Source organism: Lucilia sericata, unplaced genomic scaffold, assembly GCF_015586225.1.
Source record: "Lucilia sericata isolate MDLA Ls3-8-SP2 unplaced genomic scaffold, ASM1558622v1 Contig000201F_arrow, whole genome shotgun sequence".
NCBI classification, from domain to species: domain Eukaryota; kingdom Metazoa; phylum Arthropoda; class Insecta; order Diptera; family Calliphoridae; genus Lucilia; species Lucilia sericata.
In genome coordinates this window covers 388,858-449,805 of record NW_023994229.1, presented here as the reverse complement: position 1 = coordinate 449,805, position 60,948 = coordinate 388,858, and the positions used below count along the sequence as shown (strand labels likewise).

General features: G+C 31.0%; 2 protein-coding genes across 11 annotated transcripts; both read right to left on the bottom strand.

Annotated features, from left to right (window-relative positions):
• Positions 1-320: 320 nt before the first annotated feature.
• LOC119601940 (GATA zinc finger domain-containing protein 10) lies at positions 321-8,892 on the bottom strand. Of its 2 annotated transcripts, XM_037953211.1 has the most exons (4): positions 8,106-8,892; positions 7,791-8,029; positions 3,963-4,325; positions 321-3,905 (listed from the first exon to the last, which is right to left on the bottom strand). In XM_037953211.1, the coding sequence occupies exons 2-4, from the start codon at positions 8,013-8,015 to the stop codon at positions 1,821-1,823; spliced, it is 2,673 nt and encodes an 890-aa protein (XP_037809139.1). In that variant the 5' UTR covers positions 8,016-8,029; positions 8,106-8,892; the 3' UTR covers positions 321-1,820. The 2 variants fall into 2 exon arrangements, with proteins under 2 accessions (XP_037809139.1, XP_037809137.1); XM_037953209.1 differs by having other exon boundaries at positions 7,791-8,892.
• A 2,766-nt stretch (positions 8,893-11,658) lies between these two features.
• LOC119601941 (protein vein) lies at positions 11,659-57,058 on the bottom strand. Of its 9 annotated transcripts, XM_037953220.1 has the most exons (7): positions 55,176-57,058; positions 50,772-53,426; positions 20,363-20,534; positions 18,842-18,966; positions 18,572-18,692; positions 18,373-18,434; positions 11,659-15,438 (listed from the first exon to the last, which is right to left on the bottom strand). In XM_037953220.1, exons 2-7 carry the CDS (start codon positions 52,669-52,671, stop codon positions 15,392-15,394), a joined length of 2,427 nt encoding a protein of 808 aa, XP_037809148.1. In that variant the 5' UTR covers positions 52,672-53,426; positions 55,176-57,058; the 3' UTR covers positions 11,659-15,391. The 9 variants fall into 9 exon arrangements, with proteins under 9 accessions (XP_037809148.1, XP_037809140.1, XP_037809141.1 ...); XM_037953212.1 differs by lacking the exon at positions 11,659-15,438 and having other exon boundaries at positions 15,476-18,434; XM_037953213.1 differs by lacking the exon at positions 11,659-15,438 and having other exon boundaries at positions 15,476-18,434; positions 55,229-57,058.
• Positions 57,059-60,948: the final 3,890 nt, after the last annotated feature.

The following is a 60,948-nucleotide window of genomic DNA, read 5'->3' as shown; positions in this document are numbered from 1 at the left end:
CAAATCAATCAAAGAATTAACAAAAATTGGAGTCTTCCGTATACAATATATTCTGAAATAGTCTGCAGGTTGTAAGTTTCTAGTCCATAATCAAATATTGCATATTTCTAATAGAATTAAGAATGTGAAAGAATAATTGGTGGGGGTCAAGGGAAAAATAGTTGTTAAAGATTTAGTCCGAATTCAGCCCATTTCAATTCAGACTATAATACGGACTATAGGTAGTTGAAAGGAGGATATATGTAACAACAAATCGGAAGAAATACACCTAGACCTTCATATTTTAGACTACAACATTATTTAGACCACAAGCTATTGTATAGACTATATATCACTATATTGAATAGACTACCGACCAGACTATCGATTAAATTTTCGACAAGACTATAGAGTGGACCATTATCTAGACTTTAAACTATTCTATATATATAGACTATGTTCTCAACTGTAGATCAGATTATATACAAAAATGTAGTCCAGACTCTTGACCATATTTAGTACTCACTATAGTACAGACTATAGGCAAAAAAAAACTATAATCCAGTGTATGGCTCAGACTCTTGACTACATTAAGTCGAACTAAAGACAAAACCCTTGACTAGATTTACTCTAGATCCTCGAATATATTTAGTTTTGACGAAACTGCAAACTACAGATTAGACTAAGATTTAGACCAGATTTAGTCCAAACTCTTGACTAGTTTAGTTCTAACTAAAAAGCAGTCTATAACCAGACTTTAGACCTGAAAATACATCAGACATAATACCAAACATAGGTCAGACTATAGACCAGATTCTTGATCAAATATATGTAGTCCAGATTATTGACCAGTTTTATTCCAGACCTTTGACCAGATTAAATCTAACTAAAGACCAGACTCTTGACCAGATTTAGTCCAAACCCTTGGCCAGATTTAGTCCAGACTCTTGACTAGATTTAGTTCTGACTAAACAGCAGACTATAGACCAGAAAATACACCAGCCATAATACCATACAATAGACCAGGCCCAAACCCAAAGAGCCCAAAACCCTTGACCATATCAAGTCTAACTAAAGACCAGACTCTCGACCAGATTTAGTCCAGACCCTTCACTAGTTTAAGTCTGACTAAACAGCAGACTTTAGACCAGACAATACACCAGACATAATACTATTCAAGAGACCGGACTATAGACCAGATTTTTGATCAGATATAGTCCAGGCTATTGAACTGACTGTAGATCAGACTATGGTGCAGTCTATGGGCAAGAATATAGCTTAGACTATGGTCCAGTCTTTAGCCAATAATGTAGATCAGACTATAGTCCAAACTTTATACCAGACTATAGATCGAGCTATAGATTAGACTATATTACCGACTTTAGAGTTATAGACTACTCTATCCGGGCTATTGACTAAAAACAAAATATATAGTTAACCGAGATCTAGTTATCAGGAATCTACAGTTGTTGTAATGTCAAAATAATTTCTACAAAAATCCTAAAAGACGTTTAGAGAAATGGGGAAATGTGTTGTAAGATTTACTTTTGATTAAGAATGTTATAGAATAACTGTAGCTTGCGGATTTTTGAATATAATTGAATTAAAATAACTGTTTCTAAAAATTAAATACCTAAATGTGCTTTCCACATAATTATTATTTAAGCATAGACTCTCTATTTTGAGAGTTTTTGTCATAAATTCTTTGGCTAATCATTTGTTTTTTTAGTAATATTTGAGATCATTGTTAATGTGTGTAAATGCACTGCTCATAATGTTCGTATTCATATATTGTATTGTCATTTAGACCAATGGCAGTTACTGGTCTAAACAAGCGTTACCTACAAACGTGTTACTTCGGTAACAGTTGATACATTCGGGCCACCACTAGCATTGACAGTGGAACTTGTGCCAACATTAGAATTTGCATTGGACGAGACATTAGCCGCAACACTGCTGACATTGTTAGGGGCATTTGGTGCCGATGTTGAAGTGGTGGCATCCATTTTCGGTTGAGCCAGATGGGAATAGTAACCCATTTGACAGTTATTGTGCTGGGAAACTTGTTGATTTTGACTGAGTTGTAGTTGAGCAAGTTTGATGGCCTGTTGATGTTGTTTGGGTGTCATGCAATCACAACCACTCTGAGAGGTGGCTATAAGTTCCTCTGTGGATTTGGCCGTTATAGTGGTGGTTGTAGTTGTGACTTGTTCGACGAATTCCGTTGGTGGTGGCGCATAGTTCTCAACATCGGTATAAGTTGAATAGCGTCCATAGGGATTTTTGCGTGGTATGGAATGACGTTGTTGAGCTATTTGTAAATTTACCACCGGTTTCATGGCCACCGTATCCAAATAGCCATAACCATAGCCATAGGCTCCTATATTGGCTGCTGTGAGGTTATCCCAAGACTTTGGTTTGTGCACATAAGCAGAGTTGGGATAAATTTGAGCTGGTTGTACCTGGGTTGCGGTAATATGATAACGTTGCTGATACATGGCTTGTTGCATATATTGCTGTTGTTGTTGTTGAGTTGGCTGTTGTTGATGATGTTGATGCTGATGGTGAGAATGATGATAAGTTTGTTGTTGTTGCTGCTGCTGAGCCTGTTGTTGCTGTGACTGCTGTTGTTGTTGACAGGATTGCCTTGATTTGGTGGAATGTTGACGAGAAGTTGCTGGATTTTCACTATTCGGATCATAGAAAAGAGTATCAGTACTAATCGAAGTGGTATATGAAGCTGAATCAGCTGGTGCAAATTCGCTTGATGTACATGAATGCAAACTACAGCGACTAGCTAATCCCGAGGCAATATCAAAGTAGCGGGATCGTATACTACCAGTATGAGAATCACAGCCATGAGATTTTTGATGGTGATGATGCTGTGATTGCTGTTGTTGTTGCTGCTGCTGTTGCTGATGTTCATAGTAGTGATGTTGATGTTGACCAGCATCTTGTGCGGCATGATGGTGATGATGATGTCTTGTTGCTCCCGTAGTTACATGACTCTGAGACTTTGGCCGTGGTGGTCTTTCTTTGGCTTCGTGTTCTCGATCACGATCACGATGTTTATGTTTGTGTGTATGCTCTTTGTGATGATGGCGAGTACGTCGCCGTGATGGCACACAATGAGTATCGCAACATGGACTGGCTAGATCATAGGCATCCAAACTAACATTATCACCATTACCAGCGGCGGCTGCAGCAGCAGCAGCTGCTGCTGATTTTTCAGCTGATTTCCATCTAAAGTCTATGCAAGGATTACAGGAATGACCATGACAATGCTTGCCGGTTTTAGATGATTTGTGCGTACTATTTAAATCCTGTTTTTGTGTTTGCTGCTGTTGAGTCTGCTGCTGCGGTTGGTGTTGTTGTTGTTGTTGTTGCTGCTGTTTGTTTGGTGGTTTGTGTTTCTCGCAAGTTCTTGGTGGTGGAGCTGGTGGCTGCGAACTACTGGCACGTCTTTGACTGGTAAAGTGGGTTGAAGTGGCTGGAGCAGTTGTAGTATCTCCCGATTCTGCCCTCGTCAAAGGTTCACCGATTGTTACAAAACAATCTCCGCTGCTATTGGTCGAAGTGGAAGGTTTCATCACATAACGATAGTGGGGATCGAAATAGTGATACGACAGCATAAACTGAGCTGGTGGTGGTATTATTGTCTGCTGTGTTTGACGTGCTATATTTGTTACGTCTTCGGTGGAGAGTGTTGAACGGTAATAGGGTAAATTAAGTTCAGCATCTGTGGGAGAATTTCCTGTATCTGTACCATCGGTAGGCGAAGTGGTGGCCTTTTTACGCGCTGGCAAACTGTGTGTCTTCCACTTGCCTTCCAAAAGCTCTCTTTCTCTTATGCAAATCTTTTCCAATTCATTCATTTTGTTTTGCAACATATTTTGCAATTGTATATAACGCATATGCAGTTCAACCTGTAAAGGAAATTATTAAAACAAATCTGAAATTTTAATTAACTTACTTCAAAATACCTTGCGTACACAGTCCTCAAAAAGCACAACCATTCTCATGCGTGTATCACAACTTTTAATGTAGTCCACCAATGTTTTATGATCGGCTTTCTCCATATCTCGTCCATTAATTGAGAGTATAACATCACCTTCTCTCATGCCAGCCCTATAAGCGGGTCCATCATATTCCACATAATCCACATAGGTGATCATTTCCACTTCTTGATCTTTTTTATAGTGAATACCATAACTCTGCAGTGTAAAGCCGAAAGAATCGTTTTTCTTTTCCACTATGATGGTACGTCTACGGCGATCTTCATCTACCTTAGAGGCTAAAAAGCGTTCGGACTTGACTCTTCCCAAGATATGGGTCGACTGTGATAACTATTAAATTATAGAGAGAAAAAGAAAAGTAACATCTTTAGTCACTTATGATTATGAGTTTTTAAATACGATTTGCATTTAAATTGTTCTTATTTATGTTGTTTTACAAAATTCCTTAAGGCTTCTTGTGTGTGCAATCCTCCTTACACATCTTCCTTGGGTCATGTTGTACTACTAGCATATCTTTGTTTGTTTTCAGTGTGCAGTACTTGTACTGGTGGTCATTAAGTATTTACAACTCATTATAAGTTTGTTTTGTGTGTGTCTTTGAAAGCTAAAGAATTTTAAAACAAATAACTGGAGGCACTTGGCATATTATCCTTAAATTGTGTGTACTAAATACAAGAATATTTATTTGTCTTTTTTATCATTTGCTTGGAGTGCTGCTGGTAATTGTGAATGGTTATATGTTGAAAAATTTTTTCGACTTATACTTTCATTGACAGAAAGTTTGCCTCAACTATGTTGAGCAAAGATTTTTAATTTACTTTTGGACATGACCACGAGCAAGAGAATGGCAAAATTTTGAGAAAAATAATTAAATATTTTCTATAAGAAATTAAAACTTAGCACAGAGTGTTTTATATGTAAAATACTCTTATTTATTCCTTGAAATATTTCGTATCTATAATTTATAAAATTTCAGTTGCTCTCACAATTTTCAAATAAATTTTTGTTATATTTCAAACTCGTTAAATTTAAAAAAAAATATCGTTCCAAATGTATGTGTCAGTTAATTGTAGCAAATATTATGTATACAAATTATTGTTCATTGTACATTGGATTTCAACAATGACGTTCTATAATCGCGTAGTTTAAGGGCAAATAGTACGCCACAGTCACGGTCAAATGCATTTTAAATAATAAAGAGTAAAAGCAAAAATAAAAAGATTAATTCATTTTATTCATGAACCTTAGAATCTAAAGTAAAAAATGCGTTTTAAAACAGACTTTTTGTATGCACGCAATATTTTATCATTGAATCGTTATATGCCATTAGAGTTCTAATGGCATATTAAGACTCAGGGGAAATCAAGCAGTAACTCGTTTTGAAACAAAATTGTATAATAATGTGATAAAATTTTTAAAATATTAATATATTTTTATTCTATGGATATTATGGCTTTTAAGCCAGAAAGTAAATTTACAATGTGATGGCCAATATTTTAATTTCATGACATTTTTCAAACAACCATCCAGGGACCGAATTACCACATACATAATCTGGTAAAACTGATCGTAATTTCCCATTTTTTAGAATATCGCATGCGATATCTAGACTAGTCTATAGTCTATAGAGACTATAGACTACTATAGACTAGACTATAGACTAGACTATAGACTAGACTATAGACTAGACTATAGACTAGACTATAGACTAGACTATAGACTAGACTATAGACTAGACTATAGACTAGACTATAGACTAGACTATAGACTAGACTATAGACTAGACTATAGACTAGACTATAGACTAGACTATAGACTAGACTATAGACTAGACTATAGACTAGACTATAGACTAGACTATAGACTAAACTATAGACTAGACTATAGACTAGACTATAGACTAGACTATAGACTAGACTATAGACTAGACTATAGACTAGACTATAGACTAAACTATAGACTAGACTATAGACTAGATTATAAACTAGACTATAGACTAGACTATAGACAAGACTAGACTATAGACTAGACTATAGACTAGACTATAGACTAGACTATAGACTAGACTATAGACTAGACTATAGACTAGACTATAGACTAGACTATAGACTAGACTATAGACTAGACTATAGACTAGACTATAGACTAGACTATAGACTAGACTATAGACTAGACTATAGACTAGACTATAGACTAGACTATAGACTAGACTATAGACTAGACTATAGACTAGACTATAGACTAGACTATAGACTAGACTATAGACTAGACTATAGACTAGACTATAGACTAGACTATAGACTAGACTATAGACTAGACTATAGACTAGACTATAGACTAGACTATAGACTAGACTATAGACTAGACTATAGACTAGACTATAGACTAGACTATAGACTAGACTATAGACTAGACTATAGACTAGACTATAGACTATAGACTAGACTATAGACTAGACTATAGACTAGACTATAGACTAGACTATAGACTAGACTAGACTAGACTATAGACTAGACTATAGACTAGACTATAGACTAGACTATAGACTAGACTATAGACTAGACTATAGACTAGACTATAGACTAGACTATAGACTAGACTATAGACTAGACTATAGACTAGACTATAGACTAGACTATAGACTAGACTATAGACTAGACTATAGACTAGACTATAGACTAGACTATAGACTAGACTATAGACTCGACTATAGACTAGACTATAGACTAGACTATAGACTAGACTATAGACTAGACTATAGACTAGACTATAGACTAGACTATAGACTAGACTATAGACTAGACTATAGACTAGACTATAGACTAGACTATAGACTAGACTATAGACTAGACTATAGACTAGACTATAGACTAGACCTATAGACTAGACTATAGACTAGACTATAGACTAGACTATAGACTAGACGATAGACTAGACCTATAGACTAAACTATAGACCTAAACTATAGACTAGACTAGACTAGACTAGACTAGACTAGACTAGACTAGACTAGACTAGACTAGACTAGACTAGACTAGACTAGACTAGACTAGACTAGACTAGACTATAGACTAGACAAGACTATAGACCGAATACTATTTGGCCTGTTTATCAAAAGTTTATTAGTTAGAAAAATCTCCAAATAACTTGTGGGAGTACCGCGGTATTTTTCGAAATGAGAAAGTACTGAAAAAGTACTAAAGTACTGAATTTTTCATGCCTGGGCTGTATAAAATTGCTCTCTTCCCAGTTTATAGCAATAAAAATCTGCTATGTAATATTTAGCAAAAGTATTAGTACCAATAACATTAACTAATTAAACACAATTAATATGATTTAATAACATCTCATCTAATAACATACAAGATAATTTAGATTAACTATCAATGCCGCTGAGCAGCTAATTGGATTATAAAGAGTTTACTAATAAGCACACAGTCATCACAAATGTCATCATAAGTTAAAGCACATGCCACACTGCTCTATTAACATATGTTGTTCTAATACATATGTATATGTGTAAGTATATAGTATGAGAGTTCTAAACTCTTTCTGTTCTTAGTGAGTCAAAATTAACATAAAATCATTGTTCAATCAGGTGTGACACCTCATAAGCAGTAGCAATATCTAAAACATTGAACATATGAGGAATAGAGGGAGGGGTATAAATACTACATATTAATTTAACCACCCTTAAGAAGCAAATGTCGTTGCTCTATACAAAAACAAAAAAAAACACAATTATTGAAATGAGTCCATATTAATGTGTTTAGTTTTTGTGTCTATATGTCTTACCTGGGAATATTCCAACTCTTCATCACTGGCGTCTAGACTTTTGTGTTTGTTGTGATATTTTAAACGTCCCAGACTGCCGGTGCCCATGACATAATGGGTGGTATTTCCGTTACCATTGCCCGTACGTAAACTTCCGCCTGTAGCACTAGTTGCAACCGCAACATTACCCAAACTAACGGTGGCAATGCTTTGGCAACTACTACTTATAGGATTGGCAGTGGCCATAGTTGACTGACTGTCTAAATAAATGAATGAGTTATATGAAGTTATTACAGCAAACAGACAACCAAAGAGATAGATGGCAGAACAACCCACCAGGTAGGTATAGGATGGGATGGGATGAGTTAGTTAGTTGGTTTGGTTGTGCAAAATTGCGGATTGACTTTGCTTAGTAGTTGGTATAAAAATTAACACTGTTGATTTGACATTTGCTTTAGCTGTTTGGTTTTGTATGTAAGTACATACATATATGTATATATATTAATGTGTATATAACTACACATACATATGTACTTAAGTATATACCTATACATATATATGTATAATTTTTTGTATATAAAACGACAGTTTTTTGTCTTATATTCCTTTTAATGCGATATGAAAATTGTGTTTGAAACACATCTTCCATGTAGTTATTGATTTATCGCACATAATCCCACCGTATATCTGTGTTAATAAGATTTTTTCTTTGTTTTTTTCTTCTGATTATTATTATAATTGAACTTCTATTAATAATCATACGATTTTTTGTTGCTGGCGTATTATATAATAATTTATTTAAATTATGTTACCAAACAAAATATGTTTTAATTTTGCTTCAGTTTTTTCCTTTTTTTTTTTAATTAAAACGATTATTGTCTACAGATACCGACCGAAGTAGACGATGGAAAATTTCTTTTCAAATTTATTATTTATGTTAGAGTTTGGTTTAAAACAGTTATTTATTTTGTATAGAAATAAATATAGTATTATTTTTTAAATTTATTTTATATTGCACTTAATTATGAAAATTTTATTTTAATATAATTTATCTAAATATGTGTTTTATGTAGAAAAAAAATGTTGATATATTGTTAAAAAAAACTTCCGCTTTATTAAATGTTTGTCGTTTATTTGAGAGAGCTTTGTGTCCAACTGTTTGGTTTCGTTTGGCTAAATTATTTTTGCCTGCCGACCAGAAAACCCACCACCAAAAAATATTCGTACACTGTTGAACAGTTATTTGTGCATTTTGTAGCCGTTATATACTCATTAGATAGAATATTAGTGTGTAGAATATTCTCGCGCGCTCTCTTTTCTTTTACTCTCTGTAAACGGAAAAGGAAATTTGTGTGCATGGCCATAACGTTATGGCCAATGTGGCGGAATATGGTAGAAAAAACTGATTTTAATGGTGTTTAATTTTCAAAATATTATATTTATACAATAACATTTTGTATTCCAACTTGTTATATATATAAGGAGTATAATGATGACCATACACAGAGGGAAAAATAAATATACACGCCTGGTACCAAATTTACACCAAACTGTTTATAATTTTTCAATACCAGTATATACATACGTACGACAACACTATATAATGTTGGCAACATTGCAACAATTCGTTGTTGAAATCTAAATTTTATACACATACGTTGTCCAAATGTTAACAAACGTGGTAAGCTCACTGTTGACAAACAATCCGTTGCCAATAGTGAGCTTACCATGTTTGTTAACATTTAGACAACGGATGTGTATAATATTTAGATTTCGACAACAAATTGTTGCAATTATTTAGTGTTGTCGTACGTATGTATATACATACTTTGACAACGAATGTTATTGAAAAATTATAAACTCTTTGGTGTCAATTTGGTACCAGGCGTGTTTATTTCCTTTTCCCTCTGTGTACACCCATTGTTATAAGACAGAGCAACGTTTATAGTGAGACTTGAACCCACTACATATAGACCTTTCGAAATAGCTAATATCAATTGGCTTATTACTAGGGGTTCAACCCCATACTCTCTCACTGTAGTTTGTTTGAAAATTTTGTTAGGTTAGATTTGTGCAGGCCGTGGGTTCACCATAACAGGTTTAATTCACGTATAAAAATAACGGGTTTGATTGGTGAGTTGTTGAATATATCCTTCGGCGCTAGTGATGCAGCACCTAAGATACTTTCTCGACGAGTCCTTAGTGTTGGATAATTGCACAATATGTGTTCAAACAGCCACATAATCTGCATAGCTTCGATATGGCGTTTCCTAGGATGAATTAATGCTATCTGGGACCACAATGCCCGTTGAGTAGTTCCGTTAGTATTCTGTGATCATTTTTGTTGAGCGATAAAAATTTTTGGGATTTTACCCTTAATAGCGTAATTAATCGCTATGTATCTCTAAGAACTGTTGTAGCATCCCAGTGGCGAGCTAATTTGTGGGATACCAAAGAATGGTTCAGAGCCGATAAGTGGGCGATGAGCTCCTCTATTTGCTAAGCAATCCACCCGTTCGTTGCCACCATGATCTTAATGACCGGGTATCCAACATAATACTAATTTGTTATGTTTACCCAGTACGTTCAGTGATGTCACACAGTCCATTACAACACCCGACCTAACTTCATATGATAGTAAGGCCTTGAGCGCTGATGTGGCTGTCTGACATATAAATTTGGTTGTCTAATATATAAATGGTCAGACCCCTTATAATTCTCCTGACTTATTCCATAGCACATATGAAGATGGCATAGACTTCTGCCTGAAAGGTTGAGAAATATTTTTCCATGAAGATTGCGTTCTGGAAGTTTGGACCACAAATACCCGCTCCACTATCACCATCTATGTATTTGGACCTATCAGTAAATCAAACTTGATTAGAACTTTGCTGCCACAATGTTTGTTTGGCTCATTTATTCCTGTCAGGAAACGCGAATTGCCGAATTGCAGGCCTCATCATTAATAAGAATATCCTAAGGTGGTATGTGAATAATAGTCGCAATGCATATGTAGGACATGTTCGAGTTTAAGGCAGCATAAGTCAGAATTGGCTTTATTATCATATTAAAAGTCCATGACATAATTTTCGGCTTAAGACCCCATGTTCGGTAGAATACCCTAAAGGCTCTATTGATCGTACTGGATACATGTGAGTTCCAATTTTAAACCAACTAACTAAACATTTCCTTTTCATGCTATATACCAAAAATCGTTTCAAATACGTTTCTTAAATTTGAAACTACGAACTTCAGAGATAGCATCAGAATTGAACATTCTTACGGGGATATCCAAATGTATGTTAATTGGTGGTGTTGTAGTCTGTCAGTAAAAGAGATGGGTTCGATAAGATCTAGGAAGGTTATAGAACTTTTAAAAATATTCTAATCATTTCTCAAATATTAATTATGTTGAAAATTAAAACCAGAAAACCAGCAATATAAAAAATAAAGTAAGTGGGCATCTAATGGGTTAAAGGGAAACTTATTTACTTTAACATTATTAACTCCAAAATATTTATGACCTCCAGGTTCTCAAAATTATTAAACCCTCTTGATAACACTAGCATATACACATTGCTGGCAACGCGATTTATAAGTATATAAACAATTTCACAGCACGAAGCTTTTGTATATACCAGACACTACATATTAGGGGTTGCAAATTACAACCGTTACATTTTGAATTCATACATTCCCCCATTAAACAACAAAATTAAACACATTTTTTTATTATTTTTTCAAGTGTTTTTTTAATCAAACAAAGTTCAGCAAATTTTTTAATATTTAGTTCATTTTGTTTTATATTCTTTTCATTTTCATCATCTTCTCTTTAACATTATTTTTATTATTTTATAATTTTAATTAATTATTTCAGATTTTATTTGTGTTTTTTTTTCAAATCTTTTCCTTGTTCAGACAGGATTTTTTATAATAAATACATATATGACATGCTTTTATTTTACCATTTAATGTGTTTTTTTATATAAAAATATGTTAAAAATATTATCGAATAATTTACATTTACAAACTTAAACAACTAGAAAAAAATAACTAACACTAACAAATAAAAAAAGTGGGCATTTCGTGTGTATGTGTGTGTGAGAAAGGGTGTGGAGGGGGTGATTTGATTTTTTTTTAAATTGTGTTTAAAACTTAAAAAAGAATACAATACAAATATTAACAAATGTTAATTAATTTATTAATTAATTAAATAATAATTAAAATAAAAATAAATATAAATCTCAATTTTTGAGATTCTCAATACAATCTTTAGTTAAACAAATATTTTCAATTCAAAAATAAAAAAAAGCTTCTTTTTTTAATAACTATTGTTTGATTTTTTTTCTTTTTAAAATCATGTTTATTTTTTAAATTTACAATTTAAAAAGTAACTAATTAATTATAATTACATTTTTGGTATGAATTGTATGTGTGTGTGTATATATGTGTAATTTTATTTTCTTAATGCTTAATGTTTGTTTTAAATTTCTTTCGTTTTTTTTTTTGAGTTTTTTTAAAAACTATAAATTAAATTTGATTTAAAATAAATTTTCAAACATTTCTGTATTGAAGTGGTTTAAGTGTATGATTGTGTGTGTGAAAAAGTGAGTGAATGAGTGTGTGTGTATTTGGACATACTTAAGTACATACTTATAAAATACAATTTAAAATTTACAAACTTACAACTAAAACATCAAATAAAAATGTTAAAATTTAATTAAAAAAAAAAAAAAAAACTAAAAACAAAACATTAACACTTTGTAATATTTATAATACTAACAAAATTGAAAATTCAAAAATAAAAAAATTAAATAAATAAGTAGTGAAGTGATGCAATTTTAATTTCAAATAATTTTGTTTGGAAATTTTTTGGCTGGAATAACATGCGCAGTTTCAAGAAAAAAAAGATAAATAAACTATTGTTGATGGATTTATATTTTTACATTTTCCTCAGAATGAGGAATTTGTTTACTCAGGTATTTTGATAGACTTGTTATTTTGTAAACCAATTAATAAATTAAATATGATCTAATAAAATACTATTTAAGAAAACTATGTTGAAGTTAGTTGAAGAGTTCCGATAATTATTTTGATCGAATTTATATTATTGTAAAGGTATTGAAATTTCCATTCAAATGCTATTGAGTAATTGATCATATTCCAACTATCAATTGAGAATGATAAAAGTAAGAATCTGAAATCTTACAACTTTATTTTAAGTCCGTTCCATTCTATATGTTTTATTCTCACGAGGTTTTTAACATTAGAACCTTGTATATAAATTGGTCCAAAAATACAGAAAAATTTTAAAATTTTTCTTTTAATGTCTCGTTTAGATACATTTCATGTTGCATGATCTTAACAATTGAGCCGATCATCAAAATTTTTACCGATCTCTTGTTCGTCTCTTATTTTTCATTTACTTAGGAAACAATTTCGACTTTAGTGATAGAAAATATCATTATTATTTATATTGAAAGATCATTAGGAAAGTTTCACTATATTCTAGTAGATTCTCTTTAACAAATTGTGATCTTTTTCCCTTCAAATTCCGCTTCATGAGTCCGTCAGTGCGAGCTTGAACTTTCGAGCAAATTTTTAAAGAGTTCGAAAAAATACGAGTATGTCTACACTCTCTCATATTTTAGAATCTCTTCTGGTTTATTATGAAAAACAAAGAATTTTGATGACATTCGAATAATTCGAGAATCGTTTCGAGTACAGTTTCTTTTGACCTTTATACATTGATTAAAAAATTAAGGCAAATGTCTTTTCAATCTGTTACTGGAAATTTGAAATGAGTTCTCTTGCTTTCACATAACCAGAGTCTATTTCTCTCTCTTTGCCGAAGCCTAGCATCAAGTGATCGCTTCAAAATACTGAATTTTCTATTAAATCTCTATAAAATAAGATTTACGAATCTGTTTCTTGAAGTTTGGAGTGAACAGAGTTTCAAAAATCAGGCTAGAAACAAAATTGATTATTCTCAGAGAAAACACGAAACACGAATCACTCAGATCATTTTTTACGATGACGACATAAGTTGACACTTGTATAAACATTTTAGAAAACTTTGATAAATATTTCTTATATGGAGATCTTTCTTTTCAAGAAAAATTTAACTTTAAAATGGATAAGTTTAGAAAAATAAAAAATCTCGCCCACTTTAACGGAAATTGTCTTTTCTTTTTATTTCGAATTATTATTGATTTACTTGTAAATAATGTAATAAATTTAGTTTTATTTCTAAATCAATAAGAACTAAAGAAAAATCATTTGTTAGTGGGTGGTCAGTACAAAAGAAATAGATTTTTATTAAAAGAAAACGAACAATTTTAAGTGATAAATTTGTAACTAATAAGTGGGCGAGTTATTTTGATCATGAAATTTTATAACCCCAAAGCTGTCAATAATTCCATTACAATTGGTTTTATTTTCAAGTTCTGGAGCACTTTCCATTTACCAAGATCTTTAACAAATTTTTTAATTCTTTTTACAAAATTTATTGCAAATCAAATATTTAGTTAATTAAGATGATTAAAGGTTGATACAAACAAATTTCTGTTATATTCCGAATGAAGTCGATTACTATAACAAATTTGTAGCTCTATGTTTGTTTACACTTAGAGAAAAATCGTCTTTTCCTCAATGAAACCTTTAATGCAATGAAAAGTTACATTAATCACAAGAAACTTTACATTATAGTTACGAAAGTCATAATAATGCAACAATTAAGGTCTGTGGCGTATTTTTTGATGATATGAATGATTATTTGTTGCTCTATGCTTGTTTACACTAAGAGAAAAGACTTCGTTTTCTCAATGAAACCTTTAATGCAATGAAAAGTTACATTAATCGATAGAAACTTTTGATAAATTGTTGCTCTATGCTTATTTACACTTAGAGAAAAAAGCTTTGTTTCCTCAATTAAACCTTTAATGCAATGAAAAGTTACATTTATCGAATGAAACTTTACATTATAGTTATGAAAGTCTTAATAATGCAACTTTTAAGGCCTATTTTTTAATATATTTTAATGCAATGAAAAGTTACATTTATCGAATGAAACTTTACATTATAGTTATGAAAGTCTTAATAATGCAACTTTTAAGGCCTATTGTTTGATGATAAGAATGATTATTTGCTGCTTTATGCTTGTCTACACTAAAAGAAAAAAACTTCGTTTGCTCAATGAAACCTTTAATGCAATGAAAAGTTACATTAATCGAAAGAAACTTTACATAATAGTTATGAAAGTCATATTAATGTAACATTTAGGGGCCGAAAACTTTTTTTGAGTGATTAGAATGAGTGATTAGAATGATTATTTGATAATTTTTTAAAACTCCTTAAGTATTCCAGCCAAAAATTTCAAAATTTTTTATTTGTTTTTTATAAAAAATAGGATTATTTAAAATTTTCTCCCTGTTGGCAAAATATACATACATATACATTTCTTTTGATATATTTTTTTTTTTCAATTTAACAACTATAACAATTGCGGCTTTATAAGAAAAACTCTACGTAATTACAAAAAAATAATGATAATAATTTGAAACCAATAAAAAATATAACAGTAAATAGTAGTGGTAATAGTAGTAGTACTAAGTAGTAGTAGTTTAAATTATCAAAGGTGTGTATTTGGCCGTAGATTGCAACATAAAATCTGTGAATAAAAAAACAACATATAAAATAATGTCATTAATTTGTGGTAATTGACATAAACTAAATGTAAATATTAAAAACTATTACTTTTTAATTTAAACTTTAGCAAGGAAAAGGTGTTAAGAAAAGCTTTTCCCAAAATTAAGTTTGTAAACAAACTATAGTTTTTACTACTGTAGTTGCCAGTTAATTTTAAATAAAATGTTTTGTTATAAGTAAATATGAGTTTATTTTTTCGATTTAATTAAAATACAAACACCATTAGTTTAGAATAGTTTTTTTTGTTTAAACAAATGCAGAAATTGTTTGTTGCATTCTACAGCCAAAAAAAAAGAAAAATCTAGAAAATGAAATTTTAAAACTACTACTACTATGATAAAATACTTACTACCTTTACAACTACTTAGAAAATGTATGTATATTTGCAAATCTATGAAGAAAAAGTTCAGTTTAATTATAATAAATGGATGGAGGGATTAAGTACAAATAAATATATAAAATAAAATAAATAAATTATTAAGTGAATGTTGTTTTCAAATGACAGTATGTAGTACTAAATAGTTAGGAGTTGAAGTTGAGTGAAGTAGGTACAACAATAGGAGTTATGTTTGAAAAATTAAACCATTTCCAAATATATATATTTTTTAATTTGTTTTAAAATTAATATTTTTACAAACATTATTCGAGAAAGTTCTATATGAATTATTAAGTTTTGTTTTTCTTTCTTTTTTTCCAGAAATTTTAACTTTAGTCGTAAAAAGTAAAATTAAAATCTAATTAAATAATGTTTAAATTAAATTAAATAATAAAATTAGATTAAATTAAATAATAAATTAACTTTGGATTTTTTCCATTTATACTACATGGTATGGATATTAGTATTTATGTATGTGTGTGTGTGGGTGTGTAAGTTCAAATTTTCTGTTTTCTTCTATAGGCCCTTTAAAGCCTCTTTTTAACTATAATAAGCCTGGCAAATATTTTCATAAAATATGTATGCATATGTTTAAGTAAGTGTTCTTTAGACCAAATTACAATTTCTAAAATATTGTACATACTTATTTCAAAAAAAAAAAAAAATCTCTTAGTAAATTCAAACTTATGACAAATAGTAATAAAAAAAAGCATTTTAAAAAAATGATCTCGAGTTAAATAAAATTTAAATTAATTTAATTTAAAATTACACTGTTAAATGTGTGTGGTAAATAGTACAAAAAAACTCTAAGGAACAAAAAAAATAATGTTAGTGCCCGCTTAGCGGAAAGTAATTATATATTTAAACAAAAGCCTTTCTATAGCACCTTTAGTTTTGTAAATATCTATGTAATTTTTAGTTTAATTTAATTTTTTTAATCTTTAGTTACCGACAGAGTCTAACATACATGTATTTTCGAGCAATTAAGTTTAAGTTTGAAAAAAAAAACGTTCTAAGCGGTTGTTATGGAATGTGGTGAATTTTTGTTTTTCGGTGTAAAACCCTTCTTCTCCCTTTTTTTATAATTTCAAACAAAGGGTTTATACTGTTTGTTTTAGCATTTTATGTAAAATATATAGTAGTTATAGAAAATAGAAAGAATATTTGTTAAAGATTTATAAACTAAAAAAAAGAAAAAGATTTTGTACAATTTTCTTTGGAAACATATAAGCAGAGTTGCATTTTACGAAAAACAATTGCAATATTTATAAAATTCGAGCTTCAATACGAACTTAGCTTTCAGTTGATATACACACATACAGATCAACTTTTCGAATAGAGAATTGAGATGGTTAAACTCATGGAATTTATTGTTAGTAGAAGTAGTTAAATTGCTGCTTACTTGTGGAGAAGATTGAGAAGTCATTTTCCTATATGAGTCAAGAAATAGTTCTATATAAACATGTTTAAATTTTTTAGAAAGAGACTGGCAAAACACAATATGCTTTCTCTCTCGTTATACATATATATCGTTCGATAAAAAAAATCTTGGATTCAGAACCTCAATCTCACATAACAACTATATATTTGGAATATATTAATACAAAGTTTGTGAAAAGCATAATAAAACATCGGCATATTTGCTTAGAACTACACAGAGAATAAAAATTTACACGCCCGGTACCAAATTGACACCAAATTTGTTAATAAAAGTTAACAAAAGTGGTAAGCTCAAAATACGTTGTAAATAATGAGCTTACCACTTTTGTTAACATTTAGACAACGGATGTGCATAAAGTTTAGATTGCTACAACGAATTGTTGCAATGTTGACAACGTTGCGTTTTCAACATTACATAGTGTTGTTGTATGTATATACTTGACAATGGATGTTATTGAAAAATTTGGTGTCAATTTGGTACCAGACGTGTATATTTTTCCCCCTGTGTAGACCCCGAACTATTTTTACTATAAGAATAATTATGCCCAAAAAGCTACTGTTCACAACTCACGAATCCTTTCTATAAGGCTTTTAAACACTTTAATTTAGTAATATTTATAGCAACGAACACTAAAGGTTGCCCCGGAACACGAGCCGAAATCGGCTTTTCACACAAACACAACACGAAAACTAGTTCGAATTAGTTTCAAGAATTTTTAGACAACTTTAATGTGAAAATAAATCTCAAGAAATATGCCAAATTGTTAAGAAAATACAACTCTATTTATATGCTAATACAATCGAAATTTGAAAAATTATTATACGGTATTTTATAAAATTTTTATCAAAACTAAAATTTTAACTTTAGTTTTAATAAAGTACTGAGTTCTTTTTTGCTTGAAAAATAATGAACAAAAATTAACAATATAAAATAAATACTTTAACAAATTTGAGATTAAAATAGTTTTGAAACAGAAAACAGAACCAAAAAACGTTTGATGCTATAGAAAAGCCTACTTTAGCAATAATAACTTCCTAAATATTTATTTTCGCCACATTCGTGTTCGTTGCTGTACGTACTAGGGGGCATATTGTTGACTTCTTTGCGGTCGCATCTTTCACCAATAAAGCCTTCGGGGCATCTGGAAACATATATATAAAAACGGAAAACAAAAGAGTCAATGAAAATACTAGACAAGTCTAAATTTAAATCTAACTAAAAAAGGTTACCTTACTTATATAAACTAAATAATAACTTAAAAAAGAAACGAAAACTTACATGCAGGAATAGGAACCGATTTCTGAAAAGAATTTACAAGTTCCGCCATTAAAACAGAACTCGGAGGCATCATCCGGACAATTATTGCCTGTACCTCGGGGATTGGGATCAAAACGTTGTACTAAAAGAAAATAGCCACGAAAAAAAGAAAAGAAAAACAAAAATTATAATTAAATTTATTAATGCTTTCACACTTTAGTTCACACATTAGCAATTTTTAAAGTGAAATAAAAAAATGCATAAAATAAAAAATCATGAGACTATAAATACCTGGATACGCTTTAATTACGATTGCTCTGCGTTCTATATTACGATTAACCTTATTTTTTGCTCGACACTCATAACGACCAGCATCTGAGGTATTAAAAGAACGTATAATAAGTTCAGATCTTTTTCTGCGAAATGATTTTTTTGTAATTAGGAAGAAAAGAAAATTTTTTTAAATTAATAAGACATTTTTTTTAAATTAAAATTAAATTGAAAAAAAACTGCACACACATAAATAAAATCTTAAAAATCTTAAAAAAAAATATATAAACTCTTGTACTTTTTACAAATATTAGGGGGTCCATTGTGTTCAATATTACAATTATAAATTTGGCAATATTGGTTTTAAAACTTGTTAAAATCAAGTTTGACAGTCGTCTATAGTCTAGTCTATAGTCTAGTCTGTAGTCTAGTCTGTAGTCCAGTCTGTAGTCTAGTCTGTAGTCCAGTCTATAGTGTAGTCTATAGTCTAGTCTATAGTCTAGTCTATAGTCTAGTCTATAGTCTAGTCTATAGTCTAGTCTATAGTCTAGTATATAGTCTAGTCTATAGTCTAGTCTATAGTCTAGTCTATAGTCTAGTCTATAGTCTAGTCTATAGTCTAGTCTATAGTCTAGTCTATAGTCTAGTCTATAGTCTAGTCTATAGTCTAGTCTATAGTCTAGTTGTCTAGTCTATAGTCTAGTCTATAGTCTAGTCTATAGTCTAGTCTATAGTCTAGTCTATAGTCTAGTCTATAGTCTAGTCTATAGTCTAGTCTATAGTCTAGTCTATAGTCTAGTCTATAGTCTAGTCTATAGTCTAGTCTATAGTCTAGTCTATAGTCTAGTCTATAGTCTAGTCTATAGTCTAGTCTATAGTCTAGTCTATAGTCTAGTCTATAGTCTAGTCTATAGTCTAGTCTATAGTCTAGTCTATAGTCTAGCTTATAGTCTAGTCTATAGTCTAGTCTATAGTCTAATCGCGAACTAGTCCTTTTGAGTTGATTTAAGTTTGGAACTGTCACTTTTCTAACTGGTTCTTTTTAGAACTAGTTCATTTTTGAATAATATTTGAATTTATTTTTATAAAAAATTCTTTCCATATAGAATCGATCATTGGTACCAAGATCACCAGATAATATCATATACATATTTTTAATATTATAAAATTATTAACAATAAAAACGTAATAATTTTATTTCTAATTAAAATTTGTAGATTGAACATTGAACATTTTGATTTATTTCTACAATTAAATACAAATTTCAAGGGTAATTTGTATGGGAACGTGATTTCTAAAATGTGGACCCACTAATATTTGTTTTATTATACAATATACTCATGATCATAGTATGTTTGTATGTATGTGTGTGCAAGTGTGAATATGTTACGTTCAAAATCATCAATGACTGAGTAAATGAATGAATCACTTTTTTTGTTGTTGTTCTTCTTCTATTTTTTTTCATCAGTGACAATGATGATAATGATGATCATTTTCAAAACAAAAAAAAAATTAAACACAATAATGATGAATTTAACCTACTTATAGTGAGAAAACTGATACAGTTTACGATTGCGATTTATTGATCGATGATCCTTAAACCATGTCACTTTGGGTGGTGGTCGTCCAGTAACTTTACAAACAATTCTCAATTCTTGGCCATTTTCCACAGTACGATTACTGGCTGATATTGATTTTATAGAAGCAAGCTGTGCTGTAAAAAAAACAAAACGAATGACATTAGTAGCGTAAAACAAAAACAAACTCAACATAATGATCATTATGTTTATCATAGGAAAAAAAGGAAAAACATCATTATGAATTTCCATCCAGTTAATAAATAATATTAATAGATTTATATATGTATGTGTATCTTTAAGATATGTTAATGTAAAAACAAAGATTTATCTGTTAAAATATTTATATATTTTTTAATATTTGTTTTTTTTTTTGTCGGTCTCAGGAGGGTAGTGAGGGAGTGTGTTAAGTGATTGAGTAAGTTCAGTAATAATGTGAATGTTTGTTCTTATTTGTGTGTTAGAACATTAAGAAAAACATGAGTTTAGTAGTGACGACTACAAAAAAATGATTTATATGGACATTTTGTTGGAGGAAAAAAACACCAAAACAAAATATTAAAAATATTGCGTTATTGTTTGGTATGCATGTCTGTCTGTCCTCAATCATCCGTCCAAACATTCATCCATCTGTCAACGTTATCACTTCCCTGAAGTTTATTGTTGCATGCATGTGCGTATTTGTATATGTGTATGCTTATATGTGACGTCAGTGATATGATTAAATTGTCACTTTTTTGAATTGTTTCATTTCTTATCTAAATTGATATACAAATTTTGTTTTTAATACAACAGCAACAACAACAATATTTATACAATTTAGAAATTCCTTTAGTTAGGGGGTTTATGTGTTTTTGGTTTTATTTTTATTTTTTGCTTTTTCAATGGAATTTAAAAATTTTTCCTAAATGTACCAAATAATAACATCAGCAGTAGCAACAACAACAAGAACAGAAACAATTCCATTCGGCAATAACAACTATACGACAACATCATTAAAAACATCACTCTGCCACCATCAGCTCTTTAAGTATTCAACAGAACGTCAGTTCGGTAAACATGGACATCAAGACGCGACAATAAATACATCAAAAAGCGACATCCGAAAATAAGAGCAGCAGACAAATGAACTAAAGAAAAATCACCATCATCATCATCATGATGAAAACTAAAGTGAAAAAAGAAATACATTTAACAGCAGCATCAGCAACATGTATTGGTTAAAGACGAATTTAATGCACCCTAGGTTTCTACTTACGTAACCACTTATATAATTATCTTATGTTTCTTAAACTGTAATGATCAGTAGATATAATCGAATCATAACATTGTCAATAAATTTGAATCTTGCTGTAGTTTAGGGCTCTATTTCAAGAATGTTTCTAAATTATCTGCAAGAAATATTAACAGACCTAAATCGAATCCATCGAATGTCTAAGGGCCCGTTTCCAGATAACGTGCGAGTACATACTTTAAGTTTAAATTTTACTAGTAAAATTTTTTACTAAAAGTACTCTTATTTTATCTGGAAATTATATAAGTTTTACAATTTGAGTGAAAAAAAGTCAACTTTCTTGTCAACTTGCCTCTAACAAATTTGGAAAACAAGGCTAAAAAGTAAGTTTATAAGTTATTAATAGACTCCTTCTAAATAATGCAGTCGGTATGTGGTAGTCATTGAAAAGTAAGTTGTTGAGTAAGTTTTACAATCTACAGACTCCAAAGAACCATTTTCGTCTTTAGTACCTAAACAAAACTTTTAAAGTTCTTATTTTCAGCGAATTAAAGTGACAAACTTAAGGTACTCTCCGACCAAGGCAAAGGGTATAGGGAGCGAAAAAAAGCTGAAAAACTGAACAATGAATGTATGGCACATACCTAAATGATATATATTTTTGTAGTTGCTGTTGTTATTGTTGCTGAGATCTTACAGTTGTTTAATGTTATTGTTGTAATAGTAGTTGTTGTTGTTGATTTTACTTTGTAAACGTACTACTTGAAGCACCTTCGGTTAAAACGAAATGTAAACATTTGCTGCTGTTGCCTGAACTGAAAAATCATGTGAAATTTCCTTTGCTTTCAGTCGCAAGGTGAGTTATGGGGGCGTGTGAACAAGCAACGTAAGAGAGATAAATATGTTGATAAGGTTGGTTGTACAAACTAAAAGAAAATAATATAAAAAAACTAAAAAAAGAAACGACTTGTACAGTGGTGAAGTTGCAGTAATAGCCAATTGAACTGCAATCAGGGCAAGTTGAAGGATTTTTTGAGGATTATTCTATGGCGATAGTGGATGTAATGTTAAAGCCAAGGGATTTTCAAACAAATTTCTTCAACAGATGTCTGTTGTTGCATCACCATTTACTTAAGCAAAAATTCACATAAACAATTTCACCTTAATTTTTAACAGAAATTCTTTTCTTTTAATTGAAAATCAGTTCAAATTGAAAAATTCCATTTTGTATTAAAAATTCGATTTTTTGTTAAAAATGCAATTTGTACGATAAATGTAATTTTGTACTAAAACTTCTATTTTATAATAAAATGCTTTTATAATAAGATGATATTTTGTACTGAAATTTAAACTAAATTCCTATAATCCGTTTTTGTACTAAAACTCAATTTCGTACTAAAAATCCAATTTTCTCTGAATTTTTACTGCTATTTTACACTAAAATTTAGAGTTTTACTAAAAATGCAATTATTTACAAATAAATACAGTTTTGTACTAAAAATGCAATTTTGAACAAAAAATGCAAATTTGTACTAAAAATTCAATTCTGTACTTAAATTCTAATTAAATGCTTATAATCCGATTTTATACTAAAAATCCAATTTTGTACAAAAAATTCCATTTATTGTAAAATTTCCAGTTGCACTAAAAATGAAATTATTTACAAGAAAAAATACAATTTTGTACTAAAAATTAAAATTTGTACTAAACATGCAAATCTGTACTTAAATTCTAATTAAATACTTGTAATCTGATTTTATACTAAAAATCCAATTTTGTACTAAAAATCCAAATTTTTACTAAAAATATGTACAATTATGTACTAAAAATTCACTTTGTAATTTTAGTAAAATTTTGATTACTACTAATTATGAAACCAATTTTGTACAAAAAATTGCAATTTTCACAAAAGATTTTGTACTAAAAATCCAATATGTACTGAAATTTTACTTTGATTTTACACTAAAATTGGAATTTTTAATAAAAAATGAATATGTACTAAAAATATAATGTACTAAATATCCAATATATACAGAAGTTTTACTGTGATTTTACACAAAAATTGGCATTTTTACTAAAAATCCAATTATGTACTAAAAATCAATTTTGTACTAAAAATGCAATTTTTTATAAAAATGCAAATTTGTACTAAAAATGCAATTCTGTACTTAATTTCTAATTAAATACTTATAATCCGATTTTGTACTAAAACTCCAATTTTGTACTAAAAATCCACTTTTTAATGAATTTTTATTAAAATTCTGTTTACTATTAAAAATCTAAACCAATTTTGTACAAAAAAATTGCAATTTTCACAAAAGATTTTGTACTAAAAATCCAATATGTAAAGAAATTTTACTGTGATTTTGCACTTAAATTGGATTTTTTACTAAAAATGCAATTATGTACTAAAAATACAATTTTTTACTAAAATTAATTTTGTACTAATTAAATACTTATAATTCGATTTTGTACTAAAAACCCAATATCTTACTAAAACTCCAATTTTTTATTAAAAATCTAATTTTGTACTAAAAATCTACTTATAATGAATTTTTAATAAAATTCTGTTAAAATTTTAGCAAAAAAAATTCGAATTTTCTAAAAAAATATCCGAAGTTTTTCTTTAAAAATCCGAACTTGTGGAAAAAAATTATACCTTTCAAAGCCACAAATTCTGAATTCAAATCCTTATTTTTTACACAAAACTTTTACTTTTCTTTAAAATTCAAATTTTTTCTTGAAATCAAAGTTTTTATTGAAAAATTTATTGATTGATTTAATTAATTGAAATTTTATTATTGAGAGATCAGATCTTTCAAAATATTGCTTTCCTTTACGGATCTATCTAAGCTCTAACCTAATTAAACAAATTAACCAATTATCTTAAACGACCTGCCCCACTGTGCAACGACAAACTATAAATACCAAAATCAAATAGAAAACTTAAAGCAGCAACAGTCAGCGGAGGAGACTAAAAGAAATGTGCGCCACCGACGACTACACAGAGATGGATGGATGATTCACAAATTTAGATTATCATCTATCATAAAAAGCAAAACAAAATATAAACTTTATTAAAAAAAAAACACAAATTTGAAATAGATTTTTTTTCTTTAAACGAAACAAAAATAAATATGCATTTCTAAAGAGGCGCATAATGTGTCCGTCTATTAGAAAAACTAACAAACTGTTGCAAATTTTCTTAGAAAGACATTTGCTGATGAATAGGCGCCTGTTTTGAAAGAGAAAAAAACAAATAAAGATAATTTTGTTTAAGGCAAAATTTTGGGGAAATTATTTTGTGATATTCGGCGAAAATTTAGCAAAACAAACAAATAATATGAATCACCTACTTGATTCACATGAACAATTTTGAAAATGCCACACACCTGTAAACCATAGAATAGTCAGTTAAATTCCTAAAAATTTTCAACAAAATTTATTTTTTTTTAATGTTTCATCTTCAATCAATTAATATTTATTGTCCACAGCAAACATGCTTGTGCTTGCCATGGCTGCTGACTAAGTTTAAAGATCCTCTCAAACCCCCCAAAATTTTCACATTATTCCTGCGAAATGTTCATCCCACACTTAAGTGGATATAAATGTTTAAGTGTGTGTTTGTTTGTTTGTTTGTGTAGCTGTGTGTATGTATGTAGATGCTCGTACTAATATTGTGAGATGTTTGGTTGTTTTTTTTTTTTTATTATTTTGTTTTTATTTTTTTTTATTATTTTTCTTTTTTTGGGGACAACAAACACACACTTGTTTGCTTCATGTTAAATTTCTCTTATTTATTATTTCATTTTCATTGTCTTGTTTGTTGTTGCTGTTGTATGTGGCATGGTAGTGAGTGAGTGAGTGAGTGTGTGTATCTGTGTGCCACAGTTATTTTACTTCTGTTTATATTTTTTCTCACGGTGATAACATTATTTGTGTGCGCAAAGCTGGTTTTGCAGCTTCTTAAAAAAGAAGCGACACTCACTCACTAAAAGTTGACATACTCTTTTTCGCCGGTCTCGTATATTATCTTTTTGAGCAATTGCCATACTACATATACGACTACAACTGACTACTGCTGCATGCTTGTTGGCTGGCTGGCTGTTTGGCAGACTGTTTTGCTGCATGTTGCTTGTGCTTACTTTGGTGTTGCTGATGTTGTTGGCTTTAGTGCAGTATGTATAGTGTTTTGCTTGACTGACTAACTAACGTACAGAATGACTGCCGGTTGAATGGACTGACTAACAGACTAACTGAATAAATGTCTTCTTGGCTGTTTGCAGTTTTACTTTGCAGTTGCTTTGCTCATTTGCCAACTTGGCCGTTTGTTCGTTCATCTGCCTAACTGACTGACTGACTGCGTGTTTGACTGCCAGTAGTATTAACCTTTTGTAAATTAGTTTTGGTTTGTATACATTCTATTTGTGTTAACCGCATTCTATCACAACACGTACTTTGTGTGCGAAGATGACGATGAAAACGACAACAACAACAACTACAACAGCAACAGTATTTACTGCAGCAGCTAAAGCAACCAACAGCAGCAGCAACAACAACAACAACATTCAGCGACTACTACTAAAACGATAATACTACTCTACTCGTCGTCGTACATTGCAATGTATAAATTTTCCTTTTTCAGATAACATCCGTGCTGTTCGCGATTCCCATTCTGGTCAACCTAGTGTGTAAAGTTGAAATTGTCTCAAGCATAAATCAAGTTGAATTTAAAATGTTTTGTTACGTTTTTGTTTTTATTATTCCCCCCCCCCCCCCTCTCTCTGTTCAACCACTCCTCAACTCTTAACTCCTACAACTGCTCCTGCTCTGTTTCGTAGTCATCATCACTCTCACGGATTGCTTTTCATTTCATTTCTTTTAATTTAATTCATTTTACATTCAAATAGGAATCATTTACAAAAAGGTGAAATTCTTAAGAGTTTTTTTTTACATTAAATAAATAAATAATTCCTTCAGCTAAAAATTCATTAGACCATAATGAAACAAATGCATTCACTCTCTCATATTCCCGGGTATACTACAATACAGACAAATAAATCTGATTAGATTTGGAGTTAATTTTTATGGCAAGCATTTGTGAGTGTGTGTAAGTGTAAAATTTTTTAAGTGGGCGTTAATGCATTAATTTAAATTGAATTCCTTTGAAATTTATCAAAATCATTGATGCAGTTTTTATTTCTAAATTTATTTCGAATTCTGATGAAATAATTTATTTAGAATTTGTGTGCGTCGTCTTAAGCTAATTTGACGTTAAGTTTTTCTAATTGTTTATAAATAATATTTGTGGCGCTCTTGGCTCCGGGTGTCATCAATTAGTTTTTTACTTCCTCCCTTTTCACTTTTTAGGTTTAGGTTAATATGACCCTTCTTATAAATTCTACTTTTATTCTTGAATTTTACTAGAAGAACTTCTATTCGTAATCAGTATCATTTCGATGGTGCCCAGATAACTTACGTATACATCGATTTCTAAAATATATCTTAAATATATTTAGTCGGTTATTTAACGATTGTGATTGTTTAGTTTTAATTAAAAAGCAAATTTTTGATCATAACAAATCTAAATCCACATTTTTACTGTAAAATCTGTTTTATTAAAAATTTACAAAATATTGCAAAAGTTTCTTAGAAAGACATTTGGCAATGATTATGCAGCTGTTTCGTAAGAACATTTTGTTTATCGTAAAATTTGTGGGAAATTAATTTGTTGTTATTTTCGTTAAAAAAATTAATAATTTGAATCACATTTTTGTTCACATAACAAATATTAAGTTAGCAACACTGTATGCTACATAATTCATGTAAAATGTACTTGAAAGTTTAAGTACGATTACATTAAGAACCCAGCAAAAACTTACATTGGGGGTTATATTATTTATAAATCATTACTAGACTCCCTCTAAGTAATCCGGACGGTCTATAGTAGTCATTAAAAAGTAAGTGGTTTAGTAAGTACAAGTCATTACCTGGTTTTTGCTGGGTAATACTTAAAACTAGCAAAAAGGAAAAGTGGAGCAAGTCCAAGAGGACGACTTTCAAATATGAAAAAAATATATAGAAAGATATATGTATATTACCAGGAAATTTTTTATTAGTTCCTCAACTAGTTCTATAACTCATTATTATAGGCTAAACTCGTTCTGTTCTGGCGTTGAGACCAATGATTTTAATTCGAAATTATCATCTTCGGAACTGATTCTATGGAAGTGTTATGGAGTTGACATTCAGTCTATGGAACGCTTCTGGAACTAGTTCTCTCATCAATGATTTTTGTTCATATGTATTAACCTCGGATCTAGGGTGATACTTAAATTTATGATCATTCTGACGCCCTAAAATCTATTAAAATATTTTTTTGTACAAGAAATACAAAACCAGCTGCTTTCTTTCCATTATCTTAGATTCCTTATAGTCCAATTCTACACAGAAATATACATATGAATGCGTTTTTTATTTCGGTGAAAATAAGTCTGTGAACTAGTTTCAAAGAATTAGTTCCTTGAAAACTATTTAGACGGATTTAAAAACCACAACAATATTCTGAGGAACGTGTTCGAGAAGATATAACGACAACACTAGTTCCCAGTAGTTGTTGTTTAAGAATCTTATGTGGTTCTGTTTGCACTCGTTCTAGTACTAGTTGTTTTTAGAACAAGTTCCACAATTTTTCCTGGGTTGGGACAACTTTCAAAACTTTTTTTTAAATAAATTTTACTAACAGCAGAAAGTACAAATGAAATAAAATATATAATTAATTTTTTTTCTGTTAAATTCCCAGGGTTTTACTTTAAAACACTTTATTTTAACATTAATAAGTACTTAAGTTATTAATTACTTAATTACAATATTATTTCTTCAGTCATTTATTATATCATTCAAGTGAAATCCAATAAGGAAGAGTTTTCAGTGAGGGGTAATAAACAATTAGCCCAAAAAAAACATATCGTTTTAATAAACACCCTCAACGCCAAAAAAACTCTAAAACATTTGTCAAAATCCCCCAAAAAAAATCGAAATTCTTTTAAGTATCCGCTTATAATTTATGATATTTTGTATAAATCAAGCGGCGTTTTGTAATTAAAACCAAAACAATTTTGCTGTTAATTTTCGATTAGCCAATCAAGCAACCAACAAACATTGTTAATAAATTACAAATATATTAATTGATTTAATGAAAACCTAATAATAATGGAGCAACTTCAAACAACAAAGTAATAACGAAAATTGAGTGCATACTATATAAACCCGCTGTGCGACCACCACCATCATTCTTCTAATTTTTTGATCTTTAGCTTAAAAAAAATCTTTCTATTAAACATCTAACAACAAAGTATCTGTAACAGTTTGCCCACTAAACAAAAAGAAAAAAAGAATTATTGTGTTAAATATCATTTTGTTAACACTTTCATGGACTGCGTAAGAAACGAAAAAGGAACGATTGTTTGGCTGACTGTCTGGGCTCTTCATTATTATTGCCCGTGAGATAAATTTATTTTGTTTCGAGTACACAACTGCTGCTGCCGCCACTAAATGATGGTGATGATGCTGTTGCTGCTGTGGTTGTGACTGCTATTGTTTTGTTTCGTTTTTTTCGGTTTGAGTTCTTTTTCACCTTACGCGCTCACTCACAACAAGATTAAACTGTTTGTAAAACACTAAATTTAACGCTATTGTTATCATTGTTGTCTTCTCTAACTAATTAATAGGTGTAACACTCTGATAATTATAATGTATAGGTATATAATAAATATGGAGCTACCGTTGTTTATCACTTAAATACCCCAACGTCATCATCAACATCATCATCATCTACTACTACTGCAACAACAACATCAACCACTACTACTTTTTCATCTTAATCGTACTGCAGATAAAAACTGATTGAATTCCTAATGAATGCGGGGACTTTATTTCATTTAGAGTTGTGATAGCATTTTTATAGCAGTTGTTCATTTTGTTTTGATTTGATTTATATCTTTATAAATTAAATTAAAAACGTTTTCATTTAGGTTCCTTTAAAGTTTGTTTATATACTTTTTAAGCGTATAATAATCTAAATTTTGTTGATGTTTATTTGGGTTTGTTTATAGTTGTATGTATATTAGGGTGATGACTAATTTTTTACCGAAATATTACCTATCACCACGTATAAGGCAATACTTATGTAACTGATGATAAAAGTCGTGATTGCAAGTCATTTTCACAACAAAACTCTTCCGTACTAGGGTTTTTGGAGACCCCTGATCCCTTCGGAATCCCAAGATTTGGATTATTCCCTTAAGAAATTTTATATTTAAAACCAGTTAAATCAAAAATTTCAACTTGTTTGCATGGGGAACTTTTTTGACAGTAGCGAAAAACTAGGATTTTGTTTGCTAAATTGTCTTTATGATCTTTTTGACAAATCAAAAGTTATTACCCTAATGTATATAGTGTATTTTTCTATCTTCATGCATCTACATTGTATTTAGCAGATTTGTGACTTTTTAACCGCACTACTATTTATGAGTATTTTAGATGAATAATGTACGTGTTTGGGCAGTAGCTCTCGCTATAATAACCATAATAGGTTTCAATAACAGATCTGTGCAAAAACAATCAATTCTAAATAATCAATTCTAATTTGTTTAAATAATTTGTAAAATATAAATTGTTTCTATTTATCAGCTTCTAAGAGAATCCTATTATGTCCGTCCCTCTGGGGGTTTTATATACCCCGGAAGTTATATTAAGAAAATCGGTTCATATTAAACCCTAATAAGAACCTATAAGAGCCCTTCAGAAAATTGCTTTTAAGTTCATTAATTGTGAAAAATACCAGTAAAGAGATCGTTAGGTTAGGTTGATAGGAGGATGTATACTACATCAAATCCGAAGAAATACACCTAGGCCGCTATCGGGCCTGTAGTGTGCTCCTTATCATGAAAACAAAAAAAAGTTCACTGAATGAATTATTTTTCAGTGTTCAGAAACTCAGTTTCCTGAACGTAATTCCTAAGAATGTTCCAATCAGTGTTAGTCAGGAATGTTATTTCCGGAATAATATCACTTCCAAGATACTTGGATCTAACTTCGACAAATGCCTGGCAGTGGCAAAGAAAGTGTTCCAGAGTTTCACTGTCCTCTCCACATGCTTTACATTCGTCTGAATCCGCACGTCCAATTTTACATAGATGTTCTCGTAATCCTGTGTGTCCACTCAGAATACGTAGCATCATACTAACTTTAGACTCACTTTGAGGAGATTTTTCGTCTTGCTTTCATCAGGGTCACCCCATAGGATCTTCGTGGTTCTACCCACTGTTTCATTATTCCAAGAGGCCTTATGGGATTCTCTCACCCATATTTTTAGTTCATTTTTTGTTGCGTCGAAGTCAGGTTAACTGCCTCGAGCTCCATTCCCTTTAAAGTGGGCTGGTACCCATATGATGTAAACCTTACCTCTGGGAGAGTATTCAGTTAAAACTTTCTTACAATCCAATACGGTCTTAGATTTAGTTCTATCACCTGATATCGCCCTAATTGCCTTCTGGCTGTCGGTAAATATATTAAGCGCTGTGGGCGCCATTCTATCTGGGATCAGCGTTTCAAAGTTTCCGACATATTCTGTGTCTGGTATATGATCAGGCAAGTCCGATGATTGTGTATAACCTTCTATTGTGTCCAGTATACATTGATGACGTGTCGTATAACCGCTTTTGGCCAGTTCGCCTAAAGTAAAGAGCCGTAAGCAACGCCTCATATCTTAAATATGTTTCAATGGGTGAAATATCTAGCAACGTTTCCAGAGCCTTGGTTGAAGTAGTAGATAATATTCGCATAAACAATCTGTTAAGAACCTAAATCTTTCTAAAAAAAATATTGTGAGGATCGGTCCATTATTGGTTATTCTTACAGTTCGTTGCAATAAATCGTTTTCAAATCGTGATATTAGTCATAAATATTTTGAAATTACAGTAATAGTTATGTAAAGATTGTTTTATTTTGTACATCTACCCAAACTGTGGCAACAAATGAAAAGTTATGCAATGCTTTTACATTTAAGAAATCTGTACAAAAATCAGACCAACAATATAGAAGATATCTATATAAAGAAGCCAAAACGTCCTTCTGAAAAAGGTCCTTAAAGTTTACCAAACGGCTCTGCATCACTTTAAGATTTGATTAAGCTACGTCCGTCTGTGTGTCTCCTTGTAAATGCATTTCCGATTTGAGCCGATGTTGGTTCAGATAATGTTACCGATTTGATTCATATGTTATCATACGAATCTGTGTGACTCGAGCAAAAAATAAAGCTTTAATCTTAAGTTATTTGTAAATTATCTAAAACCTAATCTCGGTAGAATAAAGTTTCATTAATTACATATTGTTGAATCGGGGCAGATTTGCTAATGAACTAAATTTCTAAAAAACATATTTACAAAATCTGTAGGCAATTCGTATGAAAAACAAACACTCGAAGAAAACTTACACAGCTCTGATTAATAAGTAACATGAGCGTATTAAAGCAATAGATATGTAGTTTGGTGAATAATTGACAAAGTTGTCGTTGTGCTACCAGTTTAATGATGACGTTTCCGGGCATAATATCTAACTAGTTTGTGTTGTTATTGTCGTAGACTGTTGTTGTTGCTGTTATTATTGTTGTTGTTTTTAGCTAAATGTAACCTTGCCATATTGATAACGTATTTAATTATTATGCAAACAGGGGTGCACTATTTGACCAAACATGGAATTAATGACGACTTTAATGTTTACGACTATTTATTTACAACAACGATATGCAAGTCTCAAAGCTAGCAAGCCAGTAAGCAAGTAAGTAAGTCGTATTTTTCAATTTAGTAGTAAAACCACACATAAACACACACTTTAACAGGTAACCAATACAAAGAAATCTTTGGCTATGATTAAAATTAGTTTTTTATTATAATACAATATTTAAGTAATTTCAAAGATTTTTAGCCGCTGCATTAATGTTTGTCCTAATTTTAATGTAAAACACAACACTATAAAAATAAGTTTCTTTTATTTTTATATATTTTTTTGTACTAAATTATTTTTGCCACCCATGATGACATTTTTATGTGCGTTGTCGTTGATAGTATTGCAAGCCAGAGAAGCATAGAAGAGAAGGCTGTAGGTCAATCTTAGCAATGCGTAAAGTTTGTTTTTACCTTTATTTTTACTAAGAAGTTTTTCTTTTTTGCAACTATTTCTCACACATAAATGTATAAATATATGTATGTAAGTGTTTGAATGTAGTGCATACATATCGAGATATGACATTTGAATGATCGCGCAAAAAGGTATTTGTTTGATAACGTATTCATTCGCATTCTTACTTGAGTTGATTGCATTCTGCATATACGCATCCATAGATACATTTGTATCTACATGTTTTATAAAATAGTTTATTTTACATATATTTTTTTTGTATTTTTTTTTTTTCACAACTATTGCCAACACTAGCAACATAAACTTACAGCATACAATGACACTCAGAAGAACTTTGTGGTAATGACATTTAAATTGCGTCGAAAAGTATTGTTCGCACATGCTCGCTTGCTACATACAATAAACAAACAAACATACATACATTCATACCTTTTTCTCATCTCTATAACTTCATTATGGTTTGCACTCGTTTTTGGTTGAAGTATCTACATAAAACAGATAAAGAGCTACATTTGTGTCGTTATATATTTGTATCTATAGTTCTGCTTATGTACATCTGTATGTTTGTTTGATGCGTGTGTAAGTCAGAATGTTGCACAGTTTGTTTTGTGTATATGCAACAACATGGCCATTGTGTTTATATTATTGAGTAGAGTACAAAAAGCTTCACTGAATAAAAAAATAAAAATAATAAAAAAAAGTACGTGCAAATGCGTTTAAACAAAATAGTTCTTTTATTGATCGCTTTCGACTAAAAATTCTTTTTTTTTATTTTATTTCATTTTTTTAGTTGTTGTTGTTGTTTTTTTATGGATTGTCAAGTTTCGATGAGAATTATTTATATTTTGTTGCCTGTGCGCACACATGTGATCATGAGAAAATTGCAACCAGTTACAAATATAAAAATATGTACCAAACAACAACAACAACAACAAACAGCGAACAGAAAATAAAACATTATAACAAACAAACAACAACTAGCACAGAGAGCAGTGGCACCAACAGTTTTGGCAATTCGTACAAAATTTCAGAGTTGGTGAACTTAAAATGATGCCTTTAAATTTTTTTTGGAAACAGTAACGAAAAGTAACGTTTACACAGGAAAACAAAATTTAATAAAAATCCAGAGACCAAGGTACACTAAAGCCCAGAGACCAAGATACAGATTTCCAAAGGTTTGAACAGCATTAAAGCAAAATCTGATCGCAGAATTTGTCTATCAGGACATAGGACATTATTTAACACGGGATTGACATTGGAGGCAAGTACTTAACACGCTCACTTACAAATAGGAAGTTAGGTAAGTACTTATTACGATCGCCTGCAAATAGGGAGTTAAGTAAGTAGTTTTGTTTCTACTTACTTATGAGGATACGTCCACTGCGTCAATTATTAGTTTTCACAAAAAAAACTATAATTATTTTAACAAAGTTCGAAAACAGTATAACAAGTAAGTACTTACATAATATATTATTTGTAAGCTATTACTAGACTCCTTGTAAGTAAGGCAGACGGTATGTAGTAGTCATTGAAAAGTAAGTTGTTGAATAAGTACAATTCACTACCATATTTTTGCTGGCAGACAACTACCCAACAAAAACTCGGCAATGACTTTTACTTACATGACAACTTACTTTTCAAGGACTACTACAAATCGTCTGTATTACTTTTAAGTACTCTTATAGTGACTTACCTATAATCTGACAGCGAAGTAAGGAACAAGAAGTACAGGTTTGTATTATGTGTGAAAAATTGTGCGTAAGGCAAAAAAACTTTATAAACCCCTGATTATAAGTACTTATTTAAATAGTTACATGTAAGCGAGCATGGTAACTACTTACCTCCAATGTCATCACCGTGTTAAAATAATGCTAATTAAGAAATTATCGTTACTTTTCAATGTTTGCTGGGTAATTAGTAGGGTGATCGATTATTCGACATTTCCAAAAAACGGTTTTCGAATAGTTCGAATAGTTGATAATTTAAAAAAACCGGTTGATATTTTTCAAATTAAGAAAAAACCGGTTAACCGGTTTTTCATTATAAATAAAAATATATATTTTAATTTGAAAAACTTAATGTTAATGTTTAAATTTGATTAATAAAACATGGCCCGAAATGATTTTTAACAGTTTAAAAGATTATAACTTAAGATCTAGTCGTCTGATTTACATTATTTCTTTAATATAAAAAAATTAGGAAAAAAGTGGGACACTTCTTCCATAAAATTTCAGCCGTAAATTAATTATTGTAATTGGAATATAATCTTAAAATTGATAAAATTTTATCAAATAGTTATTAATTTTACAAATAAATTTTTTTAATTAATTAGGAAAATCAAAAAAGTTTAACCAAAGGAGCTGTAGAAAAATATACGCTAGTTCCTCGACTCGAATATTTTAAAAATTTAGACGGGCTGTATTATTATTTACTTAAAAATTATATTTAAATAATCTTTGAATACAATGCAAATAAAGGTATTCGAAACCGGTTTTTAAAAAGTGAAAAAACCGGGTTATTCGATATTCGAAAAATCAACATTAAGAAAAAACCGACACTGGTAAAGCAGAAAAAACCGGTTGAAAAATCGAGTCGATCACCCTAGTAATTAGTCGCCATTTGAACTATTTCTGACAAGTTTCCATACAGTGCGAATAGGGTGGTGTTTAGAACAAATTTAGGATTAAATTAAGAGAACCCAATTTCTGAAAATTGGGTTGGTTTATTATTCCGTCAGTTAATGACGAAATGTTTAAAGTTAAAGTTACTACTATTTGGTGGTCAATCTAGGTCATATAAAGACTGATCAAAGTACCGTATAGTTTACAACTAGCAACTCAGAGTCTCTTGATATATGTTCACGATTTAGTCCATATAGAAACTGATAAAAGCCAGAGCAGCAATGTAATCAGCACAGTATAGTTTACGATCACCAACTCGTAGTCTCTTGATATACATATGTAAGTCCAAGACAAATAACAAGGGGTCTAAAATGTATATTTCTTGGTGTTACACAAGGAATGACAAACTTATATATACCCTCTATCACCACTGATGGTGGTGCAGGGTATAAAAAACTCTTTTCAGATTGTTTATAAATAAAACTTAAATTTAAAATTGACTAACAACCAAACTGAAAGACCTACAGATTAAAAACCAGCAGTTACTGGTGAACCCCTCTAATATATAAAGTTTAAAAGCTTAATAACTAACTAAAAACTCCATTTAAATAATCCCAAAGCTAAATACCCATTTAAATATTTCCCCTCGTGCTAATAAACAATTTAAAAAGCAGCTGCTAAAACTTTAAGAACTTAAAATAGTAACAAATACGAGTGCTAAAAGTGTCTGTCATTCTCAATAATGCTAAATAAGAAAAAAAAACATATTTGATTAACAAATAAATTTACCATCTCTGTGGTATGTTTTCTATATAGCAAAGGTAACAGCAGCAGCAACAACAACAATAGCAATAATAATAATAATAACAAACATCAAAAATACTGCCTTATACTATAATAAAAACAACAACATACTTGTTGTATTTTTTTTAATATATATAGGGAGTTTTTTAATTCGGCTTTAATGTAGCAGCAGCTGCTACTACTATAACATGCTGTCGTCTCATTGTGTGCGCGTTTAGGACTGACTGCTGATGATGCAGCAATCGCACAAGTAGCCTGTTGGAACTGCACTCTCATTCCTTGCATGGTAATCAATAATCGAATTGATAACGATCGTGTTTAATTTTAATTTTTTGGCGGATGGCTTGTGTTGTGGTTTTCGGTGTTATGTGCGACGGGTGCGCTTTAACCAGCAGTTGCAGAAGTGCTTTGCCATGTTACTTTTTTTTTTGGTTGCTGGTGTTGTTTTTTTGTTGTATTCTCTGATTGGTTGTGCACTCCAAGAAAGACGCGACATAAATTATTGCGAAGAGAAACAAAAATTGGAATTCCTACGTTTAGGTTTTTATATTTTTTTCGTCGCTTATTTTTCATTTTTGTGTTTTTTTTTTGGGTTTTTCACATAAAATGTACTCGCAGTAGTTGTAGTCGAGTAGAGTCGTAACAGCAAAAGATTGATGGTTTTGAGCTGCTTTTAGTTTCACAGGTAGCATTATGAGGGGTGTTTAAATGCTCACTCAGGACGCCAGTTCATCTTCTTGACCGATTACTGCTTGAACATATACCACTTTTTGGTCTTTTACTAACTACTCTGGCAAGAACAACGACAATTACAACTTCTGGTGCTGATGTTGCTGTAATTGTTGTTGTTGTTGCTGCTACGGCAGCCGTTAGTTTGGTGAGTAAATACTATAGCAAAGATTTTCGCATGCCACTTGAAAAGTCTGTTTGTCATTACGTTACGACTTTGCGACTTTACAACTAAACGTGTATTCAGAAGAAATAACAACAATGACGACGGCAACGATGACGACGACAACAGCAACAACAACAGCACAGCAACGAAAAGATCGAACAGTAACAACAAGGCAAGTAAATAACTTTTCGTCAACCATTTGGTCGGTCAATTGTCTGTGTTTTGGGTGTCTGTTTGGCCCAAACAGCCAGCCAGTAAACCAACCATCCAGCCAGCCAACCAGCCAGTAAGGCTTATAGTCAGTGGCTGCCTGGCTGTTTGGTTGCTTGTGAGATCTGCAAAGCTGCACTATGCTAATTACGTCATGTGGTCTGCCGCTTATGGACATATTATATTGTGGGAACCAAAAACTGGTATCGAACTGAACCAAACTGAACTGTGTTGCTGTTGTTGTTTGTCGACGCCAGCAGTACTCGTCGCACAACAGAGTTTTTAAAGACACTTTTTTTCTACTCTTTTTTGTCTTTTTTTCGTTGTTGCAGCCTTTTTTTTGTTTGTTCAGTTAGTTTACTCGTACCTCCTTGCCCGTAGTTGAATGTGTTGCTACTGTCTTTGTTGTTGCAATTGTTTGTTATTATTGTTGCAGTCGTTGTTGTTAATATTATGGCTGTTGCAATAAAAAAAGCTTTGTCTACTATTTGGCTGCTATCACTACCGTTGCCACTACTTCTTATGCAGTTGCTGCTTCAAAAACTGAAAACAAAAATGTAAAAAAATAACACACAAAAACTTAAAAAAAAATTGTTGCCTCAGCTCTACAGCTGTTGTTGGTATCGTTGCTGCTGCTACTTATTGTTTTTGTTGTTGCCAAAGAACGTAGCAATATTCAAGTATGTTTATGTTGTTGTTATTGTTGTTGTTTTTGTTATTTATGTTGTGGCTGTTATTTAAGCAATGTTACGCCGGCGAATAATGGGATTTTTACATTATGTTTTATGCGGTCAAGTACGGCATTTGTCGGTATTGGAATTGGTGCTACACAACTCAACTTAACTCCACACTAAATACTATATACATATGTATGTATGTATATATGTATATATGTTCATACGATTTTACTACTTACTACCAGATGATATGAGAATTTATACTTGCCTAGACAGACACTCACATTTGAACATACAACACATTCACACACACTAAATATTCGTTGTCCCAGCGGTATGAGTATTACAAATCAGCTATTAAAGGAATGAATTCGTTTTTAGTCCTTTAAAAAGATTTAGTGAAAGTAAGATCAATTGGATTCAGTTTCATATTTAAGAGCTGCTGCACCTTCTCCGTTTGCTTTGTTGCATATATAACCCAAAATTATTAGATCCTTGTCCTTTACTTGGAATGATTTGACATGGGGTCGAAGCAGACCACCATATAATCTTATACTACGGGATGCCAGTTGGCCACAGATTTGTCCTGGCTGTTCAGTTGGTTGAGGTTCCTTCGGGATTCACGTAGTGGCTGTGGTAAACCCAAATTCACTGGGAGAGAATGTTGGTTTAGGGATTGATATATCCTATACCATATATGTCTGGATTCTCTATCCGACGCTGTTGCTGGATTCCTGATCCCTTTGAGTATCTGTTACTCTTCGCGTAGAAGGACGCCAGTATAAGTTGGGCAATTTTCAGGTTGACACTTGGTAGTTGCCTGTCATTCCGTAGACCGTTCTTTATGATCTGAGAATGAACTGATGAAAGTTAGTGAACGATCGGGAAAGAATCCTTTGACCGACAGAAGACTAGTACTGATTTAGTAAACCTTTTACTATAAGGAAGTTCTCGGTGCTGTTGCCATCTCAACAGGAAGCATATTGTTTCATCCTACGCGACTTATGGTTGAGACCTGCTACTCAACTTATTGGGGCACTTATTGGGTTCAAATTGACTTTCCTACATCCTTTGTCACATTATCTGACATACAGAGGAATCCTGAATTATTGGCTGGGTATTTCAGACTACCTAATACGTCTCTATTTGGAATCTTTCATGACATTTAATGGGTTGTCACCTTCCGGTATACCGGAAGATTGATTTCAACTGATGTTGGTGTTTTCTCCCCCACTGTTGACTTTATACCAGTGATTGCTTTTGCCTTGTCGGGGTTTGCATTGGGATTGATCCCATGCTGCCTGTCATTGCGCAGCGGGACTACTATTGGTTTTCTCGATCCTTATGGTGGCGGTGTTAGTATCTGACTTGAGAAGAGAGATACAACCCCTGATTTTCTGATTAATTTCTGACTTAAAAATTACTCAGAGAAGGGGCTCCAGCGACTTTCTCAACTCGAGGAACTATAGCCGCTACCAAAGGTTTAAACATTTAAAAATAATTTAAAATTTAGTAAAAAGAGATGAAGGCCTCTTAATTGACAATTGCTTTAAGGTCCAGATCATTTGATCTTCATACGATTTGAAAGAAATTGTCTATCTGAACCAAGTAGTTTTTCCAATTACATGATGATTCTGTATGATGGCTATGCACTTACATTTATATTCGATACAGTAGCTTCGATTGAATTTCGTTCGGCTTCTACTTTTAGAATAAATTCCTTTGGAACTCTGTAAAATATTTCAAATGTTCGTTGGCTGTTTGTTTGTTGGTGGTATGTTTTTGGCTGTAAATTGTATATAATAGTAAATAGCAGTAGTAAACAGTAGTGGTGGTTTTTATTGCTGTTTTTGTTGTTGTTGCTAATAGTAAATAGTAGGTAGTGACAGTCATAGTCGTTGTAGTACTACTACAATATAGATTATGTGACACGAGGTTTAAGCTTTTGTGTGTGAAAATATTTTTGGAATGAGCACAAAGTCAATTAAATTTATTTTAAACACTTTACCATTCTAGGGACACATGACTATTACTACAACTACTTACTTGCTTACTACGAGTAAGCAGCGGCAGCAGTAAAAACAAAAACAAAAAAAAACTATCAACTACTACTCAAGCTAAACATGTTTAAGTTCATTTATTTCGCTTTTGTTGATGTCGTCGACGTTGTTGTTGTTGTTGCTGCTGCTATTGCTACTAATATTGCTGTTGGTGCTGTTAATGTTGTTGTTGTCGTTTCTCTGATTCATTTTGTACCAGTATCAAATTATGGTGAGAATTTTACAAAGATGTTATTGACATCATCAAAATAATACCACTAATAATAATAATAATAAAAAATATTGTTTGTACAAATGTCTATAGTGAACTGTTTGTATTCGTCGTCTGTGTGTGACAAAAGACAAAAATAAAATATACTATATAATAACAAATAAATATTGTTAGAATCCCAAAGATTCAAAACTTTGGCAAATGTGAAATTATGTATGAAATGTGTTTTATGTTTGGGATATTGAAGAAAAAATAATAATAAAATAAGAAAAAAAAGAAAAATAAAACAGCTCTTATTGTTGTCAATTAACTGAACGCAGAAGGCCTTTAAGTTGAATGTGTAAATAATAAAAGGGGTTTCCGTCAATTTCATGTTGTTGTTGCTTGTTTTTTTTTTTGTTTCTGATGCGTTATTTTTGTTGCTGCTGTTGTTGGGTTATTTTTGTGTTTATTTGTTGTTGTTGTTGTTGTATAGCATACGTCTGATAGTCACTAATAATAAGGTCGGAACGTGTGCCAGACAGCTGTACATTAATTAAGGCTCCAGCTGAAAAATAGAATTGTAATTTCCTCTCGTGCGATTATCATCACCATCATTCGCAAATAAATGCCATCATTGTTTTAGCAGCCACAAAACGCAGCAAAAATTTACAAAAAAAACAACAAAAACAACAACACCAAGCATAAAACGTAGCTTGCTCTCACACACGAGTCCATAGCAAACATAGATTTCTTATGATCATGCTACTACAGTGAGTTATAAAATTTAGGGGAACAAGCAGACATTCTTGTTTTTTTTCAGGATATTCAAAAGAAATTTTTATTTTAAAACCTAAGGGGGTCATTGATCTAAGTTATCCATAATTATAGTAGACAAACAAGGTGTTGTTACTAAGTCCTTTTCTTCCTTCTCTCTTTAAGTTAACTTAAGGATATGCTTAATGTTTAAAATGATGATAATGATGATGAAAATGACTAAATAAAAGCTTTCCCATTAACTAAACTACAATTTCGAACAGCACTGTATAATCCGTAGTGAGTAAGTAAGTATGTACTTGTTGTCTTTATACTTAAACGCTTATAAATCTTGAAATGTATGCCAAAGTATAAAAAAATGCATCTCAACATGTTTATTCAATTATCCAACAGAACTTAAACAAAAGTGACCTCATTGATCTACTCTAGTCGGCCATTATCTGATTGTGTGAGTAAGCATGTGTGTGTAAGTATGCGTATAAAATGTATATGACGTCAGAAATGTCAATTAATAATTTATAGCGAAATTTTAATACTATAACTATAAATACAATAACAACAACAAGAACAAAAATCAAAGTAATTACTAGCAATTAGTTAATTTTATGTTTTATTCTATATGACAACATACATACATACAAATAAAGTTCTAATGGTTGTTTGATAAATCTTGTTTAAAATTTTTGTTTATGAAAAAATATGTAATTTGAATATGTGACATAATAAATATATAGAATAATGCGAAAATGGGTGTGCAATGTTTTTTTGTTATTTTTGATTTTTTGAAAAGTGTCTGTCAAAATGTTCTCTTCAATGGGAATTATATAAAATTTATGATTTTAATGATTTAATCATTTGTTTTATTCACATAGAACATTGTCAGTAACATCAATGAAATAAGAAATATGTGACGGAAATATCAAAAATATCAGAAAGTTTAATTTGTAAGCTTCCCATGGAAATTAAGAACAAATACTTTATTGTGAAAGTTATTCATATTATTATACTCTACACCACTACTGTAGGGAGGGTATTATGTGTTTGTGTTGATGTTTGTAACAGCATCACTTTCTGAGTCGATTAAGCTATGTCCATCTCTTCGTCCGTCTGTTTGTATATGTAAGCCTTGTGCTCACGCTACAGTTGGCAATTTTCATGATCTCCAATCTTTTGATTCAAGAATGAAGCATTTTGAAACTGATTGTAATAGGAATCAGTATTATGCGTTTGTGTTGGTGTTTGTAATAGTCAAAAATATTGGTCCTATCTATATCCACCTTTAAGTATCACTTTCTGAGTCGATTAAGCTATGTCCATCCCTCCGCCCGTCTGTTTGTCCATGTAAGCCTTGTGCTCACGGTACAGGTGGCAATTTTCATGATAATTTAGCTCCAATCTTTTGACTCAAGAATGAAGCATTTTGAAACTGATTGAAATAGGAAACAGTGTTATGCGTTTGTGTTGGTGTTTGTAACAGCCAAAAATATTGGTCCTATCTATATCACTTTCTAAGTCAATTAAGCTATGTCCATCTCTCCGTCCATCTGTTTGTCCATGTAAGCCTTGTGCTCACGCTACAGTTGGCAATTTTCATGATAATTTGGCACCTATCTTCCAATATTTTGTTCCAAAAATGAAGCCTGATGAAACTGATTGAAATAGTAAATAGTATTATGCGTTTGAGTTGATGTTTGTAACAGTCAAAAATGTTGGCCCTTAAAATTGATTGAAATAGGACCATTATTTCACCTTTCCCTCACAACCGTACCCCCGAATAAGGCTCTCATAATTACCCCCTGAATAGGAACTCATAATTATTTTAAAAATATAAGTCTAAATGTTACGGACGATTTTCGTAGTGATTGGGTCTCTTATACAATGTCCCTTTCAGAAAATAACTTCAATATAAACGTAAATCCCTCTACCAATATTTATAAGGATAGGCCCTTGATACCATTTTTATCAACAAATTGTTAAAATATTTAGCAATAAGACAAAAATTAATTTAAATGCTTTATTATTAAAAATAAAGCGAATCATTTATATACTACTAATATAGGGTATCATATGTTCGGCCATTCCCGACTATACATTCTTACATGTTTGAATTTGTTTAGCTTTTAAAATGAAAGCGTTAAATATTTTAGACTAAGCTTTTATCGTGTAAAGTTGACTCTATAGATCACTTTTAGGAATAGCAATACATGTTCATGATCAATATGATTAAATACCGTTTATTGCAAGAACGAATTCTCTTAATGCATGATAAGGTAGTTCGCTTAAACAATTTCAGCTGTAATACGATCAGTGGTGAAGAAGATCGTAACACATCAAAATAAAAACTCCATAGATTCAATGAATAATTTGATTTTAAAATTAAAAAACAATTTTTTCACATTTCTATTGCATTATTAATCTATTATAACTGTTAATAAATAATTAGATTGACTTCTATTGATTCATAGTTATTTCCCTCAAATAGAGAAATGTAATTAAAATATGTATTCAGATTAAACAAAATATTAGTAATCATTAGAGTGAAAAACCACATTACACAAGTAAAGTGTAATGAGGTGTCGTATGAGTGATGTCAATTCTCTTGAAATTAATAGAAAAATTTTTAGAAAAATAAAGGTTCGAATTTTTTTTAACAATGTTTCTTGTCAATTTCTAACAATACAATTACATTTATTGTTTTTAAAACAAATATGTATAATGAAAAATCGTCAAGTTGCCTACACTGGCGCTGGCCCGGTATTGTGCTGTAAATAAAGACGCATACTCAAGGCTACTAAATTTCTAAATTACAACATTGAAGTAGTATGTACTCTGTATTGTGAAAAACTACAAATGTTTACAATTTTATTTTTTCTTAATTTATTTATTAACAATGACAACTAGTGTGTGTATAAATATATGTCTGTCTGTCTGTCATACAGCTGACATTTGTATTGTAAACAATATGAAATAAAATGTTTAACACTTTGACACCACACACCATATACTAAAAATAGTTACTACTAACTCGATAACCTTGTTACACCAAAAAATAAAATGAAATATATTTTATGTTTAATATTTTTTTTTGGTCAAACTTTGTGACATTTTAAGAAAATCAGTCTGGTTGGTTTTAAAATAAAAATGTATGTACACATGTACATTTTTTATGAGTCTGCAAATTAAGTGAATAAAATCTTTATCAATAACTACTGCATACCATTGACAGTACTTCTCTAGTGTAATTATTTGATCTTGTCCACCATAGGGAAACTTTTGCACTTTCTGGTATTTTGCTAAATTATAAATATTTTGGAGTGGTTTTACAAGGATTATATAAAAAGCTATTTCTCTATATTTAAATTTTTTAAAACATTAGATTTTTCTTTGAGAATTAGATATTATATAAAAAATTAATATACGTTTCTTTTGACCCAAGGACGAAACCTATTGAAAATGGTAAAAATCGGTCCATTATTTCATCTAGCCCCCCCCCCCCTACAACTGAACCAACCTCCAAGAAAAGGGCTTTTAAGCTCATAATTATGTAAAATATAATTGCATCTAGATAAAACTTGCCGAATACTTTCTTCCTTGTTTTACGTACATGAATTGGATTTTTCGATAAAATTTTAATTTTCAATGAGAACTGCATTTCTTGATGAAAAGTCGAGTTTTTAATGAAAATACAAAAAGTCCATTTTTCTTTAAAAATTCCATTTTCTTTAAAATTTCCGTTGTTTTTATGAAATTTCGACTTTTTTTTATGAAAATTCAATGTTTTTATGGAAATTGGATTTTTCTATGAAAATTAGATTTTTCTATGGAAATTCGATTTTTAGTGAAAATTATTTTTTTTTTATGAAAATTGGATTTTATTATGAGCATTTTAATTTTCTAAAAAAAAATTGAATTTTTCTAAGAAAATTGGATTTTTCTATGAAAAATCGATTTTTTTTGGTAAAACTGTATCCGCAATCCTGTGTGTCCAATCAGAATAGGTACCATGATACCTCAAACTTGCTCTCTGTTATTGTTACCCTATAGAATCTTTGTGGTTGTATTCACCGTTTCATTGTTACCAAGAGGCCTTAGGGGATCCTCTCACCCATATTTTAGTTGCATCAGAATCGCCTTAATTACCTTCTGGCTATTGGTATTCTAATCCAATTTATGTATTACGTTATTACTCGGACTTCTGCCTGTAAGCTGGGTCTTCAATATAGAACCCCAGACCTATCCGTATAGCAAATAATTGCTACAGATATTTGGTCGAATCTTCCACTTGACCATGACATTATATCTGGCATCAGTGTTTCCGACATTTTCTGTGTCTGATGTGTCTGATATGGAATAGAGCACGTCCGATGATTGTGTATAGCCTCTTTTTTCCTCTATCCACATATAGTGTCATAAATATTGAAAACACACATTTTCAGATGTTATAACAACGTGTTATTCGACTTTAAAAGAAAGATTTAATCTCTTTTATGTCTTCTTCCGTTTCGAGATATCTTAACCTAAAGCTTGAAACAACCTTAAATTGACAAAAGCAGATATTTTTACTATATTTGCCTTATATCTCGCAATTTGTCATAATTTTTACCATAAAAAATCATTTTTGAATTGTATTTGCTGACATATCGTCCCTTGGTTAAGGTTAAGATATCACGACAAAGTAAGAAGTTATAACAGAGGTTAAACTTTTATATCAAAGGCGATAGATAGAATTTTTCGATGGGAAAGGAAGATTCATTTTTGTAATTCTAAATTTAAATTTGCACGATATCTAAAAACTTTCCCTTTAATTTTTAAAGAATTTTGAAGTTTTTTAAAAAGCTATAACCTAAAAATATTTTATACGATTCATAAACTATAACCTCTAAAAATTCTTTTTATTCCATATTAACGAATATTCCCATTAAGGAATTATATTACTGTATAATTTAAATATTATTGTTTTATGTTTATAAATTTTAAATAGTTTATTAATCTAGATTAAAAACTCCATACATAGGTGTATTCAATTGTATATATTTAATGTAAATAAAGTAGTATATAAGTACATTATGTATAGACAAATAATCTTACAGTGTTGTATGAAATGTAATAATTATATTCATGTCACATTATATTCTCTTCATTTTGAAATGTCTACGAGTTGGAATGAACAATTTATTGTGGTAATTCCGCATTTAAAATACTTATAATTTATAAGAAAAAAACAACAAAAAAAAAAAGAAACTTTAAATTTCATGTTCAAAATATGACGGCCCTTTACAACAAAGTTTCTTTAAACTAGTAAATAAATACATAAATTTAAAAGAACAGCAGAAAATTCTTAAAGAAAAAAGTGCAAAATTTAAAAATGTAAAAAAGAAATTAATAATGTTGCTCATTGTAAGAACTATATTTCTATTTATAACTTAGTTTGAGAAACATTTTAATTATAACACACATAGCAACACATACACACTTACATAACCGGCAGTTCGTGGGGGATTGTCTCGTAGAGGAGATTTTACAAATTGGATTTGAGTTTAACCTTTAATAGAATTAAAGTTACTTTTTTAGCTTTCAGATCTTAAGACTTTTGGCAATATTGGTCCTGTTGTAGGCTCTTAAGCAGAGTCTCTGGTGGAATCGAACCTAGCACCTCCGTACTAACAGACTGGAGCACTTCCAACTAACTACCTAGGGACACTGAAATTACGATTATTTCGCTGCTAGACTACTTCGACACACTAGAGTGGCAATAGGATACTTATTCCAATAATGCAAACCAATTTCTACTTTTGTCCACTAAGTAGTTAGACTATTAGAGAAGATTTTTGTCCACCAGAAATACATTGACTCCTTGTTAAACCGCTGGGTTGTCTATGACTATATGTATGTGTCTATCTGTGTCTATGTTAGGGTAATAAAATAATGAATTTGGTGTTTGTTGTTAACGAATTAACTTCATTGATCCACCACAGTTGAGGAACATGAGAAGTCATAAAAAAAATAACAACGAGAGAAAAAAAAAACCAACGAAATAAAGATACATAAAATTAAACGCTGTGAACCGCAACGTTAAATATTTCGACAACAATAATAGCAACAGCAACAAACACATCTAATAACAACAAAAAAATAAAAAAAAAAAACATTAAATAAAACTTTAAAAACAAAGATAAATAAATATAAAACAGAAGAAGAAAAAAAAAAGAAAGAAACGTTGCAACAACACTAGTATTTAACAACAATGAGTAGACAAACTGTTGTCAACTGAGAATTGTGGCTGTGGCTTTGACTTTGATTGCAGCTGCTGCTGCTATTGTATTGTTGTTGATGGCACTGACAAAGGCCGGGGATACGTAAAACCAACAAACAGCAACGAAAACTAAGCCGCACAAGAGTACAAAAAAAATATATAAAATTCAAAATTAATTAATAAAAGCACTGATTAGAGAACAGAAATAAACATAAGAAAATGTAACTAACAAAAAAATAAAACAAAACACGAAGAAGGCAAAAAAACTACAAAAAAAAATAATAATAAAACAAAAACATAGTTGCCCTTCCGCAGTACTCATCACAGACACATACACACAGTTATAGTTTTTTTTTCTGTATTATTGTCAAAGTATTAGTGTAAATTTACCTCAAGTGTTATTTGTATATTTTACTTGATTTGCGGGTGTGTTGTGCTTGCTGCATAAAATTATTTCGGTCTGGTGAATACTACCAGAGCGTGAAGTTGGCAAAAACAAAAAAAGTAATGAAATACACACATACCCACAGCTATACAGATCTACAAACAGACAAATAAACAAAAAAACAACAAACAAGACAAAAACAAAAGCAATTTAAAATTAAGGAAAATCATTAAAAAATGAATTACAAATGAGTGCTTTTATTTGCGATTTTTATCAAACTCGTCGTAATGCAACAATCATTAAAATAAAACTACTAATACATGTACAACACTACTAACATAACACACATACACACACTTGTGTATGTTACCTGTGCAATAAAAGAGTCACACACAGCTGGCAAATCACAGATGTTATTTAAGTAATACACGCACACATGCAATCTCCATATACAAATGCAACAATCCAATAGATAGAAATGTAAAAAAAGAATCAACTAAAATGAATGACATTACACTCAGAGAAATTCAAGAAATTCAACTATATTATGATTACTGCCATCATATATTTTGTTTTCTTTGTGTGGCATTAGTTTACTAGAACAATTTTTTGATTGCGACAAATAAAAATTTTATTGCAGTGACCATGGTATCATTAAATTAAGTGTGTTAAATAGTTACCTTTTCCGTCCACAACATTTCTCTACGTGTAATATTGTTTAGCTTTTTAAATGTCTGTCTATCCTTCTTTAACTCCATGTGTCTCTTTATCATTCCATGATTGGGACAACTAAAATTTGATTGCCGTGACCATGGTATCATTAAATTTAGTGTATTAAATAGTTACCATATCTAGCTACAGTTTTTCTCTACGTGTAAGACTGTTTAGCTTTTCATACATCCGTCTGTCCTTCTTTCCCATTTTCCATGTGTCTATCATTCTATGATTGGGACACCTTTTTAATAACAGTTTTTCTCTACATGTAGGATGTTTAGCTTTTCATACATCCTTCTGTCCTTATTTCCCTCTATGTATCTGTCTATCATTTAATGATTAGGATAACTAAAAATTTTATTACCGTGACCATGCAATAATTGAATTTAGTGTATTTAATAATTACCTTTTTTAATCATAGTTTTTTTCTACGTGTAAGATTGTTTAGCTTTCGTCTGTCCTTATTTCCCTCCCTGTGTTTATCATTCAATGAAAGTTGACTGACATGACCATGATACAATTGAATTGTGTAATATATAGTACCATTTCTAACCGTAGTTTTTTCTCTATGAGTAAGATTGTTTAGCTTTCAATACGTCCGTCTGTCCTTCATTACCTCCATGTGTCTGTTCATCATTCTATGATTGGGACAACTAAAATTTTATTGCAGTGATCATTTCTAATCATAGTTTTTCTCTACGTGTAAGATTGTCTAGCTTTTAATACGTCCGTCTGTCCTTCTTTGCCTTCATGTACCTATCATTCTATGATTGGGACAACTAAAAATTTGATTGCCGTGATCATGGTATCTTTAAATTAAGTGTATTAAATAGTTAGCTTTTCCATCTACAGTTTTTCGCTACGTGTATGATTGCTTAGCTTTTCATACGTTCGTCTGTCCCTCTTTCCCTTCATGTGTCTATCATTCTATGATTGGGACAACTAAAAATGTGATTGCCGTAACAATGCTATTATTAAATTTAGTGTATTAAATAGTTACGTTATCTAACCATAGTTTTTCTCTAAGTGTAACATTGTTTAGCTTTTCATAAATTCGTCTATCCCTCTTTCCCTTCATGTGTCTGATTATCATTAACAACAACAACTATTCTCTCAAGTCTCTCGTTAAATGTTCATTATAGTTTTTTTTGTATTTTAAAATTTTTCGTTTATTTTTTCTTAATTTTTTTTTTTAATTTGTTTGTTTTATTTCATTTTATTTTTCACACACTCTTGCACTCAACAAAAAGAAGAGAAAAATTCACACGTTACACACTACTACAATAAACACACACACACTCAGTAATTGTGTATAAGTTAAGTTTATGTTCGTATCCGTATCCGCTTTGCCAACCAAACTTTATTGCAAGTTTCAACATGTATTTATTTACTTTAGCTTGCAGGTCTGTTTGCCTATGTATATATGTAAGTATTTGGTTTGTTGCTTGTTGCAAGTATCTATTATCATTAATATTGTTATTATGATGATTATTATTACAAATGCTAATTCGCGTGGCATTTGCGTGCACCAAGACCCCAACATTTAAGAAAAATTCATGGTTTTTTTATCCATTATTATTTATTTTCTTTTCATTTGAATGATTTATTCAACTGGTAAAAAAAAAAACAAATGGAAAAAAACCCCAACATGAGTTTCATCTGCTCTGTAATTTATATATTTTTTTATGTATTTAATACTCGTACTTAGTATGTAAAAATTAAAAAATGTTGCATCATTTACACTCTTTTTTCATTAATGTTATGTATGCAATTTCTTAACTCGAGTATTCCACGAATACTTCTCTAATGGACACGAACATATTTAAGCTGCAGTATATAATGTGTTGCACAGCTCTATAGCAATGTACACTCAGATACACGCACACACACACACACACGCTGTCTGTAGACAGTGTAGTGCGCAGACATTGTTTATTGTAGGAAAGTTGTTAATTTGCTAAATAATTTTAAGTGAGAGGACGTGAAAGCAAAAAAAACAAAATTGTCACATAGGACAAGTGAAATGAAAATTGTATAGAAATTTATTTATGTTGCTTGTAATTGCATTAGACTACTGCGAAAAAAAGAAAATTAATTAGTTGCAGTAAACGCTTAACTCCCCTTAGAAATACGTATTCCCTTACTTTCAAAGATCAGTTGTTATATATAGAGAGTGCATGCATTTAAAGAAATAGAAACCGATTCCGAAGTGTTTATATAAAGTTCCGGTATTCTCGAAAATTTTATCGTAAAATGGAAGACAAACGCTGTAAATTTTCCTTAAAAGTTTTAACTATAGCAAAATCAACTGTCTGTACTTATAAAAATAAAAATATTTGATCACTTTACACTCACCATAGTTTCCACTCACTGCGTAACGTACTGCCTCAACGACACGTTTTGTCTTCCTTATAGGCTGGCCCAGTATTGTAAAGTTGCCAATGTCTATTTGCTGGACAAACAGCAAGTACATGCGTCCCGGTTCGATAGTATCACCACGTACTAGACCTCTTGGTCTCAGCTGTTCACGATAAATATCGCACTCACCGCTATTATTACGATAAGCAAATTGCAAACGTAAATATTTTTGCAAACGATAACCGATTTGCTGTTTAAACACCTCCCTAACTTCGACAGTAGCCGAAAAGTTTTGCCTACGATCGGGTGTCATTGACACAATTTTGCCCTCGAATACGGTGGGCGCTTCAAATGCCAATTGGGCGGGATCTCTTGCAGAGCAATAGCGCCTTGAATGTTTGCGCATGCGTTGCTGTTGTTGGTGCTGATGATGTTGATGCTGGTGTTGATGTTGTCTCAAGTTGTGGGGTGAAGGAGACTTACGTAAGCTTGACAATGAAGTTGTAGATGAGGATGCTGTTAGCAGATCGTTTTCATATTTCTTATAACGACCACGTAGAGAATCGCGTCTACTACGGGCCGCCTGCTGTTGCATTGTACGCAATTGCTTTAGATGTTGTTCGTGTATCAGCATGCGACGCTGCTGTTCTGTTAGTTCTCTTGCCAATGGCAATGAGGCAGGCACCTCATAGGATTCTATAATGAAGCGTAGCGGCAAGCCTGACGATGTCTTAATTTTGTTTACATTTGTGTTATCAATGCCGAAAACATTAGCTTCTCCTCCCGGCTGCAGCGTTTTATTGTGTGTTGTTGAAAATATGTTTTTTACGTTTTTAAGTTTATTAATATTACTATGTATCAGTTCTGGTTGTTTTAGATGGGCTGTTGTTGATGTTGATGCTGTTCGTGATGTTCGTTGTAGTTGCAAGAGTGTTTTTGTTGGTGTTGTTAGGGTATGTAGTGTTAGAGGAGATGGTGCAACATGATGTGTTCTATCCTCTTCCATTCTTCTAACATTATAATATTGCTGTTGGTGGTGTTGTTGTGATTGTGGTTGTTGCAATGGAAAGTTAAGATTTGGTGTTGTTGCATAGCTGCTTCTTAAGTTGCTTGGTATTTGTTGTGGACCATTTCCATTTCTCACATACAACACCTTTCTATCAGCAGCAACTTTATCATCCTCTTCTATATACTCATCATCACCAGCAACTTTGTCAGTGTACGATGGTTTGATGTCATCGTTATACGAGTCATCACCATCATCGACTGTGGCCTGTGGTGTAGGTGTGTGGTGTCTAGGCCACCCTCTTAGTGGGAGCATGTAGCCTAGATTGTCATTATTGCTGTATAACTGCTGTTTATTATCAATGAATGCGTGTCTACTTCTACTATTGGCGGACAAAAAACCTCTATTATGTCCGCTGCTGCTGCTCACACCAACGCCACCACTACTGCCGGGTTGTGGTGGCCATTGCCGCGTGTCATCTGCAGGGTAATTCTTGTAATAGCCCGGAAATGGCTCTCTGTTGATGTCTGCAGTTTGGACAACTTCCACAGCACTGGAAGATGACGCCAGTCTGTGCTTTCTGTTTGGTAATGATGACAATATCGATGTTAATAATGTTGACGACGACGACGCTGATGATGCTGATGATGAGGATGTGGATGATAATGATGACGACGACGACAATGTTGCCTCCTTGATTACATTTTTTGGCATATGTGGTGGATTTGCAGCAGCAAATGATGCGTCTGAACGAAAGTTCATTGTTGCCAATATTAGGGATGGTGCACATGTGACAAGTAGCAGCAGTACAACGACCACAAGTGAGCACACCGAGCAAGACATTAGATTTTTCGTATGTATACTCCATTTGCGCAATATTCGCGCATTCATGGCGTTTCCGCAATTGGTGTAGAATTTTTTTTCAAAAGTGTTTGATGTGTTTATGAAACTTAAAAGTTATTTGTTTATTAAAAAGTTGTTTGTTTATTAAATAAATTATTTTTTTTTTTATTTTTAACTTGTTGGTTATTTTTTATATAAGTATTTTTTTTACTATATAATATACGAGTATTTAAAAATAATTATTATTTTATTAACAATTCTTTTCGAATGCATTTACTTTATGTTTTTTTGTGTTTTATTTTATTTAAAAATTTTTTTTTTGGAACACTTGCACTTGTAGTTTTACTGCATTTTTAAATTCTTTAATTTGATTTTATTTTGGGAGGGGAGGAATTTTTTGTTTCTTTTAAAATTCTCGTTGCCAATTGATTATTTATCGATTGCGTTCATACATTTTTGGAATTTTTCTTAGAAATTGATTGCAATAGAGCCACTTTTTTATATGAAACACTACCGTCATTGTATCAATTTGTTTTATTCTTATAATATTAAATTTTGTTTATTTTCTTTAATTCGATTTTTCAAATCGTTTTATTTGGGGGAGGGAGGGCAAGGAGTTTTTGTATTTCTCTTTCTCGTTTGATTTTTTTTATTTTGTTTTTGTTGATTTTGAGAGGAAAAATTCGTTTGATTCGTAGGAAATCTTTTTCTTGTTTTAATATTTAATGTTAATATATTTTGATTTGATTTTAGATTTCTTCATGTCTTAATTTTTTTTACTATTTCAACTAGAATATATCTGTCTAAAAATGAAATGAAAATTAAATTACTATACACAACAAATTAGTAAACAGAGTGATTTTAAAAATGATTTGTATAAATATACAAATGTATTAATGCCCTACACCAGGCAAGGGTAGTAGAAGGTTTGAAGATTTTTTTTAAATACATTCAGGAAAAGTTTTCTATAATAAATGAATCATAATTCTTAACCATTTTCTTTTTAACCCTTAAAACTAGAACAGAATCCATGCTCTAAGGCCCTAGTTTTAGGTCAATTCCCCTTTTCCTTCAGCTTATGTTTAGCTGTCTAATGTAATACAAAATCTAAACAATCAAGGTCAGATTTCTGGCATTATTTACTTTATATATTACTTGTAAACTAAACACTTTAAATGTGGCAATTACTATAGGTGTAGAGCATTAATATGTTCGGCCTTGACCAAACCATATTATTTAATTTTATTTTCATTGATTTTTTTTTCTTTAGTATTTTAATGGGAAATTTGTTTAACAGCCAGCCAGACAGGCAGATCGTAAAGCACACGTGCCATACGGACAGTAAGTCATTCAGTCAATCAGTTTTGTTATACTTTTTATACTATATTTAGTTAGTCAGCCCAACATCGAACAAGTTTTAGACACCCTCGTTTTTCACAACTTTCACAAAATACTAAAAAAAACTTTTTGCTCCTCAAGTCATTCGCCGCTCGCCAAAATATCACAAGAATATTAAGCGAGTACGAGCAGAGATATATAGTCCGAAAATACTCTAAAAACATATAAGAACAGACATCGACGGCTGACAGGCAGTCAGTCAGAAGGCTTGTATGGATAGATGGATGGCTGTTACTCGGTCTCTGTTTTGTTTGAGTTTATTTCTTAAAGTTTTTTGTAATCCATTTGAAAGAAGATGCGCCGATGTTGTTTAACCATATATCCAACCCATGTATATTACGTTTACGACGGACACAGACGAGGACAGCGATGGAGATGTAGTTGGAGAAGAGAGCAAGCTATTGGCGAGAGTTGTTGTTGCTATTTTTTGTTTAATTTTTAACTTAAAATTTATATAGTTCCCCCCGTTTCAGTGCCGTATGGCCATTTGGCTGTGGTGTTGGTTGGTTGGTTGGTGGTGTATCCCTAACAAACATAGACGATGTTGCGATATAGGCAAATATCTACGTCTGTTAATGTGAGTGTTTATTTCTGTGTGTGTGTGTGAGTGTCTGTCAGAATGTCTGTCTGTCTATGTGTATACTTTGTGTAAAATGTTCTTCTTTAAACATTAACATGCGGGTATATTTTTATTTTTCTGTATGATTCACAACGATTTTCACGAGTTCAATTTTCTGGCGCAAGCTGTTTTGACTCTAGAGTGGCCGTCGTCGTAACCGAGAATGACGATGATAATCATGCTGCTGCCGATGATGATGAACAAGATGAGTTTATATTGCTTGTTTTTATTTCTTGATCATGATGATGACGCTGGTGATGATGGTGATGATGATGAAGAGGGAAAGACTCTTCTTTTATTCCACTGGTACTATGCTCGACATACGTTTAAACTTACATACAGACGTACGAGTTTTGTGCGATATGCCAGACACACACTTTTCTAATTTTAGACAAAGTAATTAAATGAAACAGAAAAAAAAAAACACATTCACACAGATACTCACATACACACACACACACATGTATATATGAAATTTTAAAGAAAAACACATAAACAACAACAACTCAAAAACAGAAAAAAAAAGTATCGAGACATCGTATCGAGAGTCTACGACGAGTGCGAAGTTAAGTTGGAAAATTCATGTACAATTTTAATGCCCGTTTTTCTATATTTTATTATATTGAGGAAAAAATTTTGCGTTCGTTCGTATTTATGTATCTTTCAATTTCGAAAAGCAATTTTGAAATCATTTTGAAATTTCAGTTCTTATTTTTTTTTTCACTTTTTTTCCACTTCAACTTTGGAGGTTCAAATGAGTATGAAAATTTTGTATACGTTTATGATTTGGTGCCGTTGGCTGGTTTTTTTTTCTATAAGAGAAACATTTTCAATTTCATTTGGTTTGGTTGGGATTGTATTTTTGTAGTTGTTATTATTATAATTATTTGTTGTTTTATTGCAGACATATTAATCCTTTGATGTCAAATTGAAAATTACGAAGGTATAGATAGACGTGGGTCTCGAAACACTGGTCTACGGTGGTACACACATTATTCATATTTAACAGCAACTAGACATTAATATAAGACCATGAATGATAATAATGATGATGATGATGAAGAAGAAAATCTATTTAAACAACATAATTACGAGCAACATGATGGTGATAATGATGACGAAGAAAAGAAAATACAAATACAATACATATGAAGATGGATATAGAATGTATATAAATAAAATATCTATGATGATTTGTAGCTGTATGTATGTGTGAATATATGTGTGTATAGTTCTATATGTATGTTTATTGTATTTAATTTTATTTAAATTTATTTATTGTATTTTATTTTATTTTTTTTTTTTTTTAATTTTATTGTTGTGTTTTATTTATTTAGTGATTTTTCTCGTGTATGCGGAACAATGCCAAATTTTCACCGAAATAATATTTATGTATAATATATGTATTTTGCTACGTAACTGTTAAATATTGCATTTCATTAATCATCTGCTTAAGTATTATAAATTTAATTTTATTTCTTATTTATTTATATTTATTTCTTTTTTTTTCATTCGCTTGTATTTGATTTGTCATACAATTGTTGATGTTTCACTTAAATATTGTTAAATGAATTTGAATAAATTTTTAAATTTCAGACAAATGACATTAATGATGGTGGATATAATGATAATGATGTTGTTATTGTTGTTGTTAATGTTGATCCTCGCAAAATAATAATGATCTGTCAGAATGATATTGACAGACATAATATTCATACATTGATGGCTGTAGCTGGTGTTTCATATGGTTGCATACATATTTTAATACACTTGTAGGCGTGTGTATGTTTTTGTTTTTTTGTAAGAGTGTTTGTTTGTGTGTGTGTAATGGCGCTACTTTGTTATTTTTAAAATATGTAATTAAATGTGAAATTTCAAATTTGTGTTCGTTTCTCATTCATAGTTGATATTACACATTTTTTCCCATTTTATTACATTATTTGTCTTTTTGGGGTCTGTAGCAGGTTCCTAAGTTTTGGAGTTATGGCCAAATGTTGTTGTGTGTTTTATATTGTTGTAATTATTATTTAATTTTAGTCACAACACTACACTTTTTTTTGTTTTCTTTAATTATTTTTTACACTCTTCAAAGTTTTCTAATTTTTTTGTGGTTTGTTATTCAACATATATTTTCAAAATATAAAAAAAATATTTTAATTTTGGTTTATTTTTTTTTAATTTTTTTTTTTGTATTTTCAAGTATGCCAAACATACAGATACGTACGTATAAATACTACAAACTGTGTGTATAGAATACACATTTATTTATATGTATCACTTTTATTTTTTTTATATATATATTTTGTATATTCTTGTCGAACGAAAAAAAAAGAACTTTTTGATTAATTTTTATTCACCGCCTTTGTGCTTAAAATTTTGCCACCCGGTACGTTTTCGGAAGACGTACGAACTCCACAATTGACGATATTTAACTGAACAAACCTCTTAGGAAACGAACATCTACGCACTTGTGTTGCACATTAAACTCATTTAAACATACAACATGTTCGACTGAAGCGCACACAACCAACCAACCGAGCAGAGCAAACCGAAAATATAAATAAAAAAATTAATAAAAATAAAACTAAAATATATTACTACATTTAAGTAACAAAGTGTAGACAGAAGACGATGCTCAATCACACAAGACGTCTAAATTGTGTCTGTCGAAATGTCTGTTTGTCTGTTGATTATTTGTTTATTTGTGGTCTTGCCCCTCCGCCCATAACCCACCCCCCCTTTCAGTTTCATTTTCATCTTGTAAACAAAACATAAGACTTGTCAAAATTTTTTATAAACACAACTCTATAACGGATCAGTAGTGGGTGCCGCACGAAACTCTTCTTTGTGTTAATCCCTATTTTTCTCTTCTTTACAAAAACTTCCCTTCTTTTGACAGTGTTTATTTCAGAAGTTAATGAATTAAAATTAAATTTCTCAAAAAAGAAAAATTAAGTACAAACATACATGCATACCTACATATCTATACTACTTGCCTCCCTAAGATATCTATCTATCCACTATAATATAGTTTAAGAAATAAATAAACCCCAACTAATATTAACAACAATAATAATCATCATTCTCAATACTGATGAGTATCGGAGGCAAATCGTGTGATTTTATTTTTACTACATCGGCATTTTGTTTGCAACATACAACATGTTGTGTTTACGTTTTATTCAAACATAAATAAGCAAAAATTGTATTGAATGTTTTTGTTGTTGCTCGTACTAGTATTTTGCTATATTCACATTTTTTGACTTGTAGTTGTCGTAGCCGCTGCTGCTACTGCTACTATTCACTTGTTATAACCGATTTGTATTGTTATTGTTGTTGTTTTAGTATCTTTATTTTCATTATATGTATTTTTTTGTTTTTGGTCTTTCGAGTACGTTATGAAAGAATGTGGTTGTATGTGATGGAGCCACACATGGATAATGTATCTACCAGACATAAACTACCGAGATCAATTCACATACAGAATAGAAAACAATGATTTAAAGTAAACAATTTCAGTGACATTACAGACATTTAAAGTTGTAACACCAGCCAACCAGCCTGCCTGTCAGCCAGCCAGCTTGCCCGCCAGTCAGCCCCACAGAAATGTACGATCAGTTTACGATCGTTGTACAATTGCAAGACAACAAACAAAACGAGGGAAAATCATTTTGTTTGTTTGTTTTTTAAGATATTAAATATGGTAAATTTTAATTAAATGCGTTTTTTTGCAAAACTAATTAATGTTAGTAAAGAAATTAGTTGATTTGTCAAATATGAAGTTATTGAAATTGAGGACAATTTAGAAATTTGTTTTTCTTTTATTAACAAAATCTTTTAAAGTTTTATATTTTATATACTATTCTAGATCCTGAAATTGGTTTTGACAAAAAATTCATTTTAATATAAAAGTGGACTTTTGAACAAAAATTAACTTTTTTTGCGAAAAATTATTCTTAAGCCAAATAGCTACTTTTGCGAAAAAAGATCTAAAATCAAGACCGCTTTCTATTTATTTATCCATTACAATACAATTACAAGTTATATTCTAACCTAATTTACCGAGCAGGGTGACGATGATCATGCACAGAGGGAAAAGGAAATATACACGCCTGGTACCAAATTGACACCAAAGAGTTTATGATTTTTCAATAACATCCGTTGTCAAAGTATATACATACGTACGACAACACCATGTAAAGTTTGCATTGCAACAATTCGTTGTCGAAATTTAAATTTTATTTGTTTATATGTAAACAAACGTTGTCTAAATGTTAACAAACGTGGAATATAAATAGTAAGCTTACCACGTTTGTTAACATTTAGACAACGGATGTGTATAAAATTTAGATTTCGACAACGAATTGTTGCAATGTTGTCAACATTACATAGTGTTATCGTACGTATATAGTGTGTATATACTTTGACAACTGATGGTATTGAAAAATAATAAACAGTTTGGTGTCAATTTGGTACCAGGTGTGTATATTTCATTTTCCCTCTGTGTACGCCCGTTGTAGTGAAACAGACCAGAATCTCTGATGGGAATCGAACTTACCACCAGACTAATAAGCTAGTATACACTAGACAGGACTAGACTACGTGCGATAAAATTACAATTTTCACCGAAACCAATAGATTTCTATTAATTGTTTTCACAGTCGATTAAAACATGTACGTCCATCTGTAATCCAACTACAAATAGTAGTTTTAAAGATATTTCGCTAAAATTGGAAAATTTAGATCAAGAATGAATAAAGCCTATTGAAATGATTGATATAGATCCATTATTTTACCTATGTCCGATATAAAGCCTCTTTCAAAAAATTAGTTTCTCACTAATAAATGTTCTTTCCAATTTGTTTACAACTAGTTATTCGGATTCAGTGTTGAAATGCAAGGGCTTATATAACCAATGCTATGGTATCACTTATATAATATGAACAAATTTCCGCAAATGATTTAAAGTTCGCTCAACTCTTGACTATCCCGACTAATTTAGCAAAATATGTATGAATAAGGAGCAGACTTTATTATGAAACATAATTCAAAATCTAAGCTTTCAAGTTCCTTTTGGTTAGGATGTTGGTTGAACATTTAGTCACTTTAGTGGGGAGAGTATATTGGATTTGTATTGATGTTTGTAACCCACAATGATATTGGTCCCACAACCATCATAACGTATACCAATCGGCTTAGAATACTTTTCAGAATCAATTTAGCTATGTCCGTCCGTCCATGTAAACCGTGTAATAAATTTTGCTTTATGATCTTATATTGTCCCTATTGAAAATGGTTAAAATCGGTCCATTATTTTACCTAGCCCCATACAACTTTATCTCCCGAAAAGAACTTTTAAGCGCATAATTATGTTTAATATGCTCGTTTCTCGACAAAAATCGCTACAACTAAGTATTATACTTGACTTGGTGACCCTGCTGACCCGGCCTTACTTAGCCCTAGCCCTCATATAAATACTCCTTTAGAAAATGGTTTAAATGTCTACAATTCGCTTAAGAAGGCTATTGTGGCAATGAAATTCAGGAAAAATGGATTTTATGTAAACGTAGATTCATCCACCAAATTTTATGAAGATCGGTGCACATTTTCCCCTTAGTCCCGATATAAAGCCTCTTTCAGAAAATAAGTTTTTCATAAATAACTTAAATGCTTTATTATGAAAAATAAATCACATTTATTCTCTTAACTGGTGTAGAGTATTATATGTCCGGCTACGCTCGAATATAATTTCTTACTTATTATTTATTATACCTGTATTATAATATTCACTTTCAACATTTAAAACTTGTTCTAGATTTCGAAAGCAAAAATAATTTTGATGAAAATCGTCACAGTGTAATTTTTGATAATATTTTCACTCATCTAATGTTGATTTGAATCGTTAAAGTAACTAAATATGAATTTTCACACAAGACAGTTTTTTTGTTTTATTTCTTAAAACACTTCTAATTATACAATTCACCTAGAGGCACCTTAAAACGAAAAACCCAGGTATTGGGTAAAGGTAAAAATATTTTCTTGATTTGAATATTAAACTTTGTTTAAGGAGTGGAATATATATATAGGCAAAATATAGTCTGGCGATATTCCCAGAAAGCCTCTAAAAAATAGAAAACCCAGCAGACATTGCAAAAGAAAGTTAGGGGTTAAAATGCTAATATTATTAGCTTACAGAGTTGTATTTAAAATTATAATTTAATCGAATGATCACAAGGTAGATAACTAATATATGTATATCACATAACAAATAAGGCATTATTAAACTACTTCTATGCAATCAAGTACGC

What these genes read in the sequence shown, in the direction of transcription:
- LOC119601941 (XM_037953212.1), bottom strand. Translation starts at nt 52,671, where the DNA reads ATGAATGCGCGAATATTGCGCAAATGGAGTATACATACGAAAAATCTA. An exon ending in TATCAGTTTTCTCACTATAA is followed by an intron (nt 18,967 to 20,362) that starts GTAGGTTAAATT and finishes ATCATTTCGCAG; the next exon opens with AAAAAGATCTGAACTTATTA. An exon ending in ATCGGTTCCTATTCCTGCAT is followed by an intron (nt 18,435 to 18,571) that starts GTAAGTTTTCGT and finishes ATATGTTTCCAG; the next exon opens with ATGCCCCGAAGGCTTTATTG.
- LOC119601940 (XM_037953209.1), bottom strand. Translation starts at nt 8,015, where the DNA reads ATGGCCACTGCCAATCCTATAAGTAGTAGTTGCCAAAGCATTGCCACC. An exon ending in AAGAGTTGGAATATTCCCAG is followed by an intron (nt 4,326 to 7,790) that starts GTAAGACATATA and finishes ATAATTTAATAG; the next exon opens with TTATCACAGTCGACCCATAT. An exon ending in TTGAGGACTGTGTACGCAAG is followed by an intron (nt 3,906 to 3,962) that starts GTATTTTGAAGT and finishes TTTCCTTTACAG; the next exon opens with GTTGAACTGCATATGCGTTA.